The 60,948-nt window shown below is 38.5% G+C and overlaps 2 protein-coding genes across 4 annotated transcripts; one reads left to right on the top strand and one right to left on the bottom strand.

Annotated features, from left to right (window-relative positions):
• Positions 1-38,260: 38,260 nt before the first annotated feature.
• On the top strand, positions 38,261-39,704 carry LOC129776216 (60S ribosomal protein L13). Of its 2 annotated transcripts, none has more exons than XM_055781730.1 (3): positions 38,261-38,396; positions 38,809-39,080; positions 39,140-39,704. In XM_055781730.1, exons 2-3 carry the CDS (start codon positions 38,838-38,840, stop codon positions 39,554-39,556), a joined length of 660 nt encoding a protein of 219 aa, XP_055637705.1. In that variant the 5' UTR covers positions 38,261-38,396; positions 38,809-38,837; the 3' UTR covers positions 39,557-39,704. The 2 variants fall into 2 exon arrangements, with proteins under 2 accessions (XP_055637705.1, XP_055637706.1); XM_055781731.1 differs by having other exon boundaries at positions 38,316-38,432.
• Positions 39,705-51,920: 12,216 nt separating this feature from the next.
• On the bottom strand, positions 51,921-54,236 carry LOC129776215 (glycylpeptide N-tetradecanoyltransferase). Of its 2 annotated transcripts, none has more exons than XM_055781728.1 (4): positions 54,042-54,236; positions 53,661-53,969; positions 52,917-53,602; positions 51,921-52,854 (listed from the first exon to the last, which is right to left on the bottom strand). In XM_055781728.1, the coding sequence occupies exons 2-4, from the start codon at positions 53,950-53,952 to the stop codon at positions 52,285-52,287; spliced, it is 1,548 nt and encodes a 515-aa protein (XP_055637703.1). In that variant the 5' UTR covers positions 53,953-53,969; positions 54,042-54,236; the 3' UTR covers positions 51,921-52,284. The 2 variants fall into 2 exon arrangements, with proteins under 2 accessions (XP_055637703.1, XP_055637702.1); XM_055781727.1 differs by having other exon boundaries at positions 53,661-53,974.
• Between the last annotated feature and the right edge of the window lie 6,712 nt (positions 54,237-60,948).

Here is a 60,948-nt window from a genome sequence, read left to right on the forward strand (position 1 = left end):
TTCTTAAATTGCTTCCAGATTGAAAGTACAATAATTTACATTTAGCTCGACATTTAGCTAATTGGACGGACCTGTAATGCGACATATTTAGTTGGACATTTTTGTAAACATAGAGTTCGGGGTCCAAATTATGACCCAAAATGTCCCAAGCTGGATGGGAAGAAATTTTCCAACTGTGAATCCTGTGACGAGTGGCAAACGCAATCACTAAACAGGAAGGTTTAACCGAACAAGATGGGGATATCGAGTGATAACAAAACAATAAACTCTTTAGATTAAAGATGATTTTGTGGTCCTGAAAAGGACCCTTTTTAGGGTTTGCTTCCGAATCAGCAGTCGGAAAACGCTCTTTATTTGGAGCTGGTATATTTCTTCACCGCTTTGGTACCTTCGGAAACCGCATGCAAGTTCACCGGGCAGCAACAGACTGATTGCGATCTGAATTTCCCACGCCGTAATGGTTGACCGCTGATTGTAGTGGGTCAGACGCGAGGCTTCCGCTACGATACGCTCAAAGATGCATTGACGAAGCTCATGACGCTCATCGCCTTCGATGAGAAACCGGCGTCGGAATGATCCTGATTCAGCACCTTTTGATGTAGATAGCATAAGATTCCTTCTCCTGCTTCTTGACTGATTTCGAGATATTCTACTGCGCCGTGCCGAACTTTTTGGCGGCTTTTCTACTACTCTTCGGTGCCTTCGTGTTTGTTAGAAACAACTGCATGTGAATCCAACGAGCGAACAAATCGTAATGAATATATTTTTTCTTTCTTTCTTTCATTGTTTTTAAGAGGCTTTAAACTTTACAGTTCATTCGCCTCTATATATATTTTTTTTGCTATCGCTGCCTTTTAACGCTCATTCGTTCGTCTCGTTGGACTCGCCCTTTTGACTGAGTCTGCTGATTTGTCTCTATCCTGTGATCGTGTACCGCTAAAGTACAAAACGCACGGACCCGCTGAAAAATATATCATTCTTTTTCAAACCATAAATCAATGTGGTTGTATGGCATCGTTTCACATCGCATCGCATCACATCAACAAAGCAACACAATCAGCAACGTGGACGTGTGGACGTGACAAAGGAGGACAAGTTAAGGGAAAGGCAAAGTCCCACTCGAATCGTGCAGGTTTGCACCCTGTTGGTCGCATTCACTGATTGCTCCGCAAGGGTAACCAGGCCAAACGGATTGGTGCCGAAGCACCAGTATACCTAACAGCGGTTATAGAGTTTCGGTCGCCGAAGTGCTCGAGTTGGCTTGCAAAGCTGTTCACATATAAGAACAAACCACATTCGGTTCGGTGGCAACAACTAGTTTCAGCGAGTGGCAAACGCAATCGCAAAACGGCAGCAGGTAGAAGAAGGAAAAAGTTTGTTTATACAGACTGCTTTGGTGGCAAAACCAGCCACCGTAAAACACGGCACTTTTCAGGGCCATTAAACCATTCAAAGAAGAGTTATTAAAAGTTATTCACAATACCAATGCATTCTAAAGTGACATAATATGACATATAATATGAACTGAATTATTTTGTTTATGCTTTTTTTGAACTTATTGGTGGTTGGGGTCTTTCAAATTGATCATTCAGTTTCACAAACCCATACATGGTTTCCGAATTAAAAGTGGCTTCAAATTGTATGCAGGATGGCATTAACGAATTTTCTCGGTAGCAAGAACTGCTTTCTTTGGTTGATAACTGATGTTGAAAATTGACTGACGTTACATCAGCATTGTATAGAAACATTACTAAGGAGCAATATGATGAGCTATGCATTTCCTGCTGCTCTGTTCTTATTTTAAAGGACTTCAATCCGAAGGTCATCCGTCCCTGTATTTACTGTTGGTTTTTCAGAACGCTTATAGCTCGTTTATTTCTCGACAGATACTAGAGTTCGTCTCCAAAACCTCAGTTATTTTTCATTTTTATTTACTTTGTTTGCGGAGATACAAATCTTACAATTCATTCGTCTCCGAAACCACAGTTTAAGGTACGGTAATGTGCTCAATAGTGAAATATATGATAGTTAATGAGGCTGCATTCCCTATCACAGCCATCATTTTGATTGTACGATATGTGCATATTTACACCAAAAGATGCCCGTCGTTGATCATTTGATAAGTACAAAGCCTTCAGAAAAAAATTAAGAATCAACTATAAGACAGTGAGAAAAAAATGAGAAAGTTTGTAAGAAAAACGCAAAAACACAACACCAAAGGTTCTTTTCAGAACTCCCAACATGTTCATAAAGAGTAAACAGTGAACTAATCCATATTTCAGGTAGATAGGTAGATATTCACGTAGGAGAAGAAAATAAAACAATATATTTAAAATATATATTTAGAAAAATCTGTCCCCTTTGTATAGTCCTACGTCACTCCGGTTATGTCCCCGACATTACCCACCCGTCTTTTTTTTCTCACTGTCTTATAGTTGATTCTTAATTTTTTTCTGAAGGCTTTGTACTTATCAAATGATCAACGACGGGCATCTTTTGGTGTAAATATGCACATATCGTACAATCAAAATGATGGCTGTGATAGGGAATGCAGCCTCATTAACTATCATATATTTCACTATTGAGCACATTACCGTACCTTAAACTGTGGTTTCGGAGACGAATGAATTGTAAGATTTGTATCTCCGCAAACAAAGTAAATAAAAATGAAAAATAACTGAGGTTTTGGAGACGAACTCTAGTATCTGTCGAGAAATAAACGAGCTATAAGCGTTCTGAAAAACCAACAGTAAATACAGGGACGGATGACCTTCGGATTGAAGTCCTTTAAAATAAGAACAGAGCAGCAGGAAATGCATAGCTCATCATATTGCTCCTTAGTTATGTTTCTATACAATGCTGATGTAACGTCAGTCAATTTTCAACATCAGTTATCAACCAAAGAAAGCAGTTCTTGCTACCGAGAAAATTCGTTAATGCCATCCTGCATACAATTTGAAGCCACTTTTAATTCGGAAACCATGTATGGGTTTGTGAAACTGAATGATCAATTTGAAAGACCCCAACCACCAATAAGTTCAAAAAAAGCATAAACAAAATAATTCAGTTCATATTATATGTCATATTATGTCACTTTAGAATGCATTGGTATTGTGAATAACTTTTAATAACTCTTCTTTGAATGGTTTAATGGCCCTGAAAAGTGCCGTGTTTTACGGTGGCTGGTTTTGCCACCAAAGCAGTCTGTATAAACAAACTTTTTCCTTCTTCTACCTGCTGCCGTTTTGCGATTGCGTTTGCCACTCGCTGAAACTAGTTGTTGCCACCGAACCGAATGTGGTTTGTTCTTATATGTGAACAGCTTTGCAAGCCAACTCGAGCACTTCGGCGACCGAAACTCTATAACCGCTGTTAGGTATACTGGTGCTTCGGCACCAATCCGTTTGGCCTGGTTACCCTTGCGGAGCAATCAGTGAATGCGACCAACAGGGTGCAAACCTGCACGATTCGAGTGGGACTTTGCCTTTCCCTTAACTTGTCCTCCTTTGTCACGTCCACACGTCCACGTTGCTGATTGTGTTGCTTTGTTGATGTGATGCGATGCGATGTGAAACGATGCCATACAACCACATTGATTTATGGTTTGAAAAAGAATGATATATTTTTCAGCGGGTCCGTGCGTTTTGTACTTTAGCGGTACACGATCACAGGATAGAGACAAATCAGCAGACTCAGTCAAAAGGGCGAGTCCAACGAGACGAACGAATGAGCGTTAAAAGGCAGCGATAGCAAAAAAAATATATATAGAGGCGAATGAACTGTAAAGTTTAAAGCCTCTTAAAAACAATGAAAGAAAGAAAGAAAAAATATATTCATTACGATTTGTTCGCTCGTTGGATTCACATGCAGTTGTTTCTAACAAACACGAAGGCACCGAAGAGTAGTAGAAAAGCCGCCAAAAAGTTCGGCACGGCGCAGTAGAATATCTCGAAATCAGTCAAGAAGCAGGAGAAGGAATCTTATGCTATCTACATCAAAAGGTGCTGAATCAGGATCATTCCGACGCCGGTTTCTCATCGAAGGCGATGAGCGTCATGAGCTTCGTCAATGCATCTTTGAGCGTATCGTAGCGGAAGCCTCGCGTCTGACCCACTACAATCAGCGGTCAACCATTACGGCGTGGGAAATTCAGATCGCAATCAGTCTGTTGCTGCCCGGTGAACTTGCATGCGGTTTCCGAAGGTACCAAAGCGGTGAAGAAATATACCAGCTCCAAATAAAGAGCGTTTTCCGACTGCTGATTCGGAAGCAAACCCTAAAAAGGGTCCTTTTCAGGACCACAAAATCATCTTTAATCTAAAGAGTTTATTGTTTTGTTATCACTCGATATCCCCATCTTGTTCGGTTAAACCTTCCTGTTTAGTGATTGCGTTTGCCACTCGTCACAGGATTCACAGTTGGAAAATTTCTTCCCATCCAGCTTGGGACATTTTGGGTCATAATTTGGACCCCGAACTCTATGTTTACAAAAATGTCCAACTAAATATGTCGCATTACAGGTCCGTCCAATTAGCTAAATGTCGAGCTAAATGTAAATTATTGTACTTTCAATCTGGAAGCAATTTAAGAATTGGTGAAAATTGAATAATCAGGAAAGTCCCCAACTATCAATAAGCTCAGAACAACTGCCAAATTCACATACTCATCAGATCCTGGCAAACAAAGTATGAAAAAATCAATTTGTGTTTTATTATTATTTTGGATATTATTTTAGAAAGCATTGAACTGTATTTCGTAAACTCTTTTTTGAAAGGTTTAATGGCCCTAATAAGCGCCGTGTTTTATGGAATAGTTCCAATTTAGAAAACTGAGTACTCGTGGATTTGAGAAAACCATTTCGAACGCCCTCGATGCCACCTTGTTCTGGATTTGTCACCAAAGCAATTTGCATAAAGAAACTTTTTTCTTCCGCTACCTGCTGCCGTTTTGCGATTGCGTTTGCCACTCGCTGCAACTGCCTGTTGTTGTCTTGATGTCCACTGAACCGAATGTGGTCTGTTCTGAATGCGGGTTTTCTTATCGTCGCGAGCAGCTTTGCCAGCCAACTCGATCACTTCGACGGCCGAAACTATATAACGCCGGCTAGGTGGACTGGTGCACTGGTTCTAACGCGCTCGGCCTAGCTACCCTTGCGGAGCGATTGGCAGACCAACACGGTTCGAGCGGGATTTTGCCTTTCCCTTCACTTTTCCTCCTTTGCCATGTCCAGACATGGCTGCTTGTGTTGGTTTGTTGATGTGGTGTGGTGCGAAACGATGTGGTGTACGGTTTGGATGAGAATGATCGTTACGGCAGCGGAGCGGGGATTTTTAAGCTGACTGGCTGGCTCGAGAATTACGCATGTGTGAGACTGCGACCAATGTTTCGTTCATATTTTTTTCTTTTTCCTTTCCAATCGTGCTTCATTGTATTTCGCTGCTGCTCTGGTTGCCCGTTTTGGTCGGTACGATTTGAGGAGCACAAAATGGACCAATCAAAAATGGGCACATAGTGCATTTGGACAATGCTTGATATTTCACGATTATTCAATTATTTATCTCAAGAAAAATGAAATGTTATTCGTTATGATAGATGCGTAGATATATTTCCTATCAATTGATGCAAAAACCTTTGCGATCTATTGAGAAATGCTCGAGTTATAAGCGTTCCAAATCTTGCATTTTTTCCTACTTGTTCAGCGTCTAGATTTTCATTTCACCCCCTATATCTTCCGGTTAGACGTAGTCCTACGTCAAAATGAGAAAGTTTGTAAGAAAAACGCAAAAACACAACACCAAAGGATCTTTTCAGAACTCCCAACATGTTCATAAAGAGTAAACAGTGAACTAATCCATATTTCAGGTAGATAGGTAGATATTCACGTAGGAGAAGAAAATAAAACAATATATTTAAAATATATATTTAGAAAAAGCTGTCCCCTTTGTATAGTCCTACGTCACTCCGGTTATGTCCCCGACATTACCCACCCGTCTTTTTTTTAATTTTTATTTAGTTCGCCTTGCCAGCAGCTTCGTGTACCAATTTGTGAAATAAAAATGATGGTAGAATTGCAGGTGGAATTAATACGCGTCAAAAATTGAAATAATGAATGAAAATGTACTTTTTAAAATCGAATATGTATCCTCTTTTTAGAACAATACATTCTTTGCAAGTTGTGAGTGAATTTTGAATGATAATTGTGCCTGATAATGATTCTATATTAGAGATTCTCAAGAAAACTATCTCAAAAAGAAAGCGTGCCCAGCCAGCGTGCATATCAAAATAACAACGATTTCGTTCAGAAACTATGAGGGTTTTATTTGTTTTTCCAATAATTTTCAAGTCTATAAATACCTTCGCATATTTTGAAATATCTTAAAAATAGAGACATGTCTTTACATTTGGCATCCCTGATTCGAACGCTAAATTCTGTTTTTGACGTTTTGAGAGATGCGAGTGCGAGTGAATTCAAAAAACTTTGAAGTAGCTCGCACGCCGGATTACACATGACACTAACTGGCATGATATGTTCACACGGTGTGAGTAGCTGCACTGCAGTAACTGACTAGACCGACTCGTATGCTTACTCGCACCGTCTGAACCCGGCTTTAAGGCCCATTTATACGTTGCTAGTAGCTGGCTTCACAATGAGCAGCTACTGACCCGGTGAACTCGCTTGACAAATGGTTGACTCGCCTTGTCCGTTCACACAATGTGAGCTGCTGGCAAGAAACTAGATACTACGGCACAGGTTTTCCAGAGATGCCAGGCGGTTTTTCAAATGTCCATCAAATCGTCAGAAACAGCAATCAGATCCGAATTTGTCAGATGATTGATCCGAAATCGACTTCTTTATTGGCAGTTTTCGTCTTAGATTTTCAGTTGAATTTATCATTACACAATTTTATCGCTAAACACACACTGGCCGTGTTTAAAAATACTTTGTGCTGAATTTCTTTGAACTGAAGGTACTATCCGGAAAAAGCAGAAAGAAAAAAGGATTCGGTCCAGGAATTGGATGCAAAAAAAAGGAGCAACAAATACAATATTGAAGTAACTCTACGATGATGATCCCCGAGAGTACAGAGCAGTGTTGAGAATAACACCTGAAAAAGTGAAAAAACTGTTGGATTTAATTGCTCCACAAATACAACGCAAGATACACTCATGAGGGATGCTATACCTACATAAGTGAAACTAGAAATGTTGTACCTTTCTTCTGGAATATCGTTCAGATTATTGTCGATATTTTTTTAGAATCTCGAAAGCATCCATAGCTAAAATAATTCCGAAAGTATGTAGTGCTACAAATGGCAGTCTAAAAGATTTTTCAAATTTTGAATTATTTCGCCTTGACAGCAGCTTCGTGTACCAATTTGTGAAATGAAAATGATAGTAGATTTGCAGGAGGAATAAATACGCCTCAAAAACTAAAATAATGAATGAAAATCTACTTTTTTAAATGGAATATGTATTCTGTTTTTTAGAACAATACTTTTTTTGGAAGTTGTGAGTGAATTTCGAATGAAAATTGTGCCCGATAATGATTTTATATTTAGAATCCCAAGAAAACTATCTCAAAAAGAAAACGTGCCCCACCAGCGTGCAAAACAAAATAAAATGAGTAAAAAAACTTTTTAAGTTAAACGGTTTATTTGTGATTAAACATAATAATGTACTAAAAGCTAGAGAAAATAATTAGGCAAGTTGCAGTTAGTAGTTATCACACCTCTCCTTCATTAGTCTAGGGCATTGATAAGACTAAAATAAAATAGTGGGACATATGATGAAATCACTAATTGTGGATAATGAAAATGAATGGATTTTATAATTTAAAAAGTTTTTGTTTACTCATTTTATTTTCTAGTTTTTAGTACATTATCTGTTTCATTAGAATATTTCTCTACAATAAAGGCATTGTACTGTATTCTATCAGTCAAAAAATTTCATTTGATACCGATATTGAGTAGATTGCAGAAAATACATAGTGTGTTCTCCAAGTCAAGTTCGTTGGTTTGATACACATATCTCAATCAACCTTTTTTTGAGATGATATGGAATCAGCGATTTTGAGCGGAGGCCAAATTGGATTTTTCAAGATAAGCAGTTTTAAAATGACAGCAGTTCCTATCCGGTCAGTTCCTATTGGTCAAATTTCTATTACTGTGGGACAATCCTACAGACATACATACATACATACGAACAGTTCAAGCTAAATAAAACCGTTTAATAAAGTATATTGCTATTTTGTGATTGCGGCCATCTTGGATTTTAATTTTTCATGATCTACTGTGATCTACTATTCAAGCCCTTTCATTTGATACCCATATTAATGGTGTTTTGACATAATATGTAGTCCGCCATTTGGTAGAATTTTGATGGATTTGCATTTTTCACAAATAACCGTGTTCTGCTAGTCAATCCCTTTCATTTGATACCCATTGTTACGGGGGTTTCGGAGGTTCTATTCAGCACGCGTTTTTATCAATGTATAGCGAGCTCAAAGCTGTATTTATTAAGAGAAACAATAATTAAACAAGAACTTTACATTATTAGGTTTTACCTACATTTGATCTCCTCGTTTTAAATTCAAAGCACGACAGGATGATTCAATTATTTAACAATTTGGGAATTCAACTTTATTTTGGGTTCTATCTCTACTCCTTTTTTGTGATTAGCAAAGAATGTGTGGTACGAGAGAAGTTTTCAGAATGACAGTGATGACAGCTAGCTGTCAATGATTGTCTGGGTGCGTCATGGAGTGGCACCGTCCGGATGCGCAGGTTCAGATCAAGTCATCAGTGGCGTAGTTTGCTTCCCCCCAACACCCATATTAATGAAGTTTTGGGAATCTATGTAGTCCGCCATTTAGTAGTGGCAGCCATCTTGGATTTGCATTTTTCTTAAATAACTGTATTCTGCTAGTCAAGCCCTTTCATTTGATACCCATATTGATGGGGTTTTGGAAAACCCACATTGATGAGGTTTTGAGGAAGAAAGGGATCCGCCATTTTGTAGCGGCCTCTATCTTGGATTTACAAGATAATGAAATACGCAGTTTTGTAATGACTACAGAGATAAAGGTGTGTTCCAAATTTCAGATCAATCGGTCAACAAGAAGGGGGTCAAATTTCTACTAATGTGGGACATGTTACAAACATACAAACAGATTACAGGACAAGCTAAATAAAACCGTTTAATAACAACGATTCCGCTTAGAAACTATGAGGGTTTTATTTGTTTTTTCAATAATTTTCAAGTCTATAATAATCTTCGCATATTTTCAAATATCTTAAAAATAGAGACATGTAAAGACAATGTAAAGATTTGGCATCCCTGATTCGAGCGCTAAATTCTGTTTTTGACGTTTTGAGGGATGCGAGTGCGAGTAAATTCAAAAAAATTTGAAGTAGCTCGCACGCCGAATCACACATGACACTAACTGGCATGATGTGTTCACACGGTGTGAGTAGCTGTACTGCAGTAACTGACTAGACCGACTCGTATGCTTACTCGCACCGTCTGAACCCGGCTTTACGCAAAGCTGAATCAGCTCATGCGACATCTACATTAAAGCTCAGAACCACAAAAGTGAGGGTGTTTGTTTATTTTACGCACTGAAAAGCAAGATTCGGTGGTGATTATTCATTTTATTTCAATTTAGATTCATTTCAGCCATTGAATGTCGTCAGTATATGATAAAAAAGTTGGAGTTTTGTATATTTACAATGGTGTCAACATACGATTTGACCAAAGTCATAGATAATCTTCGAAAATTTTAAGTTTGATAATGCATACCGATTATTGATACTATCATTGATTATGTAGGGGCCGATACGAGAAGGATTTGCAGTATTTTTAGCGTAAAAAACCCTATTCATCGTTTACTTAGTTGAAAAAAATTAAAGTTACAATACTTATAACAAGCCATTCCTCGTAATATACATAGCACATTGTAAAATAATAATTTTCTAACCTTTTCAGCGTGGAAAGAATTCATGAAACCGGGAAACTTGAAGATAAATTCTGATTTTTCTCAAACATTTGAACGAATTTTATACCAAAAAAACAAAACATCCTCATTTTACTCGCTGCGCCATCTGGTTGTAAATCCAACGTAAATTCGTCAATTGGCGATTTAAAGTACAAATCTACACCTAGGCGGCGCTGCGGTGAAAGTGATGATGGTTTTAAATTTTGCAATGTAAGTTTATGGAAGGCTTGTAGTTATTTCCATAAATCACAATGTTATAGTCGTAAAAGATTATTTGATTGAAATTGGAGAGCACAATCAAAAACAAATTGAAAAATGCATGTTTCCTACATGTGAGAACTACCTTCGAAATACCGGAAGTAAAATATACGTGATTTGTTTTTGAGTTTTAGGTTACCTTATCATCATTTTCTTGGTTCAAAAACAAAATCCAAATGTCTCACCGATCGTTTACATTTGCGTTAGATCGCCAATTGCTTTGCACTTGTCTGTGCAGCGGTTTTCGCTATTGACGAATTTACACAAAGCTGAATCAGCTCATGCGACACCTACATTAGAGCTCAGAACAGCAAAAGTGATGATGTTTGCTTATTCTACGTACTGAAAAGCAAGATTCTGTCGTGATTATTCATTTTATTTCTATTTATATTCATTTGAACCTTTAAATGTCGTAAATATATGGTAAGAAAGTTAGAGCTTTGCATATTTAAGATGGTTTCAACACGCGATTGGACCAAAGTCATTGATAATCTTTGAAATTTTTGAGTTTGATAATGCATACAGGTTATGAATATTGTGGATACTGGTGATGAAATCGATATTGGATGATATCGGGCCCTATACCAGAAAACGAGACGAGCAGACGAGTGCTCGTTTCGTTTGTTTTCATATTCCAGAAGCTCGACTAAAAACAGACGAGTAGCTCGTCTGGCTCGACGACCGTTTGGCCGCGCTCGTCGATGAATCAGTCGAATCGTCTAGTTTGTTTGATGTTCACCTTTTTGATTGAAAGCATCGGTATTCTTCTGCTCCGCCTTTTTCATCAAAAATTGTTTCACGGCTAAACTAGTATTATATAAGCAATGTATGTTTTCAACTGCAACCATCAAATTCAATACAATAATTGCAAGATTTTACAGATTTTCAAATGGACCTCTCCCAAACAACACAACCAAATGTAAACATTGAAATCATAGCCAGGGATGCTAGATGACTGTTTTGAATATATGAACATGGCACGAAAAGGGTCTTCACATATTGAACGAAAATTAGTAATTCAAAACAACTACTTTATTGGAAATACGTATATATAGAGATTTAAAACATTTCTTGATAAAACCTTGATTAGGTGAACAAACATTGCCCCCAATAAATCCATAATAACAAAACGTCTGAGTGATAAAACCATATGCTCGAGGAAAAATATCAATGAAACCAAAAGATATATGAAACTTATTCCTTTTTGTTATGTTTTTTTTATAATTTGGCTCTGAGAAAAGAGTATCGATTGATCAATTTTAAAACTGTTTGTTGTTTTTCTCAAAACAAAAACATGTCTTCTCATCTGACATCACTGATCATACCGAGAAAAACTGACTGAAGTCTCTCCAGTCTACCAGATAAAACATTTCAATGAAACTCGTGTACTGGAATGGGATATTTTGCTAGTCTCGACAGTGACTGAAGCCGAGACGAGTCGAGACGAATTGCTCGTTTCGTTTTCTGGAATAGGGCCCATCATTGATAATGTGAGGGCCGATACGAGAAGGATTTGCAGTATTTTTAGCGCAACACATGCTATTCATCGTTTACTTAGTTGAACAAAATTGAAGTTATAACACTTATACCAAGCCATTTTTCGAAATATATATACCACATTGTAAAATGGCGATTTTCTAACCTTTTCAGTATAGAAAGAATACGTGAAACCGGGAAATTTGATGATAAATTCTGATTTTTCAAAAAAATCTGAACGAATTTCATACAAAAAAAAAACAAAACAAAACATCATCATTTTACTCGCTGCGCCATCTGGTTGTAAATTCAACGTAAATTCGTCAATTGGCGATGTAACGAACAAATCTACACCTAGGCGGCGCTGCGGTGAAAGTGATGATGATTTTAAATTTGCCTTGTGAGTTTATGGGAGGTTTGTAGTTATTTCCATAAATTACAATGTTATAATCATAAAAGATTATTTGACTGCGATGAGTTTGGAATAAATTTAATTCTGCGCAATTTTATATATAACATGTTATTTTCTTACCCCTTTCAGCAGTGAAAACTGTATAAATATTGACAATGGTTGAATCAAAGAAGGAAATTCGAGAACACAATCAAAAACAAGTACAAAAATGTATGGTTCCTGGATGTGAGAACTATCTTGGAAAGCCCGGAAGTAAAATATACGTGATTTGTTTTTGTGATTTAAATTACATTATCATTATTTCCTTAGTTCAAAAACAAAATCCAGATGTCTCACCGATCGTTTACGTTTTGCGTTAGATCGCCAATAGTAGAACGGGAAGATATATGCGGTTCAAACTTGTATGCAGGCTTCGAAAATGGTGTGCGATGTTTGGTACAGCTCGGATATGCAATCAACAGTCTTCGTTCATCTCTTTGTTTAATCATTTAGTGTTACACAAGTGATTACTGTCATTCATACAAGTATCTGAACGATCCACTCATGTTTGGTTATATATTCGTGAGAGGTTACTTGCATCACATTGTGTATCATTCGATATTGATCGAAATCCGAACACTACTCCTTTTTTCCAAAAATGACTTTTTTCAAGAATTCATAACTTTTGATCTACTGTACCGATTCAGATGATCGACTAATCAAATTAAACCAAATAAGCGGGTCATTTTAGGGAATAATAGGAGTATTGGTAAGTTTCTTCGTTTTTTTTTCAAAAATATTATATAGGTCCTCCCGTTTTAGCGTTTCCAAGTATGTTTTGACCGGTTTCGCGACATGCGGCCGAGCATTGTCTTGCTGCAAAATAACTTTATCGTTTCTTTGCTCGTATTGTGACCGTTTTTCCTTCAGTGCACGGCTCAAACGCATCATTTTTCGTTCGTAGAGGTTACCCGTAATGGTTTCATTCGGTTCTAGCAGCTCATAGTACACCACACCCAGCTGGTCCCACCAAATAGACAGCATAACCTTCTGGCCGTGAATATTCCGCCGCCGCCATCAATGTTGATGCATGACCGGGGTATCCATACGTTGCTCGACGTTTAGGATTGTCGCAATGCACTCACTTTCCATCGCCAATAACGATTCGACACAAAAAAACTTTCTTTTATGCCGTTGAAGCAGTTGTTCGCACGTCAAAAAACGGCGTTCGACGTCTCGTGGTTCAATTCATACGGCACCCAATGTCCTATATTTCGGACCATTGCTTTTAAACGATCGGATATGGTTCGCTGAGCTACTCCAAGTGTATCTGCAAGTTCTTGTTGCGTTTGTGACGGATCTTGATCGAGCAAAGCCTCCAATTCTTCATCTTAAACTTTTTTGGCGGTCCGGAACGTTCTTCGTCTTCCAAGCCAAAATTACCACTTTTAAAACTCGCAAACCACGTCTGACACGTTCGCTCAGTTGGAGCATGGTCACCATAAACTTCCACCAAAATTCGATGACTTTCCGCAGCTTTTTTCTTCATATTTAAGTAATGAAGTAACACTCCCCGCAAAAACACTCTCGTTGGTACGAAATTCGACATATTCGAAGTGGAAAAAAACTGTTGTTTGCGCATCAACTTTTTGACATGTACTGAAAAATACGCGCAATAACAGCAGCTTTCCAACAAATGTCTGGAAATTTGATTCACTAGAATAATAAACAAATTACGCCATCTGTTGTAAAACCGAATAAACTTACCGGTACACCTAATATTAGGCTGTCAAAAAAGTCCTGCGGTTTTTTTTTTTAATTTTCATTTGTTCATAAAATTAGTTACAATCATCTGTTTTAAGTCAAATGTGCGCCGTTTTGTTCGATGACTTGTTCCAAACGAGATGCCAACTTCATAATACCCCTGTTATAGAAGCTCGCTTCCTTATTGGCAAAAAAATCGGATAGCCAATTTTCACAGTCCTCTTTTGTGGCTAACTTCTGACTACCTAGCTCGTTCGCCATGGACAAAAACAGGTGGTAGTCACTTGGTGCAAGGTCCGGACTATACGGCGGATGCAAAAGAACCTCCCATCCGAGATCCCGGAGCTTCTGGCGCGTCACCAAAGAAGGGTGTGGCCTGGCGTTGTCCTGATGGAAGACAATGCGGCCTCTGTTTATCAAAGATGGCCTCTTCTTCATGAGTGCTACCTTCAAGCGGTCCAGTTGTTGGCAGTACAGGTCCGAATTGAGCGTTTGGCCATAGGGAAGTAGCTCATAATAGATTATTCCTTGACAATCCTACCAAACACACAGCAGAACCTTCCTGGCCGTTAATGAGGGCTTGGCCACCGTCTGAGCCGCTTCAGCGGGCTTCGGGACCACGACCGTTTGCGCTTCACGTTGTCGTAAGTGACCCACTTTTCATCGCCAGTCACCATCCGCTACAGAAACGGGTCGATTTTGTTGCGATTCAGCAGCGATTCATATGCGTCGATACGGTCAAAGATGTTTTTTTGCGTCAACGTGTGTGGCACCCATACAACGAGCTTCTTTGTGAATCCAAGCTTCTTCAAATGGTTAATAACCGTTTGATGACTTATCCCCAGCTCTTGACCGATGCTACGGCTGCTACTATGCCGGTCTTTCTCGGCTAATTCAGCGATTTTGTCGCAATTTTCGACGACAGGCCTTCCGGAGCGTGGCGCATCTTCGACGACCTCTACACCAGAACGAAAACGTTGAAACCATCGTTGTGAGGTGGAAATGGAAACTGTATCGGGTCCATAAACTGCACAAATTTTATTGGCAGCTTGAGATGCATTTTTGCCTTTGTCATAGTAGTACTGTAAAATATGTCAGATTTTCTCTTTATTTTGCTCCATATTTGCGACACTATAACTCACGAACGGCTTAACCAAACAAAACACTGTCAAGGACTATATTATAGCGCAAAAATACCTTTCCAACAAGCTATAGTATGACTCGATACAATGAATACAACTAGAACTACGCGCTTACAACGACACCTCGCGGAAATACCGCAGGACTTTTTTGACAGCCTAATATATTATGCTTGCAAAAATTTAGGATTTTAATTTTGTAATTATTTATTACATTTGTTTTTTCATAGTTTACTCGGGACCAAGGGCGCTATATTTTTTAATTTTTTTTTCTACTGAGGTTTTTTTTACATAACATATCAAAAAATCAGAGATGCCTTATTTTTTTTCTTGAGTTATGATTTTTCGAAATTAACCGATTGTTCAAAAAATCATGTTCCCCTTTTTCCAAAAATGACATTTTTTTAAAAAATCATTACTTTCGAGCTACTGGGCCGCTTCGAATGATTGATATACCAATTTGAAGACGTGGAGATGTAGATGTAGTCCAGTCGCATAGGAATATTGAACGAAAACTGAAAACATGTTAACTTTGGAAAACCATAACCCAAAAACGAAAAAAAAAACACCTCCCTGATATTCGGATATGTTAACTGGCTTTTGTTGGCTTTCAAGAAAAAAATATAAAAATAAATGGCGCCCTTGGTCCCGAAAGCATGTAAGCTATAGAAAACAATTACAATCAATAATTACGAAAACAAAATACAACTTTTTTTCTAACTGCAAAATTTTTTTTTGAACAAGACTTTAAAAAAATCATTTTTGTCATTTTTGGGAAAAAAAAGAAAAAAAGTCGATTCTTCGGACCATATCTAATATTTTGCAGTAAGGAACAAAACTACTACTTTTCGAAAATCTGAGAACCACTATATCGGTTGGGCATGGAATGGCTGTATTAGCGTACACCGTGGTTTCTGTGCATAGTCATATCGATTATAAAATGGAAGATGAGTACCAGATTATATTCAACGCTGGCACAGTGAGCCAGAAGATGGATGGGCCAACTTAATGATTCCCGCTATAATGTCGGACAGAATCTTGAGCATCTTCAGCAGGACTTAATAACGAAACTGTTTGGCAGCCACAGATGTATAGAAAAATGGGAATGCCTCCAATTATCGATCAAAATTATTGATAATAATTGTCTTCAATATCGTGACAGCCAGGTAATGGAAGGTATCCGCGGTGACTAGTGGCGATATTCGAGTTCGGGATCCAAACTTTTCTCCATCTGATTAGAGGGGTCCAATACGATTTTAAATTGGTAAAATTAGATTGAAAACTTCTACTTGGTATTATTTAATTACTTGAAGCACGTAGTCTTATACTTATGACAGACATACAGCTGTACTTGCGCTGTACTTCGAAAAATGTATGTCTGTCACCATGTACAGCGCTAAAACCATGCAAGCAACTCGGTACAATCGCTGTATCTGTACCGACCTGTTTCACCGTTGTACATGACTACAGTTGTACGGTGCGCAGCGTCACAAACGGTTAGTGGTGGGTAGCATGAACAAACTGAATCAAAACACTTGGTAAATATTATTTTCATTAACTTTCTCTTGAGTTAATAACTCAGATTGGAAACTTGTTTGTTGTGTTTGATAGTTCAGACGCTAAATAAAAAACTTTTTTATTGAAACATGAGGTGAAAATTGGTCGAATTTCTGATTGTCAATTTGACATGCGGTGCAATGTACAACCAAAGTATGTCTGTCATGCTACGATGGTACCTGTACAACGCTGTACACGTACAACGCAAGTACAGCTGTATGTCTGTCCCTGGTATTACGCGGCACAGTCCCGCATTTCGACAAAGTGTCCCACGATAGATTACGTCCCGCATTTGGCAAAAGAAGCAAAAATGTCCCGCGATATCGATATATTTCAATATTACGATTCGATCATGTTCATTTTCTTAAATAGATGAACTTCAAAGAAACATGTATTTAGCAGATTGTTCAAGCCAGTTTCATCGCATCGAAAATGGACTTTTTGTTCAGAGAGTTTCAACTGGGAACAACGGCAACAAAATTGGAAAAGGATTTTTATAAAAGTGCCTTATTTATCCGCAGGGACCGACGTGAGTCAGACAAAAAAAATCATTCTCGTTCCTCCAGCTCGGGCGGGGCTCAACGTGTTAAATAAGCAGGAAGAAATAGTGGATGCTGGACAGGAAGAGACAGAGATATTTGAAGAAGTAACGTAAATGAAGCCTCGGGCGGCCTTACGATCGTCAGCCAGAGAAGGCCTTCTTCGAGAACTTGGTGTGGAATATACATTTGACGTCAATGCTTACCTCCTTGGTGTGGAATGTAATGTACCCGGTCCCCTACCATTCGTTGAATTCTAGCGTCAAGTAGATTTAGTCATTCATTATGAGTACGACACAGCGCTTCACCGGAAAGAGGTTTTTCACCAGCACCTCCAGCTCCAGCATTTTGGCCAGATTCTTCTCCATCGTTTGGCCAGTTGTTTCGTTCTCTTAGCTTAAGGAGTGGCAGGGAGAGGATGTTGTAAATACCAAATCGGCTGTATCCGGTGGACATGAAGTGCCTCATCAAGTTGCTTGATTGTTTTCGCCATGGCTGTTGCGGGTCAATAGCGTTGAATAATTTTTGTTGAAAGCTTAATGAACATAAGTTTCAAGAAAAATTTGTTCCATCGAATTATCTTTTCCAGTTTTTTTCCATCGCCATGCATACGTTAACACTAAAATTGTTGAAAAATTGCTTCGAATTTTCAAATATTCCATTTGGTAATTTGAAATGAAATTGTAGAATTCGAATCGTACTTGCCAGACTTAAATGCTCTGACTGAGCGAGTTTTTTTCAAGAGTAAACAAAATCTGTACCACCGAAAAATTACAACTATGTGCCGATATGTTGAAAGAAATGATACAGATCAGGTTTAATTGCAGGGATACATGTTATGAATTTCATGAATAAATGAGACTCGTTAAACTATGGCTTATGTTCACATAACGTAAAAAAATTTAAAAAACAGGAAGTGGGTTATATCTATGGTATAACCGCAAAGGTGACGTAGGACTATCGTTGATTTAGAGATCATTTGTTTAAAGTTGAATCTAAATCCATTCTGAATGAATGAATAAATGAATATTTGGGGGACTTCGAAAACGAGAGCGTTACGTTTGAGGCACAAGGTTTTATGCATCCAATATAGGATACGAAAAACCTTGTTCTGAAGAATAATCTTCAGAAGCTTTCCTGCTAACTGTACTTGATTGACAAATCACAAACCCAAATGTATTATATGGATATTTTATGGATAGAAAACATTAAAATAAACTCTTTCGCTTGAATGTAATTTTCAATTCCAAGGGGAACTGGCAGATTATTTTCCAGCAATTATTTTATTATAAGATATTTCCACATTTTCCTTGATTGAAACATATTTGGTCATAGTGTTACATGGATAGAAAACATTCAAATAAACTCTTTACATGAATGTATTTTTAAATTCCCAGAGGAACTGGCAGATTATTTTCAGTAACGATTAGATATTTCCACATTTTCCTCGATACTGGAAGCCCACCAGTGGTTAATGCTAACTCGATAACCATCTGTTAATAGCATTTGATTGAAACATATTTGGTCACAGTGTTACATGGATAGAAAACACTCAAATAAACTCTTTCACATGAATGTATTTTTAAATTCCCAGAGGAACTGGCAAATTGTTTTCCGGATCTTTCTCGATGCTGAATGGCATCCAAACGGAAAGAATTCCGTGCGTGTATGTGTGTGTGTAGCGGCTGCTTCGATGGTCACCTTCTCTTCTCCTGAAGGATCGGCTTCTCTGTGCTCCCTCACAGTTTCAAACAAACTGCTTGCGTTTCAGGGCAGATCTCGATCCTTCGCCGTCCAGCACCCTCAGCAACGATGTTGTCTTGTCGATGTCCTCACGAAAAATGAATGCATCTCACCACCAGAATTACGCTTAAGTATGCTTTTTGTGCGTGATTGAATCGAGAGAAGGCGTGGTTTACGATGGTAAACTAGAGGGGAATGAACTCTCTGAGCTCGGAACTTTCGGCGACTGAGCAATTATCGATTGCGGGCGCATACAATATTGGATACGGAAATATCCTACTGATGGGGAAGAATAATCTTCAGAAGCTTTCCTGCTAATTACACTTGATTGAAAAATTACAAAATCAAATGTATTTGATCGCTTTGTTATATGGTTAGAAAACATTAAAATAAACTCTTTCACATGAATGTATTTTTAAATTCCCAGAGGAACTGACAGATTATTTTCTAGAAATGATTAGATCTTTCCGGAACTTTCGATGCTGAATGGCATCCAAACGGAAAGAATTCCGCGCGTGTATGTGTGTGTAGCGATGTCTTCCCGGGGAACCACCGTTTGTGGCATCACTATCCTCCTGATGGATTCCCTTCTGGCCTAGGGTGCACAAACAGGCTCTTGGTGACACCGTTCATCCGCGCTTTCATGATAAACGAAGAGCTTCACCACAACAGCGACAACATGTTCCAATCGCTGTTCAATTAGAACTGAGTGGATTTCCGAGCGGCGCTCGCTTATATACCGATTGGTGATTTCAATAGCCTGTTTTGAAATCAATTTTAAGACCATTGAAACAAGTTTTTGGATCAAAAAGTAACAAGTATAGAACGCGTAGACATTTTATCTTTCGAATGAAGTGTTTATCATGCCATTTCGTTCAGTTGTTTAGGAGCTATTAACGCTCAAAATCTCGGTCTCCGGCGTAACGCTTTCTTTCGTTTTCGAAACTTCGATTTTACACCCCGGTATAGAAATGAAAGACGTAGTCCTACGTCAAAAATATTGGTGTCCCGCGTTAGACCTCTGACCATCTGGTTACTTTATATTATTATAATATAAAATTAATTTCAGACACAAGTTTTGTATAGGAATTTCTCACCACTTGCCAATTTGCATTCGCATAGAATACTAATTTTGTTCGGAACAGTTAATTTTCATTCATAATTTACACTTCAAAATTCGTTTTTTCTTCTCAAAAACACATCATAATACTCACTCTTCAAATACAGGCTGTTCCTTTCAATTTCAGAGATGCCAGTTTTTTAGTTTGCGAAAATATATACAAGTTATATTGTCTGCAAGCAAATGTTTTTATTCTATGAATAATATTATACGAGATCTGTTCGAAATCTGTTATCTTTCGAATGAAGTTTTTTAGTTTGCGAAAATATATACAAGTTATATTGTCTGCAAGCAAATGTTTTTATTCTATGAATAATATTATACGAGATCTGTTCGAAAAATATCGCGACTTTCGAATTTACGTGGGTTACGTATATTCGATTCTTCATTTCATGTCTCTCACTTATGCTGACAAGTACGGCTATTTTTAATGTTCAGTTAATTTTTGATTTGAGTGTTTTGTTTCATCTTCGATTTTTACCTATTGCCTATCTTTAGAGAAATCCCTTCGTAGTGCTGACGCAAAATCAACTATGGCTATGAAAATGCTTAATGGAATGGGATAGAGTGCGCCACTCTATCTACAAGCGCTGTTCTAAAAGTACACGATTTTTGTATACCCACGAATTACTTATATTCGATTTAAGTTGTTGTCGTGTTCGGACTTCCACGCTTTGCGTCTTTTACATCTTTTCGATCCTCCGAGAACATTTTTTCGAACTCCGATAAACGTTGTTTCGCTCCAAGGTAGATTCACCAGATTTCACAATTAACATTCGGAATGTGTTCGCGCTTTTAATTTGGTTTTTCACACAAAATTTGATACAGATTCTTTGATCCATTTTTGCAATAGGCAACAATCGAAGATGAACCAAAACACGCGTAAGAAAAGCTATTGTCAAAAATTAACTGAACATTCAAAATAGCCGTACTAGTCAGCATAAGTGAGAGACATGAGTACCAACATAATGCCACCAAAAAAATCTAGAATCGAATATACGTAACTCGCGTAAATTCTAAAGTCGCTATACTTTTTGAACAGACCTCGTATGAGGGGCTCAGAAGGAAAGGGTGTAAGTGACATGTTCGAGTTTCTCTTCATCGACCATCTCTTTTGGTCATAACTTAGCTGCAATCAAATTTCGAGCAGCTGAGTTATCCACGAAAGAAAAACTAGAAGTGGGTTATATCCTTGATATAACTGCAAGGTGGGCGTAGGACTAACGTTGACTTAGCAATCAACAAGTAACAAGCATATAAATCTTAGACGTTTCATCTTTCGAATAAAGTGATTATCATACCACTTCGTTTAGCCGGAAAAGAATTATTAACGTTCAAAGGGGGAATCGATTCCTCCTCGGAAATACCTAGCGCAAATAGTACCCACTCCCCAAGCCCCGTCAGTTGGAATCATCGTTGATCCGGAGCAGGATTATTATCGCTCGAGAAGGAATGGATTCCTCCTCGGAATTAAACAGCGAAAATAAGATCACCTTCCCAACAATTCCAACTTCCCAGTAACGACGATCGATTGCAGCATTCGTAAACAAATAATTTTATAACGCTGCTTTTATAAATGTGATTTCTTCGACATGTAATATAATATCCACTTTGATCATCACTACACCGTATCATACCATATCAAATCCATAGTCAATCCGAGTACAATAGTACTCGCTACTTGCATCTAATTTTCTATGGCAATTTCCTCTGCCTCCATGGTTTTGAAATCTGTGTTAGGGGAACATTCCAATTTGCAGAAAGGCAAACGAGTACAAAAGTACCCACTGCTTGCATCTAATTTGCTATGCCAATTTCCCCTGGCTCCATGGTTTTTAAGTCTGTGTTAGGGAAACATCCATCCATTCCAGCGATCGTACTTCAATCGTTGCGCAATTATAACTGAGTGGATTTCCGAGCGGCACTCGCTTATATACCGATTGGTGTGATTTCAATAGTCTGTTTTGAAAGTAATTTTAGGGCTATTGAAACAAATTTTTGGATCAAAAAGTAACAAGCATATAACGCGTAGACATTTCCACATTTTCCTTGATTGAAACATATTTGGTCATAGTGTTACATGGATAGAAAACATTCAAATAAACTCTTTACATGAATGTATTTTTAAATTCCCAGAGGAACTGGCAGATTATTTTCAGTAACGATTAGATATTTCCACATTTTCCTCGATACTGGAAGCCCACCAGTGGTTAATGCTAACTCGATAACCATCTGTTAATAGCATTTGATTGAAACATATTTGGTCACAGTGTTACATGGATAGAAAACACTCAAATAAACTCTTTCACATGAATGTATTTTTAAATTCCCAGAGGAACTGGCAAATTGTTTTCCGGATCTTTCTCGATGCTGAATGGCATCCAAACGGAAAGAATTCCGTGCGTGTATGTGTGTGTGTAGCGGCTGCTTCGATGGTCACCTTCTCTTCTCCTGAAGGATCGGCTTCTCTGTGCTCCCTCACAGTTTCAAACAAACTGCTTGCGTTTCAGGGCAGATCTCGATCCTTCGCCGTCCAGCACCCTCAGCAACGATGTTGTCTTGTCGATGTCCTCACGAAAAATGAATGCATCTCACCACCAGAATTACGCTTAAGTATGCTTTTTGTGCGTGATTGAATCGAGAGAAGGCGTGGTTTACGATGGTAAACTAGAGGGGAATGAACTCTCTGAGCTCGGAACTTTCGGCGACTGAGCAATTATCGATTGCGGGCGCATACAATATTGGATACGGAAATATCCTACTGATGGGGAAGAATAATCTTCAGAAGCTTTCCTGCTAATTACACTTGATTGAAAAATTACAAAATCAAATGTATTTGATCGCTTTGTTATATGGTTAGAAAACATTAAAATAAACTCTTTCACATGAATGTATTTTTAAATTCCCAGAGGAACTGACAGATTATTTTCTAGAAATGATTAGATCTTTCCGGAACTTTCGATGCTGAATGGCATCCAAACGGAAAGAATTCCGCGCGTGTATGTGTGTGTAGCGATGTCTTCCCGGGGAACCACCGTTTGTGGCATCACTATCCTCCTGATGGATTCCCTTCTGGCCTAGGGTGCACAAACAGGCTCTTGGTGACACCGTTCATCCGCGCTTTCATGATAAACGAAGAGCTTCACCACAACAGCGACAACATGTTCCAATCGCTGTTCAATTAGAACTGAGTGGATTTCCGAGCGGCGCTCGCTTATATACCGATTGGTGATTTCAATAGCCTGTTTTGAAATCAATTTTAAGACCATTGAAACAAGTTTTTGGATCAAAAAGTAACAAGTATAGAACGCGTAGACATTTTATCTTTCGAATGAAGTGTTTATCATGCCATTTCGTTCAGTTGTTTAGGAGCTATTAACGCTCAAAATATCGGTCTCCGGCGTAACGCTTTCGTTTTCGAAACTTCGATTTTACACCCCGGTATAGAAATGAAAGACGTAGTCCTACGTCAAAAATATTGGTGTCCCGCGTTAGACCTCTGACCATCTGGTTACTTTATATTATTATAATATAAAATTAATTTCAGACACAAGTTTTGTATAGGAATTTCTCACCACTTGCCAATTTGCATTCGCATAGAATACTAATTTTGTTCGGAACAGTTAATTTTCATTCATAATTTACACTTCAAAATTCGTTTTTTCTTCTCAAAAACACATCATAATACTCACTCTTCAAATACAGGCTGTTCCTTTCAATTTCAGAGATGCCAGTTTTTTAGTTTGCGAAAATATATACAAGTTATATTGTCTGCAAGCAAATGTTTTTATTCTATGAATAATATTATACGAGATCTGTTCGAAAAATATCGCGACTTTCGAATTTACGTGGGTTACGTATATTCGATTCTTCATTTCATGTCTCTCACTTATGCTGACAAGTACGGCTATTTTTAATGTTCAGTTAATTTTTGATTTGAGTGTTTTGTTTCATCTTCGATTTTTACCTATTGCCTATCTTTAGAGAAATCCCTTCGTAGTGCTGACGCAAAATCAACTATGGCTATGAAAATGCTTAATGGAATGGGATAGAGTGCGCCACTCTATCTACAAGCGCTGTTCTAAAAGTACACGATTTTTGTATACCCACGAATTACTTATATTCGATTTAAGTTGTTGTCGTGTTCGGACTTCCACGCTTTGCGTCTTTTACATCTTTTCGATCCTCCGAGAACATTTTTTCGAACTCCGATAAACGTTGTTTCGCTCCAAGGTAGATTCACCAGATTTCACAATTAACATTCGGAATGTGTTCGCGCTTTTAATTTGGTTTTTCACACAAAATTTGATACAGATTCTTTGATCCATTTTTGCAATAGGCAACAATCGAAGATGAACCAAAACACGCGTAAGAAAAGCTATTGTCAAAAATTAACTGAACATTCAAAATAGCCGTACTAGTCAGCATAAGTGAGAGACATGAGTACCAACATAATGCCACCAAAAAAATCTAGAATCGAATATACGTAACTCGCGTAAATTCTAAAGTCGCTATACTTTTTGAACAGACCTCGTATGAGGGGCTCAGAAGGAAAGGGTGTAAGTGACATGTTCGAGTTTCTCTTCATCGACCATCTCTTTTGGTCATAACTTAGCTGCAATCAAATTTCGAGCAGCTGAGTTATCCACGAAAGAAAAACTAGAAGTGGGTTATATCCTTGATATAACTGCAAGGTGGGCGTAGGACTAACGTTGACTTAGCAATCAACAAGTAACAAGCATATAAATCTTAGACGTTTCATCTTTCGAATAAAGTGATTATCATACCACTTCGTTTAGCCGGAAAAGAATTATTAACGTTCAAAGGGGGAATCGATTCCTCCTCGGAAATACCTAGCGCAAATAGTACCCACTCCCCAAGCCCCGACAGTTGGAATCATCGTTGATCCGGAGCAGGATTATTATCGCTCGAGAAGGAATGGATTCCTCCTCGGAATTAAACAGCGAAAATAAGATCACCTTCCCAACAATTCCAACTTCCCAGTAACGACGATCGATTGCAGCATTCGTAAACAAATAATTTTATAACGCTGCTTTTATAAATGTGATTTCTTCGACATGTAATATAATATCCACTTTGATCATCACTACACCGTATCATACCATATCAAATCCATAGTCAATCCGAGTACAATAGTACTCGCTACTTGCATCTAATTTTCTATGGCAATTTCCTCTGCCTCCATGGTTTTGAAATCTGTGTTAGGGGAACATTCCAATTTGCAGAAAGGCAAACGAGTACAAAAGTACCCACTGCTTGCATCTAATTTGCTATGCCAATTTCCCCTGGCTCCATGGTTTTTAAGTCTGTGTTAGGGAAACATCCATCCATTCCAGCGATCGTACTTCAATCGTTGCGCAATTATAACTGAGTGGATTTCCGAGCGGCACTCGCTTATATACCGATTGGTGTGATTTCAATAGTCTGTTTTGAAAGTAATTTTAGGGCTATTGAAACAAATTTTTGGATCAAAAAGTAACAAGCATATAACGCGTAGACATTTTATCTCTGGAATGAATTGTTTATCATACTATTTCGTTCAGTTGTTTAGGAGCTATTAACGCTCAAAATCTCGGTCTCCGGCGTAACGCGTTCGTTTTCGAAAGTTTGAACTTACACCCCAGTATAGAAATGAAAGACGTAGTCCTACGTCAAAAGATTCCTTTCCTTTTGAGCCCCTCATATATCATTTGTTGATCATACTCATCCTACCCAGGTAACCAGTAAGCACTAATAAATGATCTGCACTGCACTGTAAGCACTGTAAACACATATAGAATACTGAATAATTGCTTATTACGCTCTATAAAGCAATATAGGGTGGTATAATGCTAAAAAGGCGAAATATAGGGCTCTTTCAATACACCAGTTACAGCTTTAAATAAGAATTACTTAAGCTTACTTATGGCTAACTGAAAACGTCACTTGTGATGACAGCCTTTAATAAGCATCATTAATGCTTGTATACCCAGCAATCATTAAATCGCATAACAAGCGTATATATAACATCATATGCCCTAAAATTTGGTTGGCATATAATGCGCCTAACTTTCATATGCATGCAAAAGTGGAGGCCATACACATACATGGCAAATGCTTACCGAATTTCCCAGCAAACATTAAATCGTATAACTTTGCACATGATAAGTTACATATAATTTCGTATCAAATCACAATCGCATAAAATATGAATCAAAATATCGATCATATATATCTAAAATCGCATAAAATGCAAAAACACGATTTTCCATGTCATCGATGGATTGAGTGGTAACGTTGTCGTATCAAATCGCATATCAGTCCAAAAAGCATCGCATATCGTTATATACGGTTTTATATGCGTACAAAATATGGCATATACGTATATCGCCTCCACTTTTGTGTGTATATGCTAGTTATCTGCATCATATATCATACAAATGTGTCTTGGTTGTATGTATATCGCCTCCAATTATAGCTATTCATACGACTTAATGTTTGCTGGGTTGTTTGGATGATTATGCAATTTTGACCGGCTATAATAGCGACTTTTGCCATACTCATATACGATTTATTACAGACATAGGAAAAAAACAAATCACGCAAAATATTTTCGTGAAATGTTTATTATAGCCTCACGAATCGCCATTTTTTTATATTAAATACTCATTAAATACTCATGTTTGTAGAAATAATAATTGTTTGATTGACTTGTGTTGGGAGTGGAATATGAATGTTTGAAATGGCACAGATTGATGTTTGGTGAAAACTGCTCCGATGTGGGTTCGAACTTCGGTCGTCTGGATTATCATCCAACAGCTATCTCGCGCGGCTATCTGAAATTTAATTCAACAGCGGTTAAAATTTTCGAGTCCATCAGCATTTCATTGACATTTCAATATGATGTAATATGTTCTTTATTAGGATCTAATATGATTCACTGTTTCATGATTTTCTTCAGCATGCAACACGATTCACTACAGTACTGAATCGATTAAAATTATGCGCTTATACGACACACAAACTGCATCAGCGTTATATACGCATATGATGCGGATTGAATATATTTTACGACAATGTGCATCATAAAATTGATGTTTATTATACCGAATTGCGACTTAATTTGATAATGGTATTTAAAATCGAGTTTTTACATTTAATGCGATTTCAAATATACACGATACATACTTTGATTGATATTATATGCGATTATGAATTAGTCGGATTTCTTGTAAGGGTGGGTTTAGACTAGGGATATATTCATGTGAAGAAATATGATAAGATTTATAGAAATCGCATCAACCGTTTACACTAGCGTGAACTTCTATAATGAATGTATTCATATTTTCAGTGAATTTATTCACCTGAAGTAGAACTGCATCCAACTTTAGTGATTTCTCACCAGTGAGAAATTCACAAGCGTTTCAAGTTATATATACCTCGAATAAGTGTATCATATTTATTCTCACCCGTTTACACCTATTTTCACGTGAATAAATCCATCTATAGCTATAGATCTCCCTAATGTAAACCCGTCATAAGACTTGGCACGTGCAAAATTATACGATTTAATGTTTGGTGGGTCTTGGGGGTCTCCGTAGCCACATTGGTTGCGCGTTCGCTTAGTAAGCGATCGATCGTGAGTTCAAAACTCAGGACCCTCATTGACCATCTTTGTGTTGTTACAGAATAGCTACGTCCACGCAACAATCATCAGCGATGGAGATCGATCCACGGTCGAAATTAGATCGATTCATCCATACAACTGCTCTGCTCTGCAAGACACATCGGGCTGCTGTTCTATAAATAGCTCAACAATGATCAATCAACTTTCTCCGCTGTCCGGTGGTCTAACTGGATAATGGAAGAAAAATACAATACAGAATACTCTTACGCCTAAATGGCTACTGTGTAAATGTACCATATGCAATGGTATAGAAGGAATACTGGCGAATGGCAACTGTGTAATGTAATGTGCTATAATTATAGATATGATAACCATGTGACATGTACACGATTAAAATTCGGCTCTGTTACAACTAAAATGCTAATGAGCCTGAAATAAATAAATGGGATAAAAAAAAAATGTTTGGTGGGTAATGTTCCATAGAAACATCAAGTTGTTTATCTTTTGTTTTTTTCTAAGAAAAAGCCATCGAAACAATCGGAACTGGATAAAAAACGAAAATAAATTAAGGCACATACATTTCATGGGGCCATACAGATTTATTGCAACCCTTTTGACGTAGGACTACGTCTATCCGGAAGATATAGGGGGTGAAATGAAAATCTAGGCACTGAACAAATAGGAAAAAATGCAAGATTTGGAACGCTTATAACTCGAGCATTTCTCAATAGATCGCAAAGGTTTTTGCATCAATTGATAGGAAATATATCTACGCATCTATTATAACGAATAATATTTCATTTTTCTTGAGATAAATAATTGAATAATTGTGAAATATCGAGCATTGTCCAAATGCACTATGTGCCCATTTTTTATTGGTCCATTTTGTGCTCCTCAAATCGTACCGACCAAAACGGGCAACCAGAGCAGCAGCGAAATACAATGAAGCACGATTGGAAAGGAAAAAGAAAAACATGAAGTGGGTTATATCTATGGTATAACCGCAAGGGTGACGTAGGACTATCGTTGATTTAGAGATCATTTGTTTGAAGTTGAATCTAAATCCATTCTGAATGAATGAATAAATGAATATTTGGGGGACTTCTAAAACGTTACGTTACGCGTTACGTTGGAGGCACAAGGTTTTATGCATCCAATATAGGATACGAAAAACCTTGTTCTGAAGAATAATCTTCAGAAGCTTTCCTGCTATCTGTACTTGATTGACAAATCACAAACCCAAATGTATTATATGGATATTTTATGGATAGAAAACATTAAAATAAACTCTTTCGCTTGAATGTAATTTTCAATTCCAAGGGGAACTGGCAGATTATTTTCCAGCAACGATTAGATATTTCCACATTTTCCTCGATACTGGAAGCCCACCAGTAGTTAATACTAACTCGATAACCACCTGTTAATAGCACTTGATTGAAAAATATTTGGTCACAGTGTTACATGGATAGAAAACATTAAAATAAACTCTTTCACATGAATGTATTTTTAAATTCCCAGAGGAACTGGCAGATTATTTTCCAGCAATGATTAGATCTTTCCGGAACTTTCTCGATGCTGAATGACATCCAAACGGAAAGAATTCCGCGCGTGTATGTGTCGATCCTTTGCCGTCCACCTCGTCCAGCACGTTAGGCAACGATGTTGTCTTGTCGATGTCCTCACGAAAAATGAATGTGTCTCACCACCAGAATATCGCTTAAGTATGTTTTGTGTGTGTGATTGAGTCGAGAGGTGTGGTTTACGATGGCAATTTGGAAGGCAATCTAGAGGGGAATGAACTCTCTGAGCTCGAAACTTTCGGCGACTGAGCAATAATCGATTGCGTGCGCATACAATATTAGATACGGAAATATCCTACTGATGAGGAAGAATAATCTTCAGAAGCTTTCCTGCTAATTACACTTGGTTGAAAAATTACAAAATCAAATGTATTTGGTCGCTGTGTTATTTGGTTAGAAACATTAAAATAAACTCTTTCACATGAATGTATTTTTAAATTCCCAGAGGAACTGGCAGATTATATTCCAGAAATGATTAGATCTTTCCGGAACTTTCTCGATGCTGAATGGCATCCAAACGATGTCTTCCCGGGGAACCGTTTGTGGCATCACTCTCCTCCTGATGGATTCCCTTCTGGCCTAAGGTGCACAAACAGGCTCTTGGTGACACCGTTCATCCGCGCTTTCATGATAAACGAAGAGCTTCACCACAACAGCGACAACATGCTCCAATCGCTGTTCAATTAGAACTGAGTGGATTTCCGAGCGGCGCTCGCTTATATACCGATTGGTGATTTCAATAGCCTGTTTTGAGAACGATTTTAAGACTATTGAAACAAGTTTTTGGATCAAAAAGTAACAAGTATATAACGCGTAGACATTTTATCTTTCGAATGAAGTGTTTATCATACCATTTCGTTCATTTTTTTAGGAGCTATTAACGCTCAAAATCTCGGTCTCCGGCGTAACGCTTTCGGTTTCGAAACTTTGATTTTACACCCCGGTATTGAAATGAAAGACGTAGTCCTACGTCAAAAATATGAACGAAACATTGGTCGCAGTCTCACACATGCGTAATTCTCGAGCCAGCCAGTCAGCTTAAAAATCCCCGCTCCGCTGCCGTAACGATCATTCTCATCCAAACCGTACACCACATCGTTTCGCATCACATCACATCAACAAACCAACACAAGCAGCCATGGTTGGATATGGCAAAGGAGGAGAAGTGAAGGGAAAGGCAAAATCCCGCTCGAACCGTGTTGGTCTGGAGTTCCCCGCAAGGGTAGCTAGGCCGAGCGCGTTAGTACCAGTGCACCAGGCAGTATGTTGCAGAAGAAAAACGTTTGTTCTTTATACAAACTGCTTTGGTGGCAAATCCAGAACAAGGTGGCATCGATGGCGTTCGAAAAGGTTTTTTTCAAAACCACGAGTACTAAGTTTTCTAAATCGGAACCGTTCCATAAAACACGGCGCTTTTCAGGGCCATTAAACCTTCCAAAAAAGAGTTTAGGAAATACAGTTCAATGCTTTCTAAAACAATATCCAAAATAATAATAAAACACAAATTGATTTTTTCATAATTTGTTTGCCAGGATCTGATGAGTATGTGAATTTGGCAGTTGTTCTGAGCTTATTGATAGTTGGGGATTTTCCTGATTATTCAATTTTCATCAATTCTTAAATTGTTTCCAGATTGAAAGTACAGTAATTTACGATTAGTTCGACATTTAGCTAATTCGACGGACATGTAATGCTACATATTTAGTTGGACATTTTTGTAAAATATTTGGACATAGAGATCCAAATTATGACCCCATATTGAAAGTCGACACTGTACCACTGTCATCGCAAATGTTCAATTACAGGTTAAAATCGCCTCCAATGCGACACTGAGTGGCGCTTCGGCACGTCGCGTAAAATATAATTTACTGTACAACTTGTCACAAGCTGGATGGAAAGAAATTTTACAACTGTGAAAGCTGTGGCGAGTGGCAAACGCAATCGCTAAACAGGAAGGTTTAGCCGAACAAGATGGTGATATCGAGTGATAACAAAACAATAAACTCTTTAGATTAAAGATGATTTTGTGGTCCTGAAAAGGACCCTTTTTAGGGTTTGCTTCCGGATCAGCAGTCGGAAAACGCTCTTTACTTGGAGCTGGTATACTTCTTCACCGCTTTGGTACCTTCGGAAACCGCATGTAAGTTCACCGGGCAGCAACAGACTGATTGCGATCTGAATTTCCCACGCCGCAATGGTTGACCGCTTATTATAGTGGGTCAGACGCGAGGCTTCCGCTACGATACGCTCAAAGATGCATCGACGAAGCTCATGACGCTCATCGCCTTCGATGAGAAACTTGTGTCGGAATGAACCTGTTTCAGCACCTTATGATGTAGATAGCATATGACTCCTTCTCTTTCTTCTTGTCGGATTCCGAGATATTCTTCTGCGCCGTGCCGAACTTTTTGATGGCTTTTCCACTATTCCACTATTCTTCGGTGCCTTCGTGTTTGTTAGAAACAACTGCATGTAAATCCAACGAGCGAACAAATCGTAATGAATGTATTTTCGTTCGTCTCGTTGGACTCGCCCCTTTGGCTGAGTCTGCCGATTTGTCTCTATCCTGTGAGCGTGTACCGCTAAAGTACAAAACGTGCGGATCCGCTGAAAAATATATCATTCTCTTTCAAACCGTAAATCAGTGTGGTTGTATGGCATCGTTTCACATCACAACGCATCAACGGATTGGTGCCGGAGCACCAGTTTATCTAATAGCGGTTATAGAATTTCGGCCGCCGGAGTGCTCGAGTTGGCTTGCAAAGGTGCTCACGACAATAAGAAAACCCGCCTATGTGACGTATAATATGAACTGATTTATTTTGTTTATGCTTGTTTCTGAACTTATTGGTAATTGGGGTGTTTTAAATTAATCATTCAGTTTTCACAAATCCATGCATGGTTCCCGAATTGAAAGTGGCTTCAAATTACAACACATTGTATGCAGGATGGCATTCACGAATTTTCTCGGTAGCAAGAACTGCTTTCTTTGGTTGATAACTGATGTTGAAAATTGACTGAGGTTACATCTGCATTGTATAGAAATGAGAAATGAGCTGAGGACCACTATGCATTCCCTATCATAGCCATCATTTTGATTGTACGATATGTCCATACGCCAAAAGATGACCGGCGTTGAACATTTAACAAGTACAAAGTCTTCAGAAAAATATCAAGAAGCAACTATAAGATAGTGAGAAAAAATTGAGAAAGTTTGTAAAAAAAACGCAAAACACAACATCAAAGGTTCTTTTCAGAACCTCCAACATGTTCATTGAGAGTAAACAGTAAACTAATCCATTTTTCAGTTAGATAGGTAGGTATTCGCGTAGGAGAAGAAAATAAAACAATATATTTAAAATATATATTGAGCAAAAGCTGTCCCCTTTGTATAGTCCTACGTCACTCCGATTATGTCCCCGACATTACCCACCCGTCTTTTTTTCATTGATGTTATAACAAGTTTCTTCATTATTTAGATCTACGGCACACTGCTTGGAATGAGAAATAATTATAATATGAAAATTACCTTATGCGAATCGAACCGGGGTACATCTACAACATGAGTGTTTCTCTGTTGTGCCTTTGCTATCTGAACCACTGTTGATGTAGATAAATGAATTGAAAATAGTTCTATTTCAACAGGTGCTCAGATACCTGCTGAAGAAGATCATGCAACACCGGAAAAACGTTGTTTTTGGTAGAAACCGGCTTGGAAGCATATTTTTCGCCTAAAATTTCCAGTTTTTAAAGTTTTTCTCCAATTCTGTTTAATATCCATGTTATGTTTATTTTGAGACAAACACTTGAAGCCAGATACCCAATGCTCAATGCATGTTTCGTTTCATGCTAAAGCATATTGGGCACATTCGTTTTTAAATGCGCATATAGGGCTTTCGTTAATGATTATTTTCATATGTTTGTAAGCAATATATGGTAGCACTCAATGTGCATATAGAGCTCTCATTAATGCCTACTTTCATTAATGTTAATATGCATTAATAATGTTGATATAAGGTCTATAAGCATAAAAAAGCAGATATACTGCCATTTGGGAGTATTATTAGAGATGCTGAATTAGTGCCACAAACGTTAAACGTTACTAAACGTTAATGCTTATGGTTACTTGGGTATACCTTTCATTTTAAGCCCCTCAATTGCAATCGTAGAAAAAACTAACAAAAATGAAATATCTGCAAATTTACAGACACGATTACAAATCTGGCAAGTCAGTCTCGAAGTCCGTGAGGTTCAACGTCAACATCATGCCATGTAATATTGACCGTGTGAGCACGGCAGTGGAACTTCATACAAATCACTCGTCGAAAAGTGTCTCCTTTTTCACTGCTTGTTTACATCGACGAATATATTTTTTTCCACTATGTTTCATAGGAGAGTGTATGCATGCTGACAGATTTCTACTACGAGGTGTTTAATGAAGGATGAAAGGTGGGAATGTTTATGTTTATATATGATTTATCGTACGATTTAATTGATTGCATAAAAGTTGTCAACAAAACTGGAGTTAAGCACATTTTTAAATTTGAACAAATATTGATAAGAGGTTCCCAGCAATTCTTGATGTTTATTGCGTGATTTGGTGACTGCATAAGTTGTTTGAAATGAAGGTTTAGTGTAATTATTTTATTTTGAGGATTATATTCACAAACATACAAGTATGATTAATATGAATTGCATGTATATGATGCGCCTAGCCAGCCCATACATGCAAACGTGGAGGCGATATACATACATCCTAGAAAATAATAAATCGTATAATTATCGTTTATATTACATCATATACGCCATATACATGTATATGGCCTCCAATTTTATATGCATATGCCAGTTATACACATCATACAAGTAATGTGTCTTAGATGTATGTATATCGCCTCCAATTTTAGATTTTTGCCGTAGGACTACGTCTTACATTAAGGTTCCAAATCAGAAAACAGGTCACTTTTTTATGAAATAAAGTTAACGTTAATAACTACTTTTTTTTGCTACGAACGGATTTAAACGTTTTGTATTCGATTGGAAATTTTTCTAAGATTTTTTTGTTTGATATGTTATACATTACAATCCCATAATCTGTATATGGTTTAAATTGATGAAAAATGGAAGAATTCCCAATTTCCATACATTTGTTCTATCCATTGTGGTAGCTTATGCAGCCGCTAGAACAGAAACAACGAAGAGGGATAGCGAAAAGAAAAAAATGCGAAGTAAACTCCACTCTTGCATAGTATGTAAGCTGTCGCTAGCGTATAAGTATTGCATCGCCTCTGAGGAAAATTCTCAGAATATGTCTGTGCCCGAAACAACAAAGGTCGCTTATTCTGCTCGTTTTGTGTTCAATGTATCCCTTCGAGCTGTGAACGCTAGTGAATATTTCACTTGAAGTGCATCTGGCATTGCAATTAACACAACCATCCGAATGGCAAAGCAGGCGAAAAAAGAGAAGAGTTAGGTCGCTTCTAAACATCAGTGTTTGGTTTTTTTGTGTGTGTCTTGTTTTCATTGCGCAAAACATAGAACTTAGAAACTTTGTTGACGGTATCTACCGAGAGTCGAGAAACGATTCTTCTTCTTTTGAATTATAGACACTTGAAACTCAGAGAGATCATTCGTCTTCGATGGCGATGCACGGAAGATACCACTCGTCAATTTTCAGAGCAATGCGTGCATTGATATAAAGAAACGAATTGCGACATATGACCATAGCGTATTGTTCTCGCAAAGCCAAAAAATGATCGTTGCTTCTCGAAATGAGTCTACAAAACTACGCAAGCCATTAAACATTTTCAGGGTCCCCGGAACTTTTTACTAAAGAGTTATTTCAACGTATTCGGAAATAATATTCGAAATGATAAACCATCAAATTTCAAAAGAAAAAAGATTGCATAGTCCTACGTTCTAAGCGGTCGTGTCTCTGATACAACCCCTCGAATTTTTTTTTACTATTCAATGTTTGCTGGGCAGGCCCGAAGGCAGTTTTAAATTGTTAAAATATGAATGAAATTTTTTACTTCATGTTATTTGATTACTTGAAACCTGTAGTACTGAACTTTATTTAACCATTTCTATATCAATTTTGCGATATTTCCTCTAAAGCACAATAAACAATCAGGAATGAAGTATCCAAGTGCAACTCTTTCGTATCATATGCCACGACGACGATAGTCGTACTAGATGCATGTAGGAGTCGTATATTCATCCATCCAACCATCGTGAATACTGTTGCAAGTGGAAAATAAATGTGTGTTCATTGCTTATGACATTATACATTATGACATAAATAACCAGGTGTATGACAGGATTATAGCTATCTCACTCTACATACCGTCACCGCCTATCTCACTATCCCTCTGCTGCAAAAGTTCATCATCGACATCACGATATGTCAGTTGGTGGTAAATTGGTAATTCGCGATGACGTCGACGTCTGGTGGCGACTTCAAGTTAGAGCCATAATTTGGGTCCCAAAATCATAAGTGTAATCTCTACCAGATTAGAAGACACGGAGCCGGTTTTAAAATTTTCAAATTTGAATGAAAATTTTCACATTATGTTATTTAATTATTAGAAACACGTATTTCTGACTTTCATTCAACCATATGGTCATACAATTCCAACATTGTTGCTGATTTTTTTTCTTTATAATATAAAATTGTCTTCATAAACAATTTTCGTATGAGACTTTTTCCCCACCTGCAAACAAAAATGTTTTTTATTTAAACAGAATACTAATTTGATATGGAAAAGCTAATTTTCATTCATAATTTTAATTTTGAAAACGTTCATTCCGACTGAAAATCAGCCATTCTTTGACGCTCCCCTTAACTAGTAAACGAAGCACACTGCCGTCAACGCGGATCGCTGTTTTGAAGAAAACAAATACTTCTGACGTTTGAGATGTTGGCACCAAAAACATGGCGGGTGCCATACGGCTGTAAATAACAACATAATACAGTAATTTAAATTTAATACGACATGCCGAGGCACCACTCAGTGTCGCTTTGGAGGCCTGTAATTTAACATTGGCGATGTGAGTGGTACAGTGTCGACGTCTGGTGGCAACTTTAATGTGGCGCCATAATTTGGTCCCCGAACTCGATGTTTACAAAAATGTCACATTAAACGTGTCACATTACAGGTCTGTTCAATAATCTAAACGTCGCATTAACTGTAACTTACTGTATATAAACAATATTTATTCCCAGCTGTTTTGAGGCATCTCGCACAAATTGACAATATCATTCAGTTGTCAGTGCAAGTCGGTTCGATTTTTAGAGTGTAAAAAAAGTTCACTGTTTACATAAAAGCAATCTCGAATCGGTCCCACTTTTTTGCTTGAAGTTACTATCCCCTGGTGTAAAGCGGACCTTACACGGTCAAATTTATTGACAATATGATGACATTTGAGAGCATAATGACAGCTGAACATGGCCGACAACGCAGAAATCCGGATTTTCTGATTTTCGGGCATCAATATCGTGACATTTCATATGGATGCATGATGTTGACGTTTTACCTCACGGACTTCCAGACTGAGTTGCCAGATTTGCAAGCGGACATTTAATGTTTGTTAGTCTTTTTTGCGATTGCAATTAAAATTTATAAACTTCTGAAATTGTAGCAATCATAAATGAAAGCTTTTGGTTTGGAAAACTGATATAGTAATTTACACTTAATGCGACATGCCGGAGTACCACTCAGTGTCGCATTGGAGGCGATTTGACCTGTAATTAGACATTGAAGATGAGAGTGGTACAGCGTCGACGTCTGGCGGCGAATGTCAATGTGGGGCCATAATTTGGGCCCGAACTCGATGTTTACAAAAATGTCTAACTAAACGTGTCGCATATAGGTCTGTCCAATTAGAATGTCGCATTAAATGTAAATTACTGTACCTAAAATAGCAAAATAAAGTACTTTTCGCGATACAAACCAAAACCTCAAAGTAACTGACAATGTGATGGTGAGAGAGTGAATGAAAATTAACAACGTCTTAGGAATGTTTAAAACATTGAACTCGGTCATTCTTTGCGCTAGCGAGCGGGGCAGCCACTTTAGTCTAAGTTGTGTGTTTCTTCACACTCCGCTATAAAATTTGGAGAATGAGAAGATCTGGGAAAATCACAGGTGAAAAAACATCACGTGTTAATTCAAGTTACAGGAGAATCCCGATTATCCGTGAATAGTCGGGATGATTTTTAAACATAGAAACTATGTTTTATCAATACAGAAATAGATACAGATACAGATAATCGGGGTTCTACTGTCATAGTCTTATTTATCGAATAAAAACATTTGCTTGCAGATAATATAATTTGCATATATTTTCACAATCTAAAATAATTTGGCATCCCTGAAACTGAAAGGATCAGTCTGTATTTGTGAAGCGAGTATTATGATGTGTTTTTGAGAAGGAAAAACGAGTTTTAAAGTGTAAATTATGGATGAAAATTAACTTTTCCAAATCAAATTAGTATTCTATGTGAATGCAAATCACTTTTTTTCTTCAAGTGGTGAGAAAATCCCATACAAAAATTGTATCTGAAACTGACGTTATATAATAATAATAAATTTTAGTAGGAATATCTGAAAATTCATAGAAAATAGGTTAAGTTAGAGTTAGGACTACGCGCTTCAACTAATTAAATAATACCAAGTAGATATTTTCATTCAAATTTTACCAATTGAAAATTGCAATTTAGCCTTCTAATCTGATGGAGAATAGTTTGGATCCCAAACTCGAATGTTACCACTAGCCATCGCGGATATTTTCATTGTCTCGGGTTGAGGGCGATATTGACCGTGTAAGGTGGCAAAATATTGATTGAGGTTAGATCGGATGTCGAAAGCCTAGCTGTCACGATATTGAAGACACTTATTGTCAATCAGTTTGATCGTGTAAGGTGCCCATAAGGTCCGTTTTATTCTCTTCGTCAAACCAGAGAAAACCGTCAAACCTGTCAGAACGGTACACTTGGTATGATATTCAAACCAAGCAACGTCCCCTCGTTCATTATCGCTGAAACTTGGCGTCTCGTTGATTGAACGCACCGGAAATTGTCGAGCTGTCAAGTTGCGCTATTTTGACGCATTGTTAAGTCGAATCTGTCAAAGCTGTCAAAGCAAACTTCTACTGCCTCTCTCTTTTCCGGCCTTTACGGTAGTTGTGTGAACACATTTTTGTCGAGGTACGGAGCAAATTTATCGAATTTCGAGTGATACAGGTGAAATATTGTGACGATTGTGGGATTTTCTGGAGCCACAGACGTTAACGATGATTGTTTTAATAAGACCGTAAAGATTGTGATAAATTTTATGCATTATTCGTTGTAAAAAATCGAGTGAATGTTTACGATTTGGTATTGCTGCCTGTGACCATTTAGCGTGGAAATAGAATGGGTTTGCACTCATTAATTGAAATGCTCGTTTTTGATAGCAGTGATTATTTGAAATCTCGTGAATATATAGCAATTGGGTTTTTCGTAAAGAAGATATCTGTTCAGGTTATGTTTGGCTCCAAAGGACGTTGCATGTTTTTATCTAGCTGACAGCTGGGTGCCATATTATACTAATGATCGTTTGTTTTGTTTTGCATTGCAGGGCCAACTTAGCCAACACATCCGAGCAAGATGGTGAAGGGTAATCATATAATTCCAAATGCCCATTTCCACAAATATTGGCAACGGCACATTCGCACCTGGTTCAACCAACCAGCTCGCAAATACCGTCGCAGACAGAACCGTATCAAGAAAGCAAAGGCTGTCTTTCCACGTCCAGCGGCCGGCCCGCTGCGTCCAATTGTGCGGTGCCCTTCGCAGCGCTACAATACCAAGATCCGCCCTGGACGTGGTTTCACCCTCGCTGAACTTAAGGTAATTCTTGTGGATTTAATTTAATTTCGTCCAGTGTTTATAAAATGTTTCTCTCACAGGGTGCTGGTCTTACCAAGAGTTTCGCCCAAACCATTGGTATCGCTGTCGATCCCCGTCGCCAGAACAAATCGATCGAGAGCCGCCAGCAAAACATTCAACGTTTGAAGGAATATCGCAGCAAACTGATTCTTTTCCCGATCCACCCGAAGAAGAAGCTCCGCAAGGGCGAAGCCACCGAGGAGGAACGTAAGCTGGCCACCCAGCTAAAGGGCCCAGTGCTGCCGATCGTGAACGAGAAACCCTCGATCGAATTCCGCCCGATCACCGAGAAGGAGAAGAAGTTCTCCGCATTCCTTGCTGTGCGCCAGGCTCGTCTGCATGCGCGTCACTTTGGTGCCCGCGCCAAGAAGGCGAAGGAGAATGCGGAGAACGAGGCCAACCCGGCTGCTGCCAGCGAGAAGAAAAGCAAGAAGTAAATTTGCCAGGACTTCCGGCGGGTAGAATTTTATTCTTTATAATTTTCTCGTGTATTTAAGTGGATGGAATAATGATTGTAAGAGGAGGCGGATTAATAAAAACCAGCTGGATATGTATCCAATTAGGAATTTATTCGTTCAAATAATACTCAGACTGTTTTATAATTTTCATCTGTTCCTATTTTTCTAGTGCAAAAGATTTGACTGTTTCGTAGTGATAAACTCGGTGACTCGTTTTCTGTTTAAAAAATCTGCTAGAATCGCATTTTCCTCTGCTAGCCTATGGGCCCTCTTCCAGAAGACGGGACGAGAGCTCGTTTGCTCGTTTGTTTTCATATTCCAGAAGCCGAGCTCGGCTAAAAATAGACGAGAAGCTCGTCTGGTTCTACGACCATTTGGTTGCGCTCGCCGATGAATTAGTCGAGTCGCCTAGTTTGTATTCTACTGTTTCGCCTTTATCTTCAGAAATTGTTTCACGGCTAAACTAGTATTGTAAGAGCAATGTATGTTTTCAACTGCAACCATCAAATTCAATTCAGTAATTGCAAAATTTCACAGATTTCCAAATGGGCCATTTCTGAACAACACCTACAAATGTAAACATTGAACTCATATCCAGGGATGCCAGATGACTGTTTTGAATATATTAACACGGCACGAAAAGTCTCTTCACATCATATGAAACGAAAATGAATAATTCAAAATTCAATTCATTTTGTGCATTTTTGATAAGCCAATGTTTTTTTTTCTTTCTAATGATTTACATTTTACGTTAATGCGTTTCATTCCGTACCTAAATGTTTCGAAGTTCATTGCTATGGATGTGAAAAAACAAGACTACTTTATTGTATAACTGTTAATGGAAATACCATTTTGTCTCAAATTCCGAACACTTAAGCTTTGATGGCCATTAAACAGTGTCTCATTACTCAAAATGGTACTCTTTCGCGAAATTTAATTGATTTTTGGATACAATAGAGACTTCTGTTTAATTTGACTAGAAGAAAATTGATTTTCAAATACATATTCACGGTGAAAAACTAAAAAAATATTCAATCACTTTTGTCTCAAATTCCGAACACCATTTTTGTCAAATTCCAAACACCATTTTCCGAACAGCAAAAATGCCTTTTTTTAAATCATATCTTTTGAAACACTGAACCGATTCATATGATCGATATATCAAATTAAAGTCAACTAGCTAGTCTTTTTTGTAAAAATGTTATACTCGCAAAAAATTGGACTTTCGTAATTATTGACTGTTTGTTATTATTGTTATTGGCGCTATATCGGTATCAATACCTATAAATGATGTTGAAATGAAGTCTATAACAAAAATAATGTCAAGGTTTTGATTATTAAATCATTTATAACATTAAAGTTCAGTAAATTCACATTGAAAAACGAAGTGTCCGTAATTTGAATTATGCGTAGAAATTTGATTCATATTTCGAACGCTAATTTGAATGAAGATTTCTACATAAAATATCGTTCTTTTTATCCATTTATTGTAGATTCGTACAAATTCTAGCACTTAAAGAGCGAACACGAAATTATTGCGACACCGAAAATGTCATGCCAATTTTCTTATAATGTTTAGAATCAAAAATTTTAGGGTATTTTTTTTTTTTTTATCCCATTTATTTATTTCTTTATTAGGCTCATTTGCATTTTAGCTGTAACAGAGCCGGGTTTTAATCGTGTACATGTACATATGTTTATGTTTCTATAAATTGTAAATTACACAGTAGTTCGTAGTAGCCATTTAGGCGTTAAGTTTTCTGTTCCATTACATTATGGAAAATTACCAGTAGTAGCCATTTAGGCGTAAGGGTATTCTTTCTGTTCTTCCATTGTTCAGCAGACCGGACAGCGGAGACAGTTGATATTGATCATTGTTGGGTTATTTATAGAACAGCAGCCCGATGTTTCTTGCAGTGCAGAGCAGTTGTATGGATGAATCGATCTTTGTTCCACCGTGGACCGATTTCCATCGCTGATGATGGTTGCGTGGACGTAGTTATTCTATAACAACACAAAAATGGTCAATTGAGGGCCCTGAGTTTGAACTCACGATCGATCGCTTGGTAAGCGAACGCGTAACCAAGTGGCTACGAAGATCCCCGAAAAATTTTAGGGTAGTTTTATACATATATTTACTTCAAAAATCAAAAGAAAAGTTAATCGATGGAGCCTTGAGTGTAAAATTTAACGCATTTTCGCTTGATGCCCTCCATTAGTCTTTACAGTGTCATCCGGTACCAGTTTCTCAGTTTTGACGTAGGACTACGTCTAAACGGAAGATATAGGGGGTGAAATGGAAATCTAGGCACTGAACAAGTAGGAAAAAATGCAAGATTTGGAACGCTTGTAACTCGAGCATTTCTCAATAGATCGCAAAGGTTTTTGCATCAATTGATAGGAAATATATCTACGCATCTATCATAACGAATAACATTTCATTTTTCTTGAGATAAAGAATTAAATAATTGTGAAATATCACGCATTGTCAAAATGCACTATGTGTCCATTTTTGATTGGTCCATTTTGTGCTCCTCAAATTGTACCGACCAAAACGGGCAACCAGAGCAGCAGCGAAATAGAATGAAGCACGATTGGAAAGGAAAAAGAAAAAATATGAACGAAACATTGGTCGCAGTCTCACACATGCGTAATTCTCGAGCCAGCCAGTCAGCTTAAAAATCCCCGCTCCGCTGCCGTAACGATCATTCTTTGTGTGGACACCGTCTGGACAACATCGTTGCTGGACGGGCTGGACGACGAGGGATCGAGTGCCTTTCTCAAGGCAAGAGGGCGGAGGTGGTAGCGCTGGAGTAGAGTAGAGTAGAGTTTTCAAAGGGCCTTTCTCAAGGCTAGAGACGAATGAACTGCAAAAGTTTAAAGTCTCTATAATACAATACCTTCCTTCCTTCCGTAACGATCATTCTCATTCAAACCATACACCACATCAGTTCGCATCACAACACATCAACAAACCAACCCAAGCAGCCATGTCTGGACATGGCAAAGGAGGAAAAGTGAAGGGAAAGGCAAAATCCCGCTCGAACCGTGTTGGTCTGGAGTTTCCCGCAAGGGTAGCTAGGCCGAGCCGGCGTTATATAGTTTCGGCCGCCGAAGTGATCGAGTTAGCTGGCAAAGCTGCTCGCGACGATAAGAAAACCCGCATTCGGAACAGAACACATTCGGTTCGGTGGACATCAAGACAACAGGCAGTTGCAGCGAGTAGCGAGTGGCAAACGCAATCGCAAAACGGCATCAGGTAGCAGAAGAAAAAAGTTTGTTCTTTATACAATCTGCTTTGGTGGCAAATCCAGAACAAGGCGGCATCAAGGACGTTCGAAATGGTTTTTTTTCAAAACCACGAGTACTAAGTTTTCTAAATTGGAATCATTCCATAAAACAAGGCGCTTTTCAGGGCCATTAAACCTTCCAAAAAAGAGTTTAGGAAATACAGTTCAATGCTTTCTAAAACAATATCCAAAATAATAATAAAACACAAATTGATGTTTTCATAATTTGTTTGCCAGGATATGATGAGTATGTGAATTTGGCAGTTGTTCTGAGGTTATTGATTTTCACCAATACTTAAATTGCTTCTAGATTGAAAGTACAGTAATTTACACTTACCTCGACATTTAGCTAATTGGACGGACCTGTAGTGCGACATATTTAGTTGGACATTTTTGTAAACATAGAGTTCGGGGTCCAGATTATGACCCCACAATGCAAGTCGACACTGTACCACTGTCATCGCAAATGTTCAATTACAGGTTAAAATTACCTCCAATCCGATACTGAGTGGTGGTAATGCGACGTGTCATTGAATGTAATTTACTGTAAAATATGTCACAAGCTGGATGGGAAGAAATTTTCCAACTGTGAAAGCTGTGGCGAGTGGCAAATGCAATCGCTAAACAGAAAGGTTTAGCCGAACTAGATGGGGATATCGAGTGATAACAAAACAATAAACTCTTTAGATTGAAGATAATTTTGTGATCCTGAAAAGGACCCTTTTTAGCCTGCATGTGAATCCAACGAGCGAACAAATCGTAATGAATGTATTTTTCTTCTTCTTCTTTCTTTGTTTTTAAGAGGCTTTAAACTTTGCAGTTCATTCGCCTCTAGCCCAGTGAAGAGCCACAATAAAACCAGCCCAGAGGGGACTGGCGAAAGGGAAACCAACAAAATCACTCATCAGACCCGTCCGCTCGACTCTCGGTTAAAGAAGAAGGTAGGAAGGGATCCTATGCTTCATAAGATATTTAATATATGCTGTAAAGAAAAGTAAAAATTTACTGATCCGAGGACCAAAGCAGTAACGAAGCACAAGTGACCTAGCGAAAGGCGTGCTCCAAAGCCAAAAAACAAAACGGCCCCTCTCAGGAGGATAGGAAGGAAAGGAGTGGAAAGGATTTGGGTGGGATTAGTGGAGTGGGAGGGGGTGGGAGTGGTATGGGAAGGAAAGAGGGGAGGAGTGGGTGTGGGGTGGGGTGAAATGAAATGAAATACAGATTGAATAGATAATAAAATATAGTGGTTTTGAATTTAATGGTATATAGTATAGCTGAAAAATGGAGAGGTTTATTTAATGAATTTATCCTCCTTGGTGAGTGTGGCTGTAGGAATAGGAAGTTGATTAAAGTATAATGTAATGGATAGAAGATAGATGTGGGTATGAAAGTATATATTATATTATTTGTTATTTATTATTATTGAATGCGTGTATATACATGTATGAATACCTTCCTTCCGACCCGTACATACATGTGTATACACACATAAACACGCATACATGACTGTGAAGTGGCGAACTTTAATAAGCAATTTCCAAGGTATTTAGTATTTCGGTTTAGATTTTACCAAAGAAGTCGGTTTCTTTCAGAAACGCAATTAAATTGGTTTCTTGGGTCTCGTCTCTACTGAGGATATCTCGGAGACTCTGACCTATGTTGTGTCGGACTCGAGCATCTTTGGTATGTTGACATTCAAGTAAAAGGTGGCTAACGGAAACCGGAGCTTCGTTGCAAGCACATTGGGGTTTTTCGGCTCTGCAGAACAAGTGTGAGTGGGTGAAGTTAGTGTGCCCAATTCGAAGACGGGTAAGGACTTGCCTTTCCTTACTATTGAGACGGTCCTCCCAAGGAAGAGTGGAATTTTTAATTTGAAGAAGATGGGTGGGACGGCTGTTTATCCAACCTATGTCCCAGCTTTCACGGACTTGCTGTTTTACCCAGCGGACAATGTCAGATGGAGGACAGGGCATGTCTGGGGGTTCTATTTTGCTGCCCTTGCCGGCCAGTATGTCGGCGGCTGTGTTTCCGCGGATTCCTGAGTGACCAGGAACCCAGCAGAAGGAGATGTTTTTATTTGAAGCAGCCTCTTCTGTTTGCTTAATCCATGGGTGTTTGCTGTTTCCACTTAGAAGATCGTGGAGACAGCTAGCTGAGTCTGAGAATATTGTGGTAGGAAGAAACTCATGGGTGCATTCTTGGGTAGCTATTAGAAGGGCGAAAGCTTCCGCACTGAAGATGGAGCATTGCGGTGGAAGAGAAAAGCTACCCGTGTATCTACTCTCAAAGATTCCACATCCAACTCCATCGGCACTGACTGAACCATCTGTGTATACCTGGTGGTTGATTTGAAAATTGGATGCAACGAGGTTATTGAAGCAGGCTTTGACTTTTGGAGAAGGGTCTCCCGCCCGAACTGCCTTGAGAAGTTCAAGGTTAATGTTCGGCGGTTTGACGTTCCAATTTCTTCCCGTCGCAGATGAACGTTCACATATATCGGGAAGATCTTTGTTCGTGAGATTTTTGAACCATGTTTTAGCTCTATGTATTAATGGGACATTGTGGTCGCTTTCGGGGAGTGACAAGTGACGGATGGCTTTATTCGTGATGGCTTTTGTTACCAGGTGGGTGAAGGGAAGTTGCCCACTTTCTGCCATTACAGCAAGAGTAGGACTGGTGGGAAAAGCGCCAATTGCGAGCCGAATTGCTTTATTGTAAATTGGTTGAATGGTGTTTAACACCTTGTCCCCTCCACGGCTGAAGGTGCCTATTCCGTAAAGGATTTGTGGGACCAACCAAACATTTACAACATTTAGCAGCGTCTTTCTATGGCCAGAGGCTAGGTTGCCTGCGATAGCCTTGATGATGTTCAATTTCTATCTGGTGGCTATTTTGGTCTTTTGGGAATGTGATAGGAAGTTGAGTTTCTTGTCGAAAGTAACCCCTAGTATTTTCAATGTCCTCATTGTAGGGATCGGGATTTTGTTGAGCTGAAGATAGGTTCTCCTTCTGAGAGCTTTTCCGATATGTATGTGTTTGGATTTCTCCGGGGAAAGTTTGAAACCTGTTTTTAGAGCCCAGTTTTGGATGGAGTCTAAGGTTTTTTGAAGCCTCTTTCTCTGGATTAAGCCGAAGCAGCTCGTAGAGATAAAAGTGATGTCATCTGCATAGACTATGACCTTTATATGGTCCGGGATAATCTCGAATAGAGATTGCATGGCAATGTTGAAGAGGGTTGGTGAAAGTGCTGAGCCTTGTGGGAAGCCGTTTTCTGGGATTTTTAGAGAAGATTGGTGGTTGTTAATAACGGTTTTGAAAGACCGGTTTTCTAGAAAACTTTTAACGAAGAGACCTAATCTCCCACGAATCCCCCAGTCGAAAAGGCTTTTCAGCACTGGGTACCTCCATGCCCGATCGAAGGCCTTGGATAGATCCAGGGAAACAATATCAATGTGGTGTAATTTTTCAGTTGCGTCGTCTAGGATTTTTTCGATTGCTACAAGGCAATCTTCTGTACCTTTTCCCGCACGGAAGGCGAATTGTCTGGGATCAATCAGCTTATTTGACTCTAGAAAAGTCGTTAAGCGTCGATTGACCATTTTTTCCAAGACTTTCCCAACACAACTTAGGAGAGTGATGGGGCGGAAATTGTCAAGAAGATGGTTGTTCATGTCTGGTTTCGGGATACAGATCATTAAACCCTCTTTCCAGCAACTGGGGAGGGTTCCACTGTCCCAGACTTTGTTGAGGAGCTTCAGAAGTGCTTTTTTCCCGAGATGGGGTAGATTCTTAAGCATAGGGTAGCTGATGTCATCAGGTCCTGTGGATCCTTGTTTGACTTTGTTCAGTACCCAATCGAGCTCTTTGAGGGAGAGGTTTTTGTTGAAGTCAAATTCCACATCGGTATGAAAATCGATGGGAATTCTTTCGCATTCCGTTTTGTGGGTTAGAAAGGTTTGGTCGTAGTTTTGATTGGAGGAGGCGGAAGCAAAGAAATCTCCAAACGCCTCGGCGATGATTTTCCGGTCATTGGTGTATTGACCGTTAATTAGAAGATTATATTCTTTGCTTCTTTTCTTTCCATGAAGCCTGCCAATCTTACTCCATAACTCCTTTGTTGACGCGTTGGGATTAATTTCGCTGACGAATTTAACCCAACTGTTGTGTTTGGCTGTGTTGATAGCAGTCTTAGCTTCTTTGCGAGCCCTTTGGAACTCTGTAAGCAGAGTGGGTCTCAGTGGGCTGTCCGGATGGGCCTTTCTTGATTTGCGTAGGGCCTTACGTCGACCTTTGATCGCTGCCTTCAGCTCAGGCGACCACCATGGGACACATTTCCTGCCAGGGATGCCACTGGTTCTGGGGATGTGCACCATTGCAACTTCTAGGACAACTTTGGAGAATTCCTCAGCTGTCCAATCTCGTTTAGCGGAGAGGCGGTTTTCAATGTCAAACTGATAGCCAGCCCAGTCAGCGTATTCAAATTTCCATCTTGGCCTTGTTGAAAACTCTGGAGAAGTTTGGCCGAAGGAAGTGAAGATTGGAAAATGATCGCTTCCGCAAGTATCATCGTGGATGTTGCTTTGAAAAGCTTTGAAGAGAGTTTGTCTGATACTATAGTGAGATCGATGGCTGAAGTAGTACCAGAATAATGGATTCTGGTGTGTTGGCCGTTGTTAAGAAGGAGAAGGGAATGGTCGGATATGAAATCTTCAATGATGGATCCTTTTTGATCGAGGTATGCACCTCCCCAGGCGTATGAGTGGGCGTTGAAATCACCCATAAGCATGATTGGGGCGGGAAGTTGGGCGAACAGATGGTCCAGTTGGCCGCGTAGAGTGTTCGGATCGGAATCATAAGTGATGTAGATGCTAACGACGGTGATTGGAAAGGGGTGTTTAATGCGCACTACCACTGCCTGAAGATCAGTGGTAATGGGAAGAAGATCATGTGGAGTGCCATCTTTGATTGCGATTGCAACTCCGTTTTTTGAGGGGTTGGAACCCTCTTTGAAATATGTGATATATTTTGAGATGAAGTGTTTATCGAAGTTGTTTGGAGTCATAGTTTCTTGAAGGGCTATGACTGTGGGATTAGAGTTTGAAATAAGCATTTTCAGTTCTAGAATATTTCGTCGGATACTTCTGATGTTCCATTGTATCCCGAATTTCTGTGTTGGAGTGAATGTGTTGGTGTTTTTAACTCTAATTCCTAAGTCTTAATTGTGTGTATGTTTGAACTATTCAAAGAGAATTAGTTCGATGGTCCTTTACCCTTGGAAAGAGAAGCTTTCTTTGAGGTATTGGTGTTGTTTTTGTTTGGTGTAGAAGTCTTTGGAGTGTTTGTTGTGTTTGTGTTGTTTTTTGTTGAATGTGCGTTGCTGTTGTTGTTATTGTTGTTTTTTGTTTGATGTGTGTTGTTGTTGTTTTCTGTTGGTGTTGTGTTGTTATTTGTTGGTGGTGTAGTTCTTTGTTCATTCTTAGTTCTTTTCTTGTCCTTGTTTGTTTGGATTTCATCTTCGGGTTTTTGATCTGAATCTGAAGATGATCCTTTCGCCATTTTTCTTTTATTTTTATTTTTGTTTGGAACATCAGAAGTGTCCATTGAAATAACTGATTCGTTTTCAGATTCCGTTGTTGAGCTGTCGGTTGTCGACTCTGTCATGGAAGTATCGATTGTAGTGTCAATTGGGGGAGTGCTTTCGCGGCTAGAAGAGGCCGAAGCGGCCGAGGCGCAGTTACATTTGCAGTTGCAGCTGGGTGTTGGCTTTTGCAAGTTGGAGAGTCTGTCTTGCAGAACACTTGCAAAAGTTGGTCCATTATTTTGACCGTTGTGTTTTTCTTTCGCCTCTTTGTAGGAGATACCATAATCGATTCTGATTTTTGTGATGTTGTTCTCGGTTTGCCATACGGGGCATTTCCTATTCGAAGAGGAATGGTCCCCTTGGCAATTCAAGCAAAATGCTGAAGCGTTGCAGGTTTTAATTCCATCCTTTTGTTCTGGATGTTCCTGTCCACAATTTCGGCAAAGCGGGTTCTCGCGTTTGCATCGTTTGCTAGTATGTCCAAATTTGTAACACTTAAAGCATTGCATTGGGTTGGGGTAGAAATTTCTAGTCCCAGCCCGAATAAATCCAAAATTAATGAAATCGGGAACAACAGTTCCACGAATCGTCAAAATAAGAGTGGCAGTTGGTACAACAATATTGTTCTCCTTTCTGGTGATGCGCTTGACATCGATCACACCTTGATCGGAAAGCTCTGTCACCAGTTCGGATTCTTTGATGTCCATGACATCACGACAAGTAACAACACATTTGCGTTGGTTAAGGGTTGGGTGGTAAATCACTTCAATAGGGGTTTCATCAATTAATTTGTTGATTAAGAGGAGCTTACCAATGATATCTTCGTCCTTGGCCGTAAGGATATATTGCGTCCTCTTCTTGTCTCGTTGCGGTCGCGCTGTGTAGTACTTCTTTCCTACAGCGTTGGCGATCGTCTTACTCACGACGAACGGGTTAGCCGGAATCACGTTCTCTCCTGTGGCACGTAGTAACAGGATCTGTAGGTTGCCGTTCAGTGGATCGGCCCATCTTGGAGCAGTACGTTGGGTAGGTTTACCCTCGTACAAGTTTGTAGCCCGGCCTCCCGGAGGCCCGGAGCTACTGGAAGCCATGCTGTTGTCAGGCTATCCCCTAGGTATAGCCGAAAAGTGGGTTAATCTTCAGATGAAAACACTGAGAAATTTTGTTGGGTCTTTACACTTGGGGATATGTGTCCAGAAATTCGCACTTTTTTAGCAAGAGCACAAAACCACCAATTATCGCGAATAAACTTCCAAAATTATTTTAAAACTGTTTTTCCTACTGTCACTTCACTGTCCGTATGCGCGTGTTATTTCTTTTTTTTTTTAATTATAACTAGAGATCACTACAATCACTACAAAATAATTGGCAACACTCCCCGGAAAAAGGGGGCGTGGCGTCAGTGACGCCGTAAAAAGCGCGCGCTTTTCCGGTTTGCCGGTAAGCGCCCGCTCTCCACGGTCGAAACGAGCTATTGCCTTTTCCCGCTCTCCTTCTGCTGCCACTTAAAGATAATTAAAAATAACTCCTTCGGAATCGCCAGGGGGAGACGTCCTAGTCCGCTGTCCAAAACGCCAAACTGCCGAGCTGAAAAAAAAGTGACCTTCTCGGTCGGAGGTTAAAATCAGTATATGATGTATTTTTTTGCCATCGCTCCCTTTTAACGCTCATTCGTTCGTCTCGTTGGACTCGCCCCTCTGGCTGAGTCTGCCGATTTGTCTCTATCCTGTGAGTGTGTACCGCTAGAGTATAAAACACGCAGACCCCAAAAAAATATCTTATTTTCTTTCAAACCGTGTGGTTGTACGGCATCGGCATCGTGGACGTAACAAAGGAGGACAAGTTAAGGGAAAGGCAAAGTCCGACTCGAACCGTGCAGGTGTGCAGTTCCTCGTAGGTGTATCCGCCAGTTGCTCAGCAAGGGTAGCTAAGCCGAGCGCGTTAGTACCAGTGCACCAGTCCACCTAGCCGGCGTTATATAGTTTCAGCCGCCGAAGTGATCGAGTTGGCTGGTAAAGCTGCTCGCGACGATAATAAAACCCGCATTCAGAACACAACAAATCAAGACAACAACAGGCAGTTGCGGTGAGTGGCGAGTGGCAAACGCAATCGCAAAACAGCAGCTGGTAGCAGAAGAAAAATGTTTGTTCTTTATACAAACTGCTTTGGTGGCAAATCCAGATCAAGGCGGCATCGAGGGCGTTCGAAAATGTTTTTTTTCAAAACCACGAGTACTAAGTTTTCTAAATTGGAACCATTCCATAAAACAAGGCGCTTTTCAGGGCCATTAAACCTTCCAAAAAAGAGTTTAGGAAATACAGTTCAATGCTTTCTAAAACAAATGGTCGTGATGGACGTACATGGGGATCAAAGACAATGTAAAGATGTATTCAATGTACGGGGCTAGGTGGTGAGCCTTCATAAAAAAAACGCAAAAACACAACGCCAAAGGTTCTTTTCAGAACCACCAACATGTTCATAAAGAGTAAACAGTAAACTAATCCATTTTTCAGGTAGATAGGTAGGTATTCACGTAGGAGAAGAAAATAAAACAATATATTTAAAATATATATTTAACAAAAGCTGTCCCCTTTGTATAGTCCTTTGTATAGTCCTACGGTTATGTCCCCGACATTACCCACCCGTCTTTTTATGAAAGCAGTATCTGTAAGTCATATCGAATCTACAAACAAAGCAGTAAGTTTCTATATCAATATTTTCTTTTAAAACTAAGAGAATTGAATCGTTTGCCGAAGCAGAGCTGTCTGATAAATTGTCGTTCAAGGGTTTAAGACAATCCCGCGACTCTCGGACTAAGGCAATGCCAAAAAAATACAATTGTAGCCAAAGTACCCTCCGGAGAATTCCTAGGCGAAAAGGTTATCGCAATTTCTTTGCTTGCAAGCAACCAAAAGCAAAATCGAAGTACGGATGATGCAGGCTGATGGATGAATAAACGTGCGTGAAAGTGGATTTTCGACATCTCCCAGGCTTGATGTTCTATAAGGTTACTGCCAGAGATGTCCCCAGCAAATTAAGATTCGTTTCCGCTGATAAATTTGCCAGCAGGTTCATAATTTGGCAAGGGATGGTTCACTAGACATTCAAATTTGGTAAAAAAAGTGAAATGATACATTGTTGAATAAAGTATAAGATAGTTCCTTCTGTGGTGGCTGAGGGAAGACATACGACCGCAAAATGTGGTTGAAAATAAATACCCTTCATTTTGACTCAACCTTTTTATCCAATCAAAACCCCACAGATAGCACTCAATTTCCGATTCTATGTAACCATGAACTATAAACGTTGTTTCGAAAGATGACATTTTTTGAAGTCTAGAAAATTCAAAGACACATCGTTTTTACGAGCATTTCAATCTCAGGCTAGACAATTATGCGTTCCTTTGTAATGTAAACCTGTCATCCGCGGCTGGGAGATTTCTTTCGTCCATTTCACTTACCAAAGCAACATATGATGGTTACACACGAACTAGGCTTCATTTTGGAATACGCTATTGTTTATCAGAAAACCCCTGATGTCTTCTTTTACATCTGAACGCAACATAAATATACTCCTCCACTAATGCTACATATTATTTTTTTTGTCACCTAAATCTGGTATAGATGCATTACCAACTTTTCGCTAACAGAATATAAATAAAAATATTTATATATTCCGTTGGTAGAGTAAATTCATCTGCAAGCAGTCGACATCAAATACCAAAAATTTCATTCCTTCCACTTTTGACGCGGCTTTGGTCTTTATAGAAATAAATCTCTCCGCCAAATGAAAAAAAATAACAAAAACTTTTTCGACCCATACCGTCAAACAAGAGTTTATAATAAAATCAATCCCACATCCTCGGGTTGCATACTCGGGCATCGCCAGTTGTACAGATAGTACTGTAGATTACCGTCACCGATGCCAAACTTCAGCGGTACCAGGAACTCGCGGTTCTCCATCAGATCGAGCGCGTTGAACACATCGAAGTTAAGATTTCGCGCCGAGATGAGCGCATCGTTGATTAGATCCAGCCAGGGTGTTTTGGTTGACACGTTGTAGAAGCTGTAGGCCGCTTTGATGCACTTGTGCACAGCATGATGCATCACGGTCGATGGCAGCGTGTAGTAGCTAACCATATCGGTAATTTCCCCGGTCGAAGGATCCTCCACCACGAAGCAATCGATGATACCATCTTGGGGCAAGAACCAGTGCCGGAACTCGTCCTCGTCGAACGCTGGCGTTAGGTTGAATCCAGCGAGGTAGCGCTCCAGCAACCGGTGAGTCCCTTTCAAATCCGCTTCCCGCATTTTGCGGAAACCGGGTGTTTTCGTAGCGTCCGGCAGTTTATACAACTTGATCGTTCTCTGCATCGTCATGTTGCGTGAGAGGTGGGAAAATTTAACCTGCAATCATTTGATCAATAAGCTAGTCTGAGAAAGATAACCCCCGGATAAACCAAACTTACCTCAACGAGCTTCTTCGGGTTCAGAGACCGATGCCAGTAGCGACAAGAAGCGACCGGTTTCGGAAGCACAACACCAGCCGTGTAAACCGCTTGAAAGATCCCGGTAAGATTCACCCTTCTGGTAATCTCTCGAATCAAAACCGGAGCCAAACGTTTCGAGCGCAACTTCTTGTGCACACACAGAAAATTAATCTCAACCATTTTCTGTTTTTTCTTGTGCACATTAAGAGTGCCAGGGATAGCCGAAATGAATCCCACCAGACGGCCGGACTTGACTACCCTCACTCCGCAGTGCCATTCCGAACGCCAACCGGGTGGTTGGAGTGCCCACTTCAAGAAGGTCGGCTGGTAATCGAACCGGAACATAGCATCATCATCTTCAACATAGTTTTCGTTCAACAAAGTGTACAATTCCTTCAGCTGCAACGGATCGTCCACATTCAGCGTCTCCCAGGTGAAGCCATCCGGTAGCGTGTACGGTTCGGCTCGGATTTCACTGATTGATTTGTCTGCCTCTATCGGTTCATTCACCGCTATTCTTTCGTCCATCTTAGGCACCGGCTGTGTTGACCAGAACTTAAAGGACTTATTGAGTGCCTCTTCTGGCGTTTTCGCTGGCTTTAACGAACTCAACTTCAGCTGCTCTATCACGTTCATCAGCATATCCTGGCTGGGAATTTGACCACCTACAGGAAAACAAAAACGAATAATATATTATGCCTCAGTGCACAGTAATCTTCCTACCGGTACTACTAGCTGGTCCAGTGGACATTATCGCCGATTCATTGGCTCCAGCGGACGTTGAAAACACAGCACTATTTGTGGTACTGTCAGCTGATCCTCGGTCCACCTTGGCGCTGTTATCATTGTGCACCTTGTTCTTCTTTTTCTTCTTCGATTTAGCAGCCTTTCCAAGGCCGCTTCCGTCTGTGCTAGCTGATACTTCACCATTCTTCAGCGTCACAGATTTCTCCTCGCTGGACAAGCCAACAGACTCTGTAGCCACTACGGCTGAACTTGCACGCTGATCGGCCATCGGAGGCAGGAATTGCACTGCGCTAAAATAGACGTGGAAAAGTGATATCGATTTTTCCTTCACACATTTTTTCCGCCTTCAGTACTCACCTTGCCGAAGGAAACAACACCGCTATCAACCGGAGGGATATTTGCAGAAATGAAAACGCACCGCAACACAAGTGAGCTGATTGTAGGAATTATTTCGCTAAAACTTTTTTTGCAGATGAAAAACACGAGCAACTTTCGACCGCTGATATGCCAAAGACCGATGATGCGATCGGATATACGAGTGATGACAGCAGTTTCTTTCGGAAATTTTTTAGACAGTAAATTGACAGTTGGCACTGGTTTGTTTATATTCAATTGAGTTCCGCAGAAAAAAACACTGAAACAAAACTCAACTCGGGCGGGACATCGAAATTAAGTTTGACCGAGATGGAAAATATGAGGTGGGAAGATTTTTAACTTAAACAAAATCTATGGCGTCATACATTTTGTTTTTGCTTCGATTGAACTTTTGAGTTTTCACTTAGAAAAATCCTAGGTCGATAACTACCAAATACATTTGGTAATACAAAATTAGTAGAATGTACAAATTTTTTGTACATATTGTCAACAAACCCGCATCCCTACCAGAGATTAGTATGTTTTACTCGTTAACATTAGTAAGCTTGGATATTGTCATCTAGGTAGTGCGGACTGAATCAAAACGGCTGTCAAAAAAGATCCAATTGAAATGTCAAAAGAGATCCAACGATCAGGAGTGTTATTTTTCTTATGATAATCAACACTATAAAAGAGGTATTGTTGTCAAGGGCAAAAATAAGTAAAATAAAAAAATGAACGAACTACATTTTTCCGTCAATTGTTTAATTAACCATTGCATCTCTAAAAGAGCATCTCAGCCTTTCACTGAGCAACGCATTTTTAATGTCCCCTCTCTTTGTCATAACGTTTTTGCGAACGTAACAAAAACAAACAAAGTCAGAGTCACGTAAATGTTTACTCCTGCGATTTGGAAATATTCGATAAAAAGTGGAAGGAAGAGCTGCCAGATGATTTTTAAAAAAAGTCTGTAAAAACATGTGAATGTCTGTTAAAAATGTGGAAAAGTCTGTAAAAGTGTGCAGATCTATAGAAATGTCTTTTAACGTTAATTTTCACTTATTCATTAATACTTTGTACATCACGATACACGTAAGATTGTATTCTGTATATATATACAGCCATTCCATGCCAAACTAATATAGTGGTTCTCAGATCTTCGTCAAAAGTGGTAATTTTGTTCTTTATCGCAAAACATTAAACTCGTATTTTTTTAATTTGTCATTAGGGTGCCCATTTCCATTTTAGGGTGATACCAAAAATCATTTTTTTCCACTTTTTCCCAAAATGACTTTTTTCAAAAATTTATAACTTTCGAACCACTCAACCGATTTAGATGATCAACATATCAAATTTAAGCCAAAGAGCTTTAATTGAGAAATATTTAACTTGCATATCTATAAAAAAAATCTCGATATCAGAGATGCTATTTTTTTCGTTTTTGAAATATGATTTTGCAAAACTAATCGATGGTTCGAAAAACATTTTTTCCCCATTTTTCCCACTACAAAAAGTCATAACTTTCGAACTATTGGACCGATTCATATCATCGACATATCAATTTGAAGCTTACGAGTTATTTTTCTTTGAAAAAATATTACTTTTGCGAAAAAATAGAATTTTGTTTTTGTAATTATGGATTCAGTTAGTTTTTCATAGTTTTCTCGGTTAAAGATAGGAGCGCTATATTTTTTTATATTTTTTATGGAAAGCTGAGGATTATTTACCTAACATATCTCGATATCAGAGATGCTAAAATTATCGTTTTTAAGTTAGAATTTTGTAAATTTAACATGTTTTAAGTCTTCGATCAATATTCATATGTGACTAAACTAGACCTATGCTACCAGAATCCTATCATCCCGCAAGTGTGAATTTTGCTTATTGGCTTCAATTTAATATATCGATCATCTAAATCGGTTCAGTAGTTCAAATGTTATGATTTTTTGCAGAAAGTTATTTTTGGACAAATGGGGAAAAATGATTTGTTTTTAAAAATCATATCTAAAAAACGAAAAAATAGCAACCCTGATATCGAGATATGTTGTGTAAAAAATCCTCAGCTTTCAAGAAAAAATATAAAAAAATATAGCGCCCTCTAGTCTAAAGTCATAAAAAATAAAAAACCACTACAATCAATAATTACAAAAATATAATTATGTTTTTCGCAAGTTAAATATTTTTTTATAAAAGGCTAGGTCAATTTTATATGTCGATCATCTAAATCGATTCAGTGATTCAAAAGTTATTAATTTTCATTTGTCATTTTTGGGAAAAAGTGGAAAAAAATTATTTTTCGGACCACTTAATAACTTATGTGCTGTAAGTGTGTTTAAATGTTTCAACGATCTACACATACATACACAAACATACGCGTTGTTAATTTTTATGAAAAACAGTATTTCTCCGTTGATATATTGGACATCCACCAAGGCTTGCGGTCTTTTTTTTTATCTTCGCTTATTTTTCGTCGGCCTATTTCCGCCACTTTAGTGCCAATCACCGACATCAGGGAGGCGACTCCACCTGTTCCTACCTATCAGACTCAACAACTCATGAGCCGGGTCAACTTCTTTTACTTCCCTTCCGAAGGAAGACGTAACCAGAGATTTTTCACCTCAGAAAATCCCAACGACGCCAGCTGGGATTGAACCCAGGCTGATCGGATTGTGAAGCTGTTATGTTAACCACACAACCACTGGCGCCGTCTTAGGCTTGCGGTCTTGTCGTTGATGAAATTTATAAAAAAATGCAGTGTATATTTTCCATCCGCCATGCAAGGCTATACAAGTTTTAGATCACCACACGGCCATGAACCATGTCTGTCGTAACAATATCGAACAGTAACCCATATTTCGTCATAAGCAGACCCGAAAGCAGATGTAAGTTGTTGAAAATAGAATGAAAATTTTTATTCGATGTTGTTTAAATACTTAGAAGACATAGTCCTGACCCTACTATTTTTCAATAAATCTCCTTGCATTTCAGCAAAACAATCTTATCTAGAACAGAAAATAATTATCAGAGACAATTTTCGTTCAAGATTTTTCCTTACCTGCAGAGAATGCAATTGTTCATTAATTGTGAATAACCGTATCCTCTTTTTCGTCTGCAATGATGTCAAGGCAAAAGTACTTATGTGTATGAGTTCCAAACATCATACAAACCAGATGGGTCAACAAGAAGGACTGCCGGGCCGCAGGTTGAGTATCGCTGGTCTAACGTCATGTGTATTGATATATACTAAATATAATAACTTTTCTGTATTAAAACTATGGAAAAATGTCATATGGTGAGTCAAATATTTTTGATGTGATGAATAGATGTGATGAATGTTTTACAGATATGTCTGTAAATTTACAAACATATTTGTAAATCTGGCATCTCTGGTGGTCTGAGAATTTATTGCAAGAAATCGCTTGAAAACATGCATGAATTTGCTTGAGAATGAAGTGGATTGAGTCCGCACCACTTAGATTGTCATATCTGAAAACTGGTGAGAAAAGCGCATATTAATCATTTTCATTGTTCCCATAAGGCAATACGGAGGTATAATAAGGATATAATTCTGATACGTCCATTTTCGGCGAGAAAATGTAGCCGATATTGGGCTTCCGAATCATGGTTCTGCTTGACATATGTGTTTATTAGTACGGTCGAAAATGACTATAGATTGGTAGTATTTACCAAAAAATTCGTTATATTTACTAATTATTTCTCTCAGTGTTGATACTGAGACGGAGAAGGTGGTGTTTGCATTTAAGTTTTAGAGAAATGAAGTGTTCAACGCCTAACTGTGAGAAAATTATTACAATTGTGGACGGGAGGAAGGGCCCAGCAAACATTAAATTGTAAACCTTTTGCATTGATGTTTTAAGTCGTATATCGGTATAACAATCATCCTAATATCGCGATGTGCGGTATTGACAAATCTACGTTAGTTTTGCAACCAGATGGCGCAGCGAGTAAAATGATGTTTTGTTTCTTTTGTTTGAAATTCGTAAAATATATCAGATATATCAGAGTTTTTCTTCAGATTTCCCGATATAATGGGGTACAGACTAGGGGGCGTTGCTGATTAATGGTCAGCTGCTTCCCAATAGGAAGTATCCCGTGTCGGGCACACGTACAGAGCATTGAAGACAGCAACATCCCAATTACGAGAACACTTGTAATACTAACCTCGAGCCGACCGCGAGTAATCGGTTACATATTACTAACATAGATAATAAGAAAAACTGTCAAAATATTGAACTCCGGCCCCGTCAGGCTAACGCCATATGAGTGAGCCTTGATAAAAATATATATTTTGGAAAAAAAAGGATTTTTGTTACGTTGAAAAGGTTATAAAATCATAATTTTATATTGTTTCATTCATACCGCATGGAGAACGGCTTGCCCAGCAAACATTAAATCGCATATCAAGCGTATATATAAGATCATATGCCCTAAAATTTGGTTGGCATATAATGCGCCTAACTGGCATATGCATGCAAAAGTGGAGGCCATATACATACATGGCAAATGCTTACCGAATTTGTTTGGATGAATATGCAACTTTGACCGGCTATAATAGCGATTATGTTGGAATTGAATTGCGATCTAATATGAATATATTCATGAATTGTCAAAGCACCAAATTCGACTTTTGCCATACTCATATACGATTTATTACAGACATAGAAACAAAACAAATGGCGCAAAATATTTTCGTTAAATGTTTATTATAACCTCACGAATCGCCATTTTTATATATGAGTTTTTATGTTCGTTCGGCGTGGAATATGAATGTTCAAAATGACACAGATTGATGTTTGGTGAAAACTGCGAACTGGGTTCGAACTCCGGTCGTCTGGATTATCATCCACCAGCTATCTCGCGCGGCTATCTGAAATTTAATTCAACAGCGGTCAAAACTTCCGCGTGCATCAGCATTTCATTGACATTTCAATATGATGTAATATGTTCTTTATTAGGATTTAATATGATTTACTGTTTCATGATTTTCTTCAGCATGCAACACGATTTACTACAGTACTGATTCGATTTAAATTATACGCTTATACGACACACAAACTGCATCAGCGTAATATACGCATATGATGCGGATTAAATATATTTTACGACAATGTACATCATAAAATTGATGTTTATTATACCGAATTGCGACTTAATTTGATAATTATATATAAAATCGCGTTTTTACATTTTATGCGATTTCAAATATATACGATACATACTTTGATTGATATTATATGCGATTATGATTTATTCTGATTTCTTGTAAGACTTAGTACGTGCCCAATTATACGATTTAATGTTTGCTGGGTGGTATAAGTGTTTTAATTTACATTCTTGTACTAAGTAAAAAATGGGTTCAAATACTGCACATCCTTCTCGTATCGGCCTGACGGAATCCCCTACATAATCAATCATATCAACCAACTTAATCTGATATCGATTTCATCCACTAGTATCCACAGAATGAGTTTATGAATAATGCCCGACAATTAGTACTCATAACCTATATGCATTATCAAACATAGAAAAATTTGTAAGGGGTTGTATCTACCCAGCAAACATTAAATCGTATAATTTTGCACGTGCCAAGTCTTACAAGAAATCCGAATAAATCATAATCGCATATAATATCAATCAAAGTATGTATCGTGTATATTTGAAATCGCATTAAAGGTAAAAACTCGATTTTAAATACCATTATCAAATTAAGTCGCAATTCGGTATAATAAACATCAATTTTATGATGCACATTGTCGTAAAATATATTTAATCCGCATCATATGCGTATATTACGCTGATGCAATTTGTATGTCGTATAAGCTTATAATTTAAATCGATTCAGTACTGTAGTGAATCGTGTTGCATGCTGAAGAAAATCATGAAACAGTGAATCATATTAGATCCTAATAAAGAACACATTACATTATATTTAAATGTCAATAAAATGCTGATGCACTCGAAAGTTTTGACCGCTGTTGAATTAAATTTCAGATAGCCGCGCGAGATAGCTGGTGGATGATAATCCAGACGACCGGAGTTCGAACCCACATCGGAGCAGTTTTCACCAAACATCAATCTGTGCCATTTCAAACATTCATATTCCACTCCCAACACAAGTCAATCAAACAATTATTATTTCTACAAACATAAATACTCATATATAAAAATGGCGATTCGTGAGGCTATAATAAACATTTCACGAAAATATTCATTGACATTTCAATATGATGTAATATGTTCTTTATTAGGATTTAATATGATTTACTGTTTCATGATTTTCTTCAGCATGCAACACGATTTACTACAGTACTGATTCGATTTAAATTATACGAATTGCGACTTAATTTGATAATTATATATAAAATCGCGTTTTTACATTTTATGCGATTTCAAATATACACGATACATACTTTGATTGATATTATATGCGATTATGATTTATTCTGATTTCTTGTAAGACTTAGTACGTGCCCAATTATACGATTTAATGTTTGCTGGGTGGTATAAGTGTTTTAATTTACATTCTTGTACTAAGTAAAAAATGTGTTCAAATACTGCACATCCTTCTCGTATCGGCCTGACGGAATCCCCTACATAATCAATCATATCAACCAACTTAATCTGATATCGATTTCATCCACTAGTATCCACAGAATGAGTTTATGAATAATGCCCGACAATTAGTACTCATAACCTATATGCATTATCAAACATACAAAAATTTGTAAGGGGTTGTATCTACCCAGCAAACATTAAATCGTATAATTTTGCACGTGCCAAGTCTTACAAGAAATCCGAATAAATCATAATCGCATATAATATCAATCAAAGTATGTATCGTGTATATTTGAAATCGCATTAAAGGTAAAAACTCGATTTTAAATACCAT

This window comes from Toxorhynchites rutilus, chromosome 3 (genome assembly GCF_029784135.1).
Source record: "Toxorhynchites rutilus septentrionalis strain SRP chromosome 3, ASM2978413v1, whole genome shotgun sequence".
NCBI classification, from domain to species: domain Eukaryota; kingdom Metazoa; phylum Arthropoda; class Insecta; order Diptera; family Culicidae; genus Toxorhynchites; species Toxorhynchites rutilus.

What these genes read in the sequence shown, in the direction of transcription:
- LOC129776216 (XM_055781730.1), top strand. Translation starts at nt 38,838, where the DNA reads ATGGTGAAGGGTAATCATATAATTCCAAATGCCCATTTCCACAAATAT. An exon ending in TCACCCTCGCTGAACTTAAG is followed by an intron (nt 39,081 to 39,139) that starts GTAATTCTTGTG and finishes TTTCTCTCACAG; the next exon opens with GGTGCTGGTCTTACCAAGAG.
- LOC129776215 (XM_055781728.1), bottom strand. Translation starts at nt 53,952, where the DNA reads ATGGCCGATCAGCGTGCAAGTTCAGCCGTAGTGGCTACAGAGTCTGTT. An exon ending in TGGACCAGCTAGTAGTACCG is followed by an intron (nt 53,603 to 53,660) that starts GTAGGAAGATTA and finishes GTTTTCCTGTAG; the next exon opens with GTGGTCAAATTCCCAGCCAG. An exon ending in ACCCGAAGAAGCTCGTTGAG is followed by an intron (nt 52,855 to 52,916) that starts GTAAGTTTGGTT and finishes AAATGATTGCAG; the next exon opens with GTTAAATTTTCCCACCTCTC.